At 30.5% G+C, this 72,089-nt stretch overlaps 5 protein-coding genes across 5 annotated transcripts in view; 3 read left to right on the top strand and 2 right to left on the bottom strand.

Annotated features, from left to right (window-relative positions):
- Positions 1 to 15,497, top strand: part of LOC132752269 (low choriolytic enzyme-like) — a 15,904-nt gene extending 407 nt beyond the window's left edge. The window contains exons 2-12 of the mRNA XM_060742588.1: positions 532 to 613; positions 1,000 to 1,075; positions 1,838 to 1,923; positions 2,522 to 2,645; positions 4,529 to 4,595; positions 5,875 to 6,075; positions 7,201 to 7,336; positions 7,764 to 7,874; positions 8,531 to 8,740; positions 9,419 to 9,548; positions 15,334 to 15,497. Of these exons, the coding sequence (XP_060598571.1) occupies positions 532 to 613; positions 1,000 to 1,075; positions 1,838 to 1,923; positions 2,522 to 2,645; positions 4,529 to 4,595; positions 5,875 to 6,075; positions 7,201 to 7,336; positions 7,764 to 7,874; positions 8,531 to 8,740; positions 9,419 to 9,504 (1,179 nt within the window). The 3' untranslated portion in view covers positions 9,505 to 9,548; positions 15,334 to 15,497. The remainder of the gene's footprint in view (positions 1 to 531; positions 614 to 999; positions 1,076 to 1,837; positions 1,924 to 2,521; positions 2,646 to 4,528; positions 4,596 to 5,874; positions 6,076 to 7,200; positions 7,337 to 7,763; positions 7,875 to 8,530; positions 8,741 to 9,418; positions 9,549 to 15,333) is intronic.
- A 7-nt stretch (positions 15,498 to 15,504) lies between these two features.
- LOC132752268 (uncharacterized) lies at positions 15,505 to 31,908 on the top strand. The gene is made up of 11 exons (XM_060742587.1): positions 15,505 to 16,853; positions 17,209 to 17,380; positions 17,813 to 18,002; positions 18,325 to 18,630; positions 24,078 to 24,160; positions 26,261 to 26,444; positions 27,070 to 27,255; positions 27,638 to 27,886; positions 29,214 to 29,309; positions 29,646 to 29,744; positions 31,702 to 31,908. Exons 1-11 carry the CDS (start codon positions 16,744 to 16,746, stop codon positions 31,884 to 31,886), a joined length of 1,860 nt encoding a protein of 619 aa, XP_060598570.1. The 5' UTR covers positions 15,505 to 16,743; the 3' UTR covers positions 31,887 to 31,908.
- Positions 31,909 to 32,492: 584 nt separating this feature from the next.
- Positions 32,493 to 34,589, top strand: LOC132752272 (uncharacterized). Its single transcript, XM_060742591.1, has 3 exons — positions 32,493 to 32,747; positions 33,509 to 33,680; positions 33,913 to 34,589. The coding sequence occupies exons 2-3, from the start codon at positions 33,554 to 33,556 to the stop codon at positions 34,206 to 34,208; spliced, it is 423 nt and encodes a 140-aa protein (XP_060598574.1). The 5' UTR covers positions 32,493 to 32,747; positions 33,509 to 33,553; the 3' UTR covers positions 34,209 to 34,589.
- A 23,833-nt stretch (positions 34,590 to 58,422) lies between these two features.
- On the bottom strand, positions 58,423 to 62,199 carry LOC132752270 (uncharacterized). Its single transcript, XM_060742589.1, has 4 exons — positions 62,115 to 62,199; positions 61,618 to 61,690; positions 60,228 to 60,466; positions 58,423 to 59,025 (listed from the first exon to the last, which is right to left on the bottom strand). Exons 1-4 carry the CDS (start codon positions 62,197 to 62,199, stop codon positions 58,700 to 58,702), a joined length of 723 nt encoding a protein of 240 aa, XP_060598572.1. The 3' UTR covers positions 58,423 to 58,699.
- Positions 62,200 to 66,147: 3,948 nt separating this feature from the next.
- On the bottom strand, positions 66,148 to 71,828 carry LOC132752271 (uncharacterized). Its single transcript, XM_060742590.1, has 4 exons — positions 71,741 to 71,828; positions 67,596 to 67,650; positions 67,040 to 67,299; positions 66,148 to 66,618 (listed from the first exon to the last, which is right to left on the bottom strand). Exons 1-4 carry the CDS (start codon positions 71,808 to 71,810, stop codon positions 66,419 to 66,421), a joined length of 585 nt encoding a protein of 194 aa, XP_060598573.1. The 5' UTR covers positions 71,811 to 71,828; the 3' UTR covers positions 66,148 to 66,418.
- Between the last annotated feature and the right edge of the window lie 261 nt (positions 71,829 to 72,089).

The raw sequence follows: 72,089 nt of genomic DNA, 5'->3' as shown, positions 1-72,089 counted from the left end.
TAGTTTATAATTGAAATTTATCCAAGAAAACTCAAAGTGTATTATTTTCGTTATTACAAGCTAAAATACAGGTTTACTACAACTGTACTTATTGCTAAAACAGCAAATGATGAAAAAGCTGGTTCAAATAATTGGCCTGTGAGTAACATTTTTGGATACTATAAAAACACCAAAATAAAAATGATTTTAAGAAATACAAGTAAAGGCATATCTTAGTCATAATGGGCATTTAAGTACTCGCTGTTGTATGAATGTATTAATACTTCAACACATCCTACAAAATATCAATCAAGAGTTCATACAAACAAGTCTTTTTAATATTCTAGCCCTACATTGCCCTCTTAAACGCATTATTTCAGCAGCGTATGCAGTGAAACTTGGCGGTTATTAAAGAAATAATTTATGAGAAAAAAGTTATTATAAAATAAAACAATCGCAGGAAAACCATTCAGTAGAAGGGGAAATACATCAAACTCTAATCATTTGACTCATTGTATGAATGCATAATTTTGTATTATATCATTATTGAAGGTAATTATAACAATTTGGAGTCAAGGTGTAAATGGAGATTTTTCAATTGACCAAAGTCTGGCCGAGAATAATGATAATAAAGGTATGTTACTTATATTAGTATCACCTGAATGTATATGAATGATGCAAAAGAATAAAAATATGGAATAAAAAGTAACCCTTTATTGATTTTTGTCATGTATTGTCATTCCGACAAATATTAGAAGATGCCCTAAGTATGCCTAATAATTGGCTAGTATTAAAAGACCACACAAAAGGGAAACATTGACATGATTCATTAATGATTAAATATAAGCTTTTTTATTCAAATTTAAAAGTTCATTCATCTATCAGTCAAGCACATTTAGAACAAAAATTTAAGTTGAATTTAAGTTAAATATTTAACAACAGTGTTAACTATAAAAGTGTTCAAATAATTTATAATCGTGCTTTGAATTGACAGTGCTTCAACTTTTTCATACATTTTAGAGAAGGTTGACGACAGTGAATTTACCTTGATGGAGCTTGATATGATTATAAATAAAAGTCACAAGACGCCTTCAAGGTTAGGTTGTAAAATTTATTTTATAAGTTTATCTATACCATTATTAATTTTATTGTTATTGTTTGTCTTTCTGACGGGATTTGAGGGATATTGCATGTTTTTCATTATTCTCTCAGGAACAGACTGAATCAAACGGAGTCTGCAATTTTCATGTGTTGTTGTGATTAACGTTTCTGAGGGGTCCCTCTTTCTAAAGATTTGTATGACAGCATTTTACTTCAGTGATGTTATAATTTTCTGGTCCCTAGGGATTATTGAGTCCAGCACTTTGTAGGGTTGAAAAGTCGGTGCTGGGGGGGGGGGGGCGGATGAAGCATGCTTTTCTTCATAACTCTTATGTACAGACTAAATCCCATCGAATCTGCTTTTTCTTTTGTATTTCTTTTTTGAGAAAAAAGCGTTAATTAACAATTACAACGGTGTAAGAAAATGCATACAAAGGAGTCTCCTCAAATAGTGTGTATGACAGAAAATAGAGGGAGATAATTACATAGGTTAATGTATATATAAATTTGTATACAAATATATATTTTCTCGGATTGTACAATATGTGTCTATAACAGAAAAGGATGATAATTACATTTACATCGGCATTATATTACAATGTTTTTGTGTTGCTGCGTAGATATATTAATTCTATGTTATGACTATTTTAATGTTGAAAATGATTGAGTTAAGATAGATGCGCATTTAATAGGTCAATACAGTAAAAATAAGACATATTTACTAAACTTATTATTCATATCATTTTATACAACCTAGACCGGAACGATACCGTGCATTTATTGACAAAGACGAAACAAAACGTTGGCCGAGAGAAATTCCATTTGAAATTGGCGACGGTATTGGTAAGTTCTCAACGTATAGTGGTCTTTTATTTATTCCATAAAAAATTGTTGTTTTTTTTTTTTCATTCTTAATAAAGGGACAAACATAATAAGTTGACTAGAAGAGCACTATGATTTTTGCCTTGCATCTTCTATCGTTTTAGCACGTACTTTAATTTTATAGATTCAAACAAGTATAAAAGTGACTTTAATATGTTCAACTACTTTAAGTAACAATTGCTATTTATAAAACTTTGCTCAAACTTAATACTATGATGGATTCTTGTAATTGTTGAAATAAATTTATGTTGTTTATTTTTCTTCACCTCACCTGTATGCCATTTACAAAAGAACAATGACCTTAGAATTCAAACTTTGTGAAACCTCATGATACATATCCAAATGGTAAACGAGTGCTGGATATACCCATGCACTGTTACCTACCATAGTGCTCAAGTTGAAAACATCATTTTTCGAAGCTTATGTTTTCCATTGTAGATTTTTATAGATATAAACTTGTTCCAATATTTGACACAAGGTCAAACTTTTATCTCTAAGAATGTAAGGTGTCATAACCATGGCTATTTCATAGTATGCAAACGTGTGTTTTTCATTTCAGATGAGCTTCAGGAACTTACCATCCATCGAGCGATTCGTATATGGGAACAGTTCTCATGCCTTCATTTCTATAATGACAAGCAGGCGTACGACCGATTTGTGTTCCAACGAGGATACAATAACTTGTAATTCTTATATACATTGTCATTAAAATATTCTTGGTCTAGGTTCATCCGGATCATTTATCAAACCCTACTTGTACTAAAGTATAATTTTCTTTCTTAACTGGTGCTAACAATTCATTGCAATGAATTGTTTGTTCTTTCACGTTTTTATTTCATTTTTGGCTCATGCATCCTGATATTTTAAGAATTACACAAAGGTTTAACATCACTAACGAAAAAAAGTAGAAAAGGCTTCAAAGCTAACTTTCATTGTTTAAATTTCTTTTACATTATTGTATAATCACAAGTATGTTAGATGTTTCCAGTGTTTCATGTTCAACATGCCTGTTGATACTAATACTTGTTAGAGTAAGAGTACAACGTTTACCGCAGAGCACAGAGTATTACTAAAGATTAAAGCCTTCAGATTAGTGCAACACTAAGCATATATTTGAAAAGTAAGGTGTAGATACTTTGCTTACTTGAGCAAAAGTGTTCAATGTAAGATAATTTGTGTTACCCATTTGTCCGTCGTATTTCGTCTGTCGTTAACAGTTTCACTTTAACAAAAGCTTCTTCTTAACCCCTAAACCAATACTAAAGGAACTAAACAGGAATATTTTGAACGATCCGCAAAATTCCTTAACTGGATAATCTGGTCTGCAAGTCAAGATGGCTACTTAAGCTTAAAAGTAGAAATACCTTTAACGACAATTCTCCCTAAACTATTTGAAAAGATCCGGATTTGATGACACTTTAGCGGAATGTCTTATTTGGACTTATATAAAGATACGCAAGCGATTCAAGTCTGTCGAGCAAGATGGCTGTCAGAGCTAAAACATGGACAAAAGTGTTCAATGAAGTTCTGTCCTTAACCGTCCAATAGAGTTTGACAAAACTCTATGTAAACGATCATTGGACAGTCTTTTACTAAAGTTGCTACACATGAACCAGTCTGCTACATGCTTTTGTAACCTCACTGCAAAAGCTAAAAATAAACCCCTTGAAAACACATATCCTCTTAAAATGTCGAGTAGATTTTAATTGAACCATACTGAAATGATCACTTGATAATTTTCTATAAAAATAATCAAAGAGTTCCGGCCTGCTTAACAAAATGGCTGCCGGGTCAAAGCAATAGAAAACATATTCTTTTTAACTATTAGACCGATTTTAATGAAACTATACAAAAAAGGTAGTTGGATAGATCGATATCAAATGATCAAATGGTTCCGGCCTGCTGATCAAAATTGCCGCAAGAGCAAAACATACAAACTTTTAAACGGCATTTTCTTCCTTTTCTCTTGGGTAGACTGTGATGAAACTATGCAACAATGGTCGTTTAATGGTCCTCTATAAAAGTTTTAATGATTCTGGTCTTTTGAATTAAATCCCCTCTGGTGGTAAAACAGAAGAAGTTTTAGATTTTTATTCTTGGATGACTTTCTTTAAAAATGAACAAATGGTAATTGTGTGATTAACAAGATGAACGTCAGAGACGTCTAATGCGTTCTCCTCTTTCGCAAATAGTTTAATAAAAATCACACCTCAAAGTATTCTAGACACCATTTGATTAGTGCAAATATACTTTGTGTAGAATCCATTACGTACACATATTCTGGAATGCATCAATTAAACAAATTTATTCGTTTAATACACTAACCCCTGCACACTAAAATTTGTTAAATCGATGTTTCTACCAATGCTTTAATAATGATAACTTGTTTGTTTGAATCATCTAGTCGAGCCACTAATGGCCATCATTGCCCTATTGTTTAACATATACATGTCAATTACTGATGGTGATTGTTAAATATATTACAAATATAAAATGACTTTTAAATTAAATTCATTTTCATACACATGAGAAAAATGTGTATAATATACATCTTTTTATGAAATAGGTGTGCATCAAGAGTTGGGATGCATCAAGGTCCTCAAATAATTACACTTGGGAAAAACTGCTTTAAGGTATTTTGTTACTTATTTTATAATAAAATAATTATGTAATAATATATAAACTTCAAAATGCAAAGTTTATTATGATCATACAATTAAGCAATAATTTAACGTCGAACAATCTAACTTACAATTTACTGATTGTTCAAGGTAAACACAGTTACCAGACCAGCTAAAAGTTTAAGTAAGCAACAAATTGAAGTCGTATCAATTGCAGCACTCAAATACTGTATTGATATGAAGTAGATATCATTAAAGCGTCCTGGACAAATTATGCAATGTATCTATTAAAGTTATTTGAAAAAACTTGAAAATACGCATAAATGATGTGACCCAAAACTAATGACAATTTTAAGATAGAAGCCTCTTAACAACTCAAAGGATATTTTGAGGAATTTTGTTAGATATATGGACCTTAGTCCTTTTACATGCAATTGGAAATGAAAGTGCAGAGACATTTTGTTATGATATAATCGACCCCTCAAACATATTTCGGTAATAGAACATTATTTGGAAGGTTTATGACAGTAATCTGTTGATGAAACGTAGCGTAGCTTGTCAGGAAACCTTATCTTATGAGGGAACATAAATGAATTATAAGTTTTCTATTCTTTATCTTGTTGCAATGCAGTATTATCAATAAACTTAATATGCACAATTTTATTTAATATGCAAAACATTTGTATGCAAAGTTAATGACAATCCGAAACACTGAAACACTGATGTACTAGCTAGTGCTACTAGTTGCTAGAGGAAACTGAAATAACATATTTATATTTTGTTAGACAATAGATTATTGCTTTGTTCCCTTTAACGTTTAATTTAATGGACATACTTTGAATTTGAGAGGCTCTTTGAGTTTGATTCTTAGTAGAATGTCACAATAAAAATACTATAAAACAAATCATCTATCTTAACATGCACAGATATCTTGTCAATTTATTACCTTTTAAGCTGTATATTGTAAGAATGTTTAATTATAAATATTTCTATAAATGCAACGTATTTATTGGTATGAACGTTCACAAATGCAACTTAATTGCTGAGGTTAATATTAAACATTATCACGAAAATGACTGAATTGTTAATGCCTGAGATAAAATGCAAATTAACAATGTAGCTAGACATTCTGACAAATGTTACTATGCGAGACTCAGAACTGGCGATATTTAAGTTAAAATTCAATTGCGATATTTTGTTACGACGTTCCATTTTGTAAGTTGAATGTGTTGAAATAGTGTTGAATTTTCAACGATGCAAAATACTACATGTGATTTTTATGCCTTTTAAGCCAAATATAGTTATTCATGAGATAGGACACGCCCTGGGATTCTACCATGAGCATACTCGTTGGGATAGGGATAAGTACATTAAAATACACTATGGAAATATTGAACCCGGACATAATAAAGATTTTGTTGAAGAGGAAGAAGAAAATGCAGATTTCGAGTATGAATATGATTATTTGAGTATTATGCACTACGGACAGTATGTAAGTGTTAATGTTTCATTTTACTTCATTCTTTATGATTGAATTATAGTAGATGATTCCGATGTTTATGTGACGTTTGTGTTCTTATGATGACGTCATCTTGCCCTTATGAATAAAGTAATAACTTTAAGAAATGTAAAATAGACATAAAAGTTTCCATTATCCTATTATATACACTACGGAAAGGAAAAATAATGAACCATTACCCGTCTTCATGGACGGAATGTCTAGCTCTCGAGGAACATTTTATCGGAAGCACACAAGAGACTCGTTACCGCCGCATTCAGTTATCTTTACGCTGGTATGTACAGGCAGTCGGGGTTAGATTCTTAGTCAACACAAGAAATAGTAAAATACCCAAAGGAACAACCGAGAGGAAATATGCCAGTTGATATTTACTTTCACCTCGACACCCCGTCTTATACATGTTATTTCATGAACGTAAAAGTATTTTACTACAAGATTGTCGATATATTGCAAACAAACATGCCATAGAGACACTACCTATATTTCAAACGCTTCTTATAAATATTGGGTTATGTTTTTGTTGTTTGTTTCTTTTCTTTCAATTACCGTTTGACTCTTGTCACAGTTTCGACTGTTTTTTCTGCACTTAGGTTTATTTATTTGACTTAATGACGAATAATGTCCATTGACACAGTATTCAACCAAATAGTTATTTCATGTTTAAGATAATAATTTGTTTTTTTATCAATGGACTTTTGTTGCATAAAAGACGAATACAAAGTACGCTATGTAAACTTTAACCAAATACTGTATGTATCTTTTTGTCTGAAGTATGTTTTTTTGTATTTATTCTTTTTTAAATGTACCAGTACATACATGTTTATTATGATATATCTTTATTACCGGTATGTTAACAAAATATCGTCACCCTAGTGCAGTAACGGGTTAACTACTTGTAAAATTTAACAGGAGTTAACCCGTTACTACACTCATGTGACGATATATCTTTATTTTATAATCATTCTTTGTAACGATGATGACATTATATACGTGATCATAAAAGAAAATCTCGGTTATTTTGTGTTTAAGTTTCACCATCTTTATTACAATAAACATTCAATGATTGATGAATTTTCAATTTATTATCTTTTGTTTCAGTTTTTCTCAAAGAATGTTTCAGGAAAACTTATTACAATAGAAACAACAGATCCTAAATTTCAATCTAGAATAGGGAAGGTCAAGCATCCGAGTTTTCAAGATTATAAAACTTTGAATGCTATGTATAAATGTGCAGGTAAGTATGTGTGGTTTCTGCTGTATTAAATGTAATAATCAAATTGAATGTGGAATACTTATAGTCATGTATATAAGCCTTCAACAGAGGAGAGGAAAAAATAAACATGTATATATGGTCTGCGTACTAAACACAATACACCACATCTTGTTAACTCCAAACAAGGCACTACAATTGAAACTGCAGTCTTGGCTACACTGTGTTATACTTCTGTTTCGACTGACTAGACTTGACTACTGACACAAATCATTACTGTCGTTTATGTGTTTCTATCAATTTACTATGACTTTTGTCCTTAGAGCAAGCTAAATAAAGCTAATCAAATTGATTTCTTTCGAAAAGAAGACCGCTCCAAGTAATTTATATCGTACTACAACTAATAAACTAATAATATTGTATACGCTAATAAACTTCATTTTATTTGTAGATATTTGTGCCCAAGTTGAATGTCCTAAAGATGGGTTTCTAGGAAAGCACTGCCAATGTTATTGCAAAGGAAATGCCGATGGCACACGTGTTAAACTTTGCTTTCAAAAAAGTATTTTATCATTATGTATTCGATAAAGAAATTATATAAATGTTTAAGAATTATTGCAAGCTCTGGTATGATACTGGCACTTACTAGTCACATTGAAGGTTCCATGATAACCACCATATGAACACATTTCCGGATGTTTCAAAATTCAACATTGTACCAGTTCACGTTAAATGTTGAATACTGCTTAAGCCGTTGTTAGGGGACGTGGACGGTAATTTGCACTTGACAGTACCGTTCATGAACAGGCTCAATCAAACCGAGCCTGGAACATTTTCAATTTTGCCGTGTTGGGCTTTTGTTAAGGATTTTATTTTTCTCTATTTTAACATATTTATAATATTCGTTATCGAAAAGAGATAAGCTTAGACACAACGATTTCAATTGGATCTATACTGGTTCTAATAATTCTTAATCAAAGACAAAATGATCATTAACTGTTTAATACGTGAATTGATATTGTGTGGTTTTTAAAAAAATCAACAAATAGCAATATCAATATACAATGCCGAATGATTAATAACGTTGGTTCTGTACAATTCTTAACAAATAATGATTTTTCCTTTAAGTACGCAAATACTATCTTGGTTTGATGGTTTTAACCCTTTTGTTTTAAACAATAATTGACAATGTCAAAATACAGTGTACTTATATTTCAGGAGAGTGCCCCAAACCATTTATCAATAAGTATTTATTTGATGTGTGGAACAAAGAAAATACAAGCTTAATTAATATGAATCGTCAATCGTTTCCTGACAAAACAGTTTTAAAACTTGTTTCAACCAACTGGAATTGCACAGTTGCCTCTCAGTTAAAATGTGATGGTAATAAATGGAAAAAAACAATGTCTAAATGTCCAATTGCACTTGGTAAGATAATATTTACGATTGTATATCATTTCTTTCTTAATGTCACACATTAAAATGATCTTTTATGATATTTGCACATATTCCTGGTCACATCCTTTTCAGATCGTCACTCTTTGCTGAAAATATAACTTATTTATTTCCCTTGAGGCTATTCACTATAAATAAATCAGAAATGTACGTTTAATGCAACATTCAACTACAAACACGTCAGGTAATGCGTATAAATAGACAAATGTTACCACTTCGAAATAAAGTAAGTATTTTTTTAAAACTTTTATTTAATCGAATGAAAGCAGTTATGAAGTTTTAAACTGTTCTATTAATTATGGAGACATTTTTTGTCAAAACACAATTCCATAACTTGTTAAATATTTCCAAGGGCGATCCCTCGGATCACAACAAAATAACATAAAAGATGCAGATTTGGTTTGATTGTGGAGTATGTACATGAAAGATAATGAAAAGGTGCATCATCCCTCCTGCCCCTTAATGCATGCTTGAGTATATTCAAGGGACAAGAAAAATCAAACAACACTGGAGTGAAGTACGATCAACTTTTTTTGGCTGTCGCACAACACTTGCTGTTACGAAGTATAAATAGTAAAATATCTATTTTCAAGTGTTTATGATCCAATATTTGCATATGAAATTTCCTCATATTGAATTTGTCAATTTTAGACATAAAAATGACTGATGGAAATGAAAACGTTGTTGAAGTTATCTTAAATGATGTGCATCGTGGTTATATCTGTGATGACGACTAGGATGATAATGATGCAACTGTTGCTTGTAAAATGCTTGGATATACGTAAGTTAACCAATATACATGTTTAAAGTAAGCACAAAAACAATCCACAAGACAAATTAATTATTTGATACCTACGATAAATATCGTCACCTTGGAGCAGAAAGTCGTGTTACTGACATTTTTTAAATAATTACTTTTTGTCATTATTTGATAAGAAATACATGGGTCACTAGTCTCTAAAGTTTGAAAGCTGAGTTTTGATACAATATGATCTTATATATGGCATAAAGATAATAAACGTAAATGCAGCTCCAGATTGTGAGTGTTCAAAAACTGTAGTACGTACACTTTTGAATTTACATAATATGTCAAAAAATACTTTGAAACGCGTTTTTGTTTAACTTTAAACACACAAAGCCTTGATACTTTACACCTTTATACTATGAAAGTAAAAGTTCAGAACACTAACGGTCTCATAGCATTCTAGTAACCAAAACTTATATAAAGAAAATGAATGAAAGATAAATAAAGATACCAACATATCATTCCAAGTAAATTAGTGTTTTGTAAATGTTTCTCCAGGCAAAATACCACTAATTTTTTTGCTGTTTGTGGCTGCTCATGCGCATACCATACTTTTTTCGTTTTTTAATTTTGGGAATCAGAAAAGTTGAATTTTTATTGTATAAAAATCTTTAAAATGGGTGATCCCTCAGAACCATTGAAACAACATAATATAAACACTGAAGACTCTGTTTGATTGGGTATGTTCAAACAAGATGATTGAAAAGTACTACATAGGAGCCTGACTGCATAAGCATGACTAAGTCTAAACTGGAAACGATTCTGAACCCCTCAGTCAGAAGCAAGTGAAAGCATGCTTTAGATCCCATTTAGAAATCCAACTGAAAATCTAGGATACCTAGATGGTTTAACCAAAATCTTAATTTGAATAGCAACTTAATCCCATCCAAATGTTGTGGATAAAAATTAAAAGTCCCTAGTGATTTTATTCGAAATCTCAATGTCTACATCCCCGTGTATGTCATCGTTCCCGAGTTTGGACATATTTGGGAGATAAAAAAATCCCAAGATTTCAGCAAATTGGAGACAAATTTGTAGCTGTCAAAACCTCTCCTTTATGATGCAGATCATTCACAATTATCAGGAGACTTAATCACTGTTTTTGCAGAAAGGGCAAAATTCCATATACTATTTTAATAGTGTTACTTGACAGGACGTTATTTGAAAGTTTACAAATTAATACTGGAGTATATAATTTTGCCATCAGTATTTGCCAGACAGTATTGACTATGTGTTGACTGTTACTTTAGAATGAGTTGTGAGTGACTACCGAAAAGCTATTTCAATAGCTTTAGGGCTTTTTTAGGGATTCTGGTTATCACTATTTAAATATTTTGGTTTTTTATTATTTTTTTCATTTATACGTTGTTTTTTTTATTGTATGAAATGCGGTTTCTAATACACAATGGCACATTTTAACCGTTTTAACAATTATTACAATATTTTAAGTTAATACCATCTACAGTCGGCATCGTACTTGCGGCCACCTTTATTAAGCGACTTTTTTATTAAGCGGCCGCATAAAATCCCTCCCGATGATTTTTACTATTTAATTTAATTCCATTAAACGACTATTTTATATCGCGGCCAGCGGCCACTGAATGTCGGCCAAAATGTACAAAATTAAGTGTTAAAGTATCTATTAAACGGCCGTGACAAACAATCGTCCCTGCGGGCATTCTCACCTGTGTAATTAGCGAGTAGGTTAGATGTGTACAAGCAAACAAACAAATAATTTTCATGGTCATTGCTCACAAATAATTGTCGTTTAAAAACGAAATGAATAACAATTGCAATCGTTTCAAAATCGGATTTTCCGATCGTAATATTTATTGTGACATATTTTGTCAGAGCAATAACGTATCACAACACCGCGTTTGCATAGTTTTGTCATGTGCTGAGAGTGACCTCCCTTATCGAAATAATGTCGGATCGAGCGAAAAAAAGACAGACAACTAATAAGACCGGATAAATTGTATGAGGAAATCGTGCATGGAATTGAGTCTGAGTAAATAGCAAATGTCATCGATTGTAGTCGAAATAAAATCGTGAAACCTAGTAGACTAAACATTACAGAGCCGAGCCTTTCATTGCTGATGGTGTAGGTGCTCATCTGATGCTTTACAAAATACATGTAGTATCCCATTAAATATGACCCTTCGACAAAAAAAGGCAAAAAAAATCCTAGATCTCTAAAAATCTTATTGAATTTGAAATTGGGGTAGTGTGAAAACTAATTGTTGAAAAAATCAAGAAGTTTATTAAAACTCATTGCATAAATAATTATCTGGAGCTCTGGCTGATGATTCTAAAGTATGTTCAGCAGGAGATGTGTATGAACATATTAAAAATATAAGACAATATGCTTTGTATCATGGTCAAAATGACCTGTTTACAGTATTATGAGCGTAAAACACATTTGTACACAAATTTCTACTAAAAATCAAAAACAAACAATATTGATGACTTTTTTTTTAAAAAAGACATAAATGTAATTATAAAACGGTAATACATACATAATATTGTATAGTTTTTGTTTTTATAAAAAAGATGTTATTATATCTATGACTTGTAATAAAAAGTCTCGAATTTTCCAGAATTCTATTGAGAGACCACTTTATTAAGAGGCCACTTTTTGGCAGTCCCTTGACTGGTCTCTTAATACAATGTCGACTGTATATGTTTATGTAATTCAGTACCTTGAATATTTGAAGTTAAAAAATGTGCAAAAACTAAGGTAACTGCACTTGTATTATAGTTAAGAGATCTTTCTGTTGATAATGTTTCAGAGTTAAATCGTATACCCACATGTGCAAAGTATGTAAACCGCAGTGCATGTATTAGTTATCCGCTATCCAGAGCATACTCGTTGATTGGCTGATTTTTTTTCCTGTTTTTTTTTAATGAAACGACAGGGAAAGGCATAACAAGAGAAAAGTTATATTTAGATGCTTGGTCATTTGTTACCTTGTTCAGGGGTTTCATATTGTGACACCAGGGAATGTTTTCTTTATTCTTGCCTATGGTACAAAAGAGAAAAGACACCAAAAGACTTAACAATCTGATTTATACTAGGGGCTGATATCCATCGCACAAATCAGATAGCCTCGTGTTTCGATGCTCTTTCTATTAATTACATCTCTTTTTGCAAAAATGTTCTATAAGTGGAAAGCAATGTCTTATTTCTTTTTATATATTATAACCTTCAAAGCCAATTTCATAATACAAATAAATAATTTATTTACATTTTTGTCTGGTAGAAAAAATGTTTACCTAAGATGACCAAATCAGTTTTTTGAGTCTCCTGTAAAATTGTGTCAGTTAAAGTTCTTTTTGCGCCAAGGCGACGATGTTTTTTGCAAAGAGACTATTAATAGTTTTTAGACAATAAGCTTATGTTTCATGTTTCTTGTTGAATAGTTGTTTAAACAATGTAATAAATAAGCAATAGTTATTGCATATGAAACAAGTATTCAAAAGTATAACACTGGCTAGAGCAACAGCGAGAATGATTTTTTCAGACACACCCAAAGATTCAGCTTCGGCAGTTTCATCGTTGGCCGCCTAGGCCGCTTATCATCTGCAATGCTCTTACTGCCCCTATTAAATTCAGCAGTCCATTTTTGTGCCCTCACTTTAGGGTGGGGCATTTAGATTGACCCTTGTCCGTCTGTCAGTCCATTCGTCCGTTTTTCCGACTGTCCGTCCGTCTGTTCTCTTTTGTGTCGCACGTAACTCAAAAAGTATTTGACCTACAATCATGACACTTTACTGGAATGTTGATAAGAATTTGTAGTTGTGCACCTGGGTAATTTTGAGTGGATTAATTTAGTATTTTTAGAGTTATTGCCTTTGATTTAGAAAAAATTTGCAATTTTCAACTTGTGTCGCATGTTACTCCATACAGATTTGACATAGAGTCACGAAACTTTACAAGAATGTTGATCAGCATGTGTAGTTGTGAACCTTGGGTATTTTTGTATGGATTAATATAGCATTTTTAGAGTTATTGTCCTTGACTTAGTTACCTCTCTGGTGTGGGTTCGATCCCCGGGAGATGCTTCGGTGTTTTAGCGCAATTGAAAGTAGTATAGTACTGGTCTAACTCTCCAGGAACGATGTATATCACTGACAAAACTGTTGGAAAAGGCGTAAAATGAACAAACAAACAAATTTACAAGAATGTTGGTCAGCATTAGTACATATGCACCTTGGGTTTGCTCGTGTATTTATTGAGTATCTGTAAAGTTCTTGCCCTTTAGTTAGTAAAAGATTTTTAGTTTTCAACTTGTGGCACATGTAGTCCAAAAGAATTGACATATCGGTGGCGTGCGGGGGCACCCGTGTCCTATGGACACATTTCTAGTTTCCTTGGGAGGCATCCCTCTCTTATAGAGGTACTTAATGACAGCTCTTATTTCAACTTTTTCAATTTGGTCTAAATGACACAACCCTCGACTGATCAAAGTGTGTTTTATGTTTCTTAATATGTGTTATACAGCGTGAATAAATCGGTCAGTAATCTTCAATTAGAAATCGGTATCGAAGTATTGTGTGTAAATGTCAATGTAGTGGCTAGAAGTATATCTAGCCGAGAACATTTTGATTTCATACCTCGTATATAAATTAGTCAGTTAGATGTTAACTTTGCATTAAGTTAGCAAATTCAATTGTCCAGTTGTTTTCGCAATTACAAACATGCATAAATGAACAAAATAAATAAATAAATAAATAAATAAATAAATTAATAAATTAATAAATTAATAACAAAACATTACCCTACTGTTTTAGGTCCTGTGTAAATTTATTACCGTTTTCAGTGGTATTTGTTCTGAGTGGATATCCTATTTTCGATTTCTGTTTTGGTATTGCATTGTTTTTCTTCATTCAGTGAAAATAACTCGATGTGGATATACCCTTCAATTCTAGGTCTTGTGAAATGTGGTACTTAATGCGTGACACTTTTGTTGATATAACAATAAATTAACATAATTGTGGGAATAAATTTCATTTCATTCATCTATGATTTTTTTCTCCTGGGAATGTTTGTTAATATTTCAACCTCTGTAAAAAGAAGAAAAAAAAAACTTGAATGATATATAGAAGTACAAAACATTTCACCCATTATATATCAGCCTTTTCGTAAACAGGAACATAGAGCACTGTTATTTACCCTTATTGATAGTGTACTGAGATAATGGGTTAGAAAGAACAAATAAACAATTCTAAACCATGCAAAAATTATAAATGCATGTTTTAGAAATCGGTATCGACGTATTGTGTGTAAATGTCAATGTAGTGGCTAGAAGTATATCGGGCCGAGAACATTTTGATTTCATACCTCGTATATAAATTAGTCAGTTAGATATTCGCATTAAGTGAGCAAATCAATTGTCCAGTTATTTTAACGTATATAATATTTCTCTTGAGAAATGGAATTGAAGAACAATTGGAGAATAACTGTGAGGATGGTTTTGTGACTTTAACATATTTGCTATTTTAAATTGATACTCTATTGTGTGTAAATGTGAAAGTTAATAACATAAATAAAAATTTGGAAAAAGGGTGAACACCTGGAAACAAAGATAAAAACAAAATTACATGCACATTGCATACTATAGGTAAATATCATGCTACACTAATGGGAAATCTTCTTTACTGTTCATTTGCCTGATTATGAAAGACAAATAAATACCAGTGTTTAAACAAAACATAAATCTGTTTATAAGAAAAGTGTTAACTCAGTGCACATTTTTACCAGGAAAGGTTTGGCTTTCTTTCCAAAAGCTAAAGAAGTTAACGAATCTTTACCTATTCTTCTTGACAACGTGCAATGTAGTGGCGAAGAATTTTCTCTTGCTGATTGCAAACATAATGGATGGGGTAATCATAACTGCTTATATTCAGAAGTCGCATCAGTGAAATGTTTCGGTAAGAAAACTCATTATTAGAAAAAGTATTTATAAGTAATTATCCATTGTGCACATTTATAAAATACATGTATTCACTTTACATGTGTAACATTAAGTTTGTCTTTTAAGGAAAAGATATATACAAAACTATTCAATTTGCTAAGCACAAAAAGTTTTAGCTGGAATTTATTCGACAATTATTTGACAACCGTCGCATTAATTTTAAATATATATACATATTGTTTAATCAATTTGATTGTAAAAACAATTAAACTGTTTACATATAATGCCCCAGTTATATGTAAGACATAGGAATAACTTGTAATAACTAGAATATTTGTACGGCAACCTGTTTCCCAAACTTCCAACCTCATGTATGTTTACTAGTAAACACTCAGTAGCATGTGCTTGGCAATGCCTTCTTATGATTCTTATGAGGTCCTAGCGGAGACCATGGTCTATCTTGAATCGACATGGCATACAGCTCATGGATGCTGATAGGTTGTACCTGGTGTTCAAATATCCTTACCTGTGGCTTATTCAACATGTGCTAAATTGGAATTGGGGTCCAGTGGTCTGACTTGTCAGTAACAATGCTCGATTCCTGCCCTTAAAAGTAGTCGTAACACCGGGTCCTATGGGCGCAGGTTGTTATAACTAGAAGATGACAATTATTGAAGTATTCGGTTAATTTGAATTAAGGTTATTTACGTAATGTCACAATAAACAAGGAACAAACGGCAAAAATTATGAAATTAACTAGTTAAATACTTTTACTATAATATTTTTTATAAATATTAATATTTATTGATTTTTTAAAAGGCATAGGCTTGTACGTATGCCAATGTGACGGCAAGTTTAGTAGGCCATAATGATCTGTTAACACATTTCTTGTTGTTAAGTATAATATGATGTAAGACATGACACTAGATTATTTCCGTTTCATTTCTCATGAAATTTAAAAATCTGAATACACTATTACACAATCAGTAATGTTCTTCAAATATTGTTATTGTGATATTTCAATTATAGCTAACAGCCGGGTTCTTTATACGTTATTAGCCGCGTCTGATCCAAATGGTTTTGTCGGAAGAACTGCTGTTCGTAATTTGTTTTTTACATAATGAATTTTGTTTCCTGTTCGGAGAAATATTTTTTTTCTTTCGTGCTTATAAACTTTAGGTAAAATTAAATTGCATAATTCCAAGAGAAAAAAACGACATATAAGGGTAACTGGTGGCTTGGAGACAAAAAAGGGTATGCATCCATGGCAAGTGAATATTGAACGATGGAAACGAGGATGGCATCATTGGTGTGGTGGTACAATTATCAATAACGAGTGGATATTGAGTGCTGCACATTGTTTTGAGTATTTCTTTTATGCAAACATAAATAATAATTATTCATTTTATTTCATCTTTTTATATTTGAGAACTTTATCGCAATAACACTATCAGATGATATTCAATATTGGTTATCAAACTTTATTCACTTTAAATAAAAGTCTTGTTTTTTTATTTATTTTTCAAAAATCATTTGAATGCATACCTTTGACAGAGATATTGACCAAGTTTTGGTGAGGATTATTTAAACAAATGCCAATATTTTCATATTATTACATAAACATAAGAATGAATATGTATAAAACGTAATACTTTACATATCAAAAGAAAGAGCAGTAAGCGCTTTAAGTAAATAAGTTACGTTTACTGTTTTGATTTTAGTGATTTTGTAAGGAGATACGATGATTCGAGAGCTAAATTAAATATAACGGACTTAAGGGTTACTGTTGGAAACCATGATCTAAAAAAACATGATGAATATGAAAAGATGTTTAACGTTGAATATATTGTGAAACACTGGAATTACAGTGGTATGTATTTGTATGGTATCAATTAAACATTTATATAAGCTTGTTCTAGCAAATGTGTTTTTCTTTTAAGCATGTTAAAGAATTTGTCATAGTACACTGATATTACAGTGGCCTGTAGTTGTGTATTTATTGTTACAATATGTATAGTAAGTTAAGAGCATAACGGATATTTATATTGATATACACAGTTAATCAATCTTCATCTATGAACATGCAATTATGTTTTCACTGCAAGACAGTTTATTTTATTAGTTTGATTGGTAAACTGTTATGCAATAACGCACTAAATTCCTTCAAGGGTGGTTAATTTATTGAAACAATTTTATATTATAGACAGGGGTAGTTGTCCTCTAATATTATTTTCATTTTCTTATCGCACATTTGTGGATAATCTTCAAATCAGCTTTATATCCATTTACACATACTTAAATCTTTGCTTAAATTGTTGATCAAAGTTCGGAGAATTCATTACAGATTTCCAAAGAAGCTACACTAACAACGATATAGCATTGCTCAAAGTAAAATCAACCAGTGGCATTACATTCAATGACTATATACAGCCAGCGTGTTTGCCAGAAGATTTGACTCTGCTTCTATCTGAAATAAAATGCCAAGTGTCCGGCTGGGGGAAAGACAATTTCCATGGTATTAATTTATTAATTCTTCTTGTTACTGTTATGAAAAGAATTATGTTGTTAGGGATATCATTCATTATTGTATCCTTAAGTTCAGCAAATTGGCTACAAATATAAATACATTATGTGTGAAAATATCAAAAATATTGTATATGTACTGACTCAAACCGAGTTTGCAATTTTCATGTAATTTTGTTGTGATTAATGCTTCCGAGGGCTCTTTTTTCAGATTTTTTATGAGTAAAATAAGAAACTTGAATCAGTTGTTTTGTAAACAAGAATTACAAAAATAGGAATTTTAACTTGAACATTTAAATTTATTTTTGTCACAGGTGAAATATCATACAAATTAAAGGCAGTGGAGGTACCGATCATTCCAGGTGACGTTTGTCAAAGTAACTACAACAAATATTCCATTGATTTTGAAAATGTGATATGTGCCGGTGATACCACAGCTGATACATGCCAGGGGGACTCTGGAGGACCTCTCATTTGTAATATCAACGGTCTTAGTACGGTAATTGGCATAACTTCCTGGGGTGAGGGCTGTAGTCAAAATGATTCCCCTGGTGTTTACACGAAGGTTTCGGCGTATATAAAATGGATACATGAACAGATTTCCAACCACAGATTAGAAGGTATTGTTGATTACCTTTAAAAGAAATTGTCTTACGTAACATACTGAAATAGTAAGTGGTTGTCTAGAAGGACCTGTATACGTATGTTATGTAATATACACCGGGTAAATATTGTTTTGTATGGATAAATGGATTGGCGCCGGTGTAACCACTTATGTTTAAGTTTGCGTACCTCCTCATACATTTCTTTAGCCAATAGAAATTTGACTTTGGCACTGTGCACAATTGTTTAGCATAATGATCTCGACCTGTACACGTATGGATGGTGGTAATTCTATCAATCATTTTACAGATGTATGCCCTTTTCCGATTTAGAATTTACGTTAAAGTTTGCGTACCACCTCAAATATTATATATAATAATAATTTCTTTGAAATCTAGATTTAAATCATTGAATCATTGTACAATTGTTCACGATAATGCCCCTAATATGTAAAATGAAGGAGGCCACTGCATCAAGTTTTCCGGCAGAATAATTCCCCTTTTTCAACTAAAAATCTACAACAACTACTAACTTTTTACTGTCCGGCGATTTGGTAGCTACGCAACCTCATCGTGTTGTTTTCTGTGACACAGATTGAGAAAATGTTATAATGCAGAAACATGTGTTATTTAAAAAAAGTTTTATCACAATGAAAATATTTTATAATAGTACAAGTATGCTATTGTACGAGTCAGTATGTTTATAACAGCTGATGGGTCCAATCTAAGAGAGGAAACTCTTCAATGTTCGTCTACAGTTATTGATTTTAGGAGAGAATCAGTCAGGGTTTTTTTTTCTCCCTTGTTTATTTCATGATACTCATCAAGATTTATTTTAAGTTCTATGTGACCTTTTAAGTTGTTTAAATCAGTAAGTAAATGTTTTGTCTTGTGCACAATTGTTTACCTTTTTTGTTAGTAACTAGAAATATTAAAGTGATAATACAAATTTCTGTCAAATTTTATATGATTAACATTAAATTTGTGTACCGATTGTGATTAGCAATATAAATCAGTAACAAGTTTGTCGTCAGATTTTGTACAATCAATACATGGTCCATTATAGACAACAGAAATTACATATAACAAGTTAAAATTTGCAGAACTAGCTCCTATTTTGTTGGTAACAGGGTAGAAATTTGGTGATTTAACAGTAAATTCTGCTACATTGTACACACTTTTATTATATATCAACCTTCGAATAATTTTCCTTTGTGAAAATTATTATTGTTATCTGAAGTATGGATCTTTTTTTTTTAATTTATTTTATGCATTATTTGGGGCTCTTCTAAAGTAAATATATGTAGGTTTATTTATCACATGTAGAAACATAAAAGATTGTCAGTATCACTACAGTAAACAACATAAATCTAAAGAAAATTACATTATATTTTATATCATTTATTACTTAGATATATTAATAAATTATCTTTCATTACTAAGCTTTATAAATAAACTATATTATATTACTCAGGTCTATGTATAGACAATAATATAATGCTCAAGGGGGAGGAACATGTACAAGATTTTCAAACATGGCACTTGTCATTGACTTCTATTGACTGTCAATTCTGTTTTGATTTTTTTCGTATCTTATGGCGTTCTTATGTTAAAGTTGCAACGCCCTTAATGCACATATTGACTAGAGTGGAAAAAGGAAAATTGGCACTGAGCAATAGAAATCGCATTTTTTAATCTCTAAATACGACTCACTAAGTAACCTTGAATATATCATTTTGCTTTAATTAACCACGTTATTCTGTTAAAAGTTGCAATTCTTTATAGCGTCCTGTCATCAACGGTTAAGACAAATCGGAAACGACAATATAACAAATTATGAGAAAAATTAATGGCTACATACATTTCCACAAAAGTATGAGTGCTAAAACTGAAAGTTCAAATTTTTTCCAACATTCAGGAAAGATAAGTTTGTCCAAACTCATTGAACCACGACCAAAATCAAACTTAAACTGCTTATTCCTAAGATGAATCTATATTATTTTCAAAGTGAAACGGACATAACTCTGCCAAAAAAATCATCGAACCATGACCAAAACCCAACTTGACCTGCCCATTCCTTTGACATATCCATATGTCAAATTTGAGTTGAATATGTAACACTGTTGGGTAGATAATGAACAGAAACTGTAAATTTCATATTATTTTCAAAGTGAAAGGGGCATTTCTCTGCCAAAAATTATTAAACCATGACCAAATTCGAACTTGGCCTGGGCATTCCAAAAACAAATCCATATGTCAAATTTGAGTAGAATGTGTTGTATCATTGGGGAGATAATAAACAGAAACTGAAAATTCCATATAATTTTCAAAGTGAAAGGGGAATAACTCTGCCAAAACTTTCAACCACGACCAAATTTAAACTTGACCTGCGCGTTCCTTTGACGTATCCATATGTCAAGTTTGAGTTGAATGTGTTGTACTGTTAGGGAGATAATGAACGGAAACTGAACATTTCATATTATTTTCAAAGTAAAAGGGGCATAACTCTGCCAAAAATCATCGAACTATTACCAAATTCGAACTTGACCTGTATTTTTTTCATGACATATCCATATGTCAAGTTTGAGTTGAATGTGTTGTACAATTGGGGTGATAATGAACGGAAACTGGAAATTTCATATTATTTTCAAAGTAAAAGGGGCATAACTCATAACTCTGCCAAAAATCATCAAACCATGACCAAATTCGAATTTGACCTGTATTTTCTCATGACATATCCATATATGAAATTTGAGTTGAATGTGTGCAACCGTTACTAAGAAAATGAACGGAAACTGATGATGACGGAATGACAGAATGACGGAAGGACGTAATAACGGAACGGGGTAACACTATATGACCCGGCCATTACATGGCGGGGCAAAAAAATGTAAAACACTTTTAAGTCTGTTTGATATACTACCTGAGGCTTATTTATAAAGTAATTGGTCTCCAGTTTTTTTAATGCTTAGGTTTATTAGTCGACTACCGGTTTACCAGAGGGGACTTAAGGTTTACCCTCCGTTTGTCTGTCAGTCCGTCTGTTCATCCGTCTGTCAGTTCGTCAGTATGTCCACAAAACTGGATCCCGCGATAACGCAAAAACTACTGAAAATATATTTATGAAACTTGATATATGGATAGATGGCAGTATGGAAATTATGCACCCCTTTATTTTTGTTCCTATGTTTAAAATTGTGGTTGCTATGGCAACAAATATACTGAAAATATGGCAAATTTTATACATAAACTGGATCATCCAGTAGGAAGGCAAAACATACTGGAAATATTTTATGAAACTTGAAATATGGGTAGATGGCAGTCTGGAAATCATGTACATCATTTTCTTTTCTTCCTATGTTTAAAATTCTGGTTGCTATGACAACAAATAGACTGAAAATATGGCAAAGTTAACACATAAACTGGATCTAGTGATAATGCAAAAACTACTAAAAATATTTTTTTGAAACTAAAAATATGGGTAGATGGTAGTATGGTGATTATGCATGTCTTTTTCTTTCTTTTCACCTATTTTGAAAAAAATGGTTGCCATGGCAACAAATAGGTTTAAAACGTGGCAAATATAACAATCATGGTGATTTGTCAAAAAAGCTCAAATTTGTTTTGAAACTTAAAATATTGATAGATGGTAGTTTGAAATTATACACATCATTTTAATCTAGACTTTAAGGAGTATATTAAGAGCTGTCATGCTTAACAAACGACGGTTACCTCGTCAAGATTTCTGATTCTAGTTTTAAGGCTTTTTTACTAGATATTCTTTATTTCTTAAGGTATTTATTTTAAACTTCTAACATAAGTTTCTGGTCATCAACCACATTGCATATGTGACAAAGTCTAGCACAAACATTATCATAATTGCCTCCCTTGAACTAACATGAAAAAAATATTGTTTTCTTAATAACTTCTTAATTTCTTAATGTATCTTCTTCAAACTTCTTATTATCACTCAAATCATTTGTGTAAAGGTCCATTACTCTAGAAAGACTATTTCCAGAATTATATCCCCCTTAAACTTAGATTTTGTTCGATTTCGAGAAATTAGTATAATTTACTCCAATTTCTTCATTACTTATAGGATTTACTTCAAACTCCAACATCATAATACATTGTAATATGACAAGGTTTATAAATATGGCATCCTTATTTCCAGAATTATCTCCTCCCTCCTTAAACTTTGAGGTTTTTCTTATTCAGTCTTTTAACTTTCTTATACTTTAAATCCAAAATAAACATTAATTATGAACAGCTTTATTACTTATTGTTCTTTGTGACATTCACATCATGAATGACATCTTGGATCTTTTTTTCAAGAGTTATCTCCTCTTTAAAAATTTTGCTTTTAAAAATGTTATTTTTGGTAACAGGCCTTGATGAAAATAACTTAAGAGTGTTCTTTAGTCTGTCTGTTCATAAAAACTGTTTCCTGTGATCACTTTTAACGATTTTTTTTTCAAATTTAGAAAAATTGAAATATAAGTGAATGGCAATGGCCAATAGCCCTTCAGAATGTTGCTGGGGTTCTAACTGGTTGGGGACTTATGGATTGTTTTCAATACTATGATAATTGCTTTTTTTTGAGATGCATTTAATTGTCCCTCATTTTTGATTTCTAGAAATTGAAGTATACTTTGATGCATAATTAATATCTTTTACCACAAATTGTCCATTTTTATTAGACTTCATCATGTTAAAGGAGACCTTCAAGCTGAGCCAATTCATTATCAGACAACATATTTATATCATAATTTCTCAAATCAATATCAAAATTACTATCATTTAAAGTTACATTTCTGTAGAATTTTCATAATGAGCACTAGTTTCTGTAAGTATATCCTTTTGATAATAAATTAAAGTGCCATCATCAAGTTCCAGAAAAGGTATTGACTAAGCTAAACAATGCGTTTTTCTTTCTTTCTAAATCAAAAAAAAATAATCAATAGGTTTTCTCAAGATTCAATTCAATCCATTGTCACTTTGACCTAATCGAAGCGCCCTTTATTATATTGTTTATTCATTCAGTCAACTCTTTTTGTTAATGTAGAAGTTTTTTTATTATCATTTGTCAAGTTTTTTTTCCCTAGAAAATTAATTTCTTCAAATAACATTTTTTTCGCGTGTAGTTCTTTCTTTAGTTTTAAACGAGCTATAAGAAATTGAATTTTCCCAAATTTTTATTAAAAGTGTGATAAAATGTTCATACCTAATACCAAAGTCTATAAGTTCTGAAACTTTGTTTGAATACCGTTTGTTTCAGGTCGTTGACTACCAACCACTTGTCTCTCACCGTGAGTTAGAATCCTGTCATTGACTTTCGGTTCTTTCTAAAGGGGAAGCTATCCGACTAGATTACAAAGCTACGGTGGTTTTACACAAGTGACCGTTCGCGGTTGCACCTTTGTTTTTTCTCTGTAAACTGCAAGACCTTGTTCTCTTTGTTTCAGTAACTTCAGGATGCAAACTTTCTGCAGACAGACGATACATGTTTTTCAACATGGATGGAGTAGAACAAATGCCGGGAGATCATGTATGTATATTTAATTTATTAAAAGTGATAATGTTTTATTACTTCAATAAACATCATCAAACATTGATTATTGTATCATTGGAAGATTGGAAAATACAATGATTTGTTCGTATGTTACCATTTTTCTGTTTGACAACGTTTGTTAGCGTACCATTTTAATATGTTGTTCTACTTCTGAAGATTCTTGGTGATGTACGTAAGGATTAAACAATTATATCAATTTATAACAGTTACACTGAAATAATTATATTCTTCCCACAGTTTCAACATGAGTAGAGACGTTGGTTTTGCTTAAATCTGTCGGTACCCCAAGACCTGGTCCTAAAAATATTCTTGTTATTTTATCATGAAACCTAAAATCGAAATGCAAAGCAATATGAAATTACAAAAAAAAACATAATTATGTAAGGTGTGTTCTTTAACTACAAATCAAAATTCGAAAAAAAAAACACCTGATTTTGCGCTAATTTGTATGGTAGTTTTACGAAAATTTAACAGGGAAATACTTTAATCACAAAGTTGAGAGTATGTATTTCTCTTTAATATTTTGATACACATTGGTAATATCGTTCCATTGGATTAAAATACGACACATGTGCATACATGTGATTTTATGGAAACTGGAATAACTTTATTAAAATTCATGCATAAAATGTATCCAATTGACAGTATAGATAAATATCATCACAAGTATATCCCTATTTCCGGAAAATTTGCGGATATAGAAACAAAAATATAAGAAATTGACATTTCATAAAACTTGCAATATAGATAAATGACACATGAAAATTATGCTTTTTTATTTTTACAGCTTTGTCTGTGGTAGGCCGTCTTAATAACATTTGAGTTGATTATAATCAACTGATATTTTATGCGTTCAGTGCATACGCATATTTTATTACTCGGGAAAACATTTTCTTTGTATTGTAATTGCACAGAATTGACACACCAAATGCCCAATTATGTCAGTCTTACGAATACATGTTTAACTCGAAACAAAAAGCATAATATCGCGATTCAAAGTGTGACAGAATACCAATACACAAATTAGGAGCAAACTATTACATTAACGTATAAGATACTGTTGCCAAAAAAGTATTATTCTAACACACTTAAAAAGGACATGACTTCTTATCAGGAGATGCGCCATTTTACCCGATCAGGTGATACTATCATTAAATTAACAGGTACTTACACCATGATAAGATTTACCTATATCTGATTAGGAAACACAATCACGTTATTAGGAGACATTGTCACGTTATAAGGAGATACTGTCACGTTTTTAGGAGATACTGTCACGTTTATAGGAGATACTGTCACGTTAAGGGACAAAATCTGCAAAAATGCATAATAATAACTTAAGGGATATAAATAAGTCGTAATCAGATTATAGTATACTTTATCCGGATGATAGCTATTACCTAATAAGATAATAGTTTCATATTTTATGTTTTATGTATTTTATCTTAATAAGTGGGCACTATCTTTTTATTTAGATTTAGTCACAATCATTTGTGATATTAAACTGACCTTAGAAAGCTTTTTTTTTCGTTTTGGGCAGTCCGCGGTTTAACGCATTTGTTTAGCGCTATATTGTTCATAACGTCTTATCTTTAAATAATAACGTATTTTGGTTTCACGTTTCTTCGGGTTGTAACTCCTTTTGCACTCTATTTATTCAAAGAGATTCATACACGAGAAGGGCAGGAAGGTAATAACCGGCCCGCAAAAGGAATAATAGCCACAATGGCTGAAGCATGAGATTAACGTCCTAAATATAGGACAACAATAACAAATGTAAAGGTACAGTTAGATGGAACCAAAACAGAATGAAAGGTGAAATCAAAATGAAAGGGGCGTGAACCATAGGGCAAACGTAACTCGACATACACGTGACACAAATAATGTAATTATGTACATTCTGAAATATAATACAGATAAATGAAACATCTGAGGAATCTGAGAACAACATAACACCAAAGCTGAATTGGTGTAGAAGAATTGTTGAAAAGCATATATACGTTTGAGACTTTAGGTGTCGAGAATAGTTTCTTTCATATTAACCTTCAAACAATAGTTTTTTTCGTATTTCGACAGATTGCTGTTGGGGACACTTTGACGGTGAAATGTAGATTCATTGACATGTACTCATATATGACATATGAATATTATTACGATGACTACGGTAATTACAATGATACTGATATCGCTGCTGATGTTATAACAATTTCATGCAAGTATGATAACAAAATGACGAAAATACATAAAGAATGTCCTGAAGGTATGTCTTAACTGAAAATATGTTTATTTAGACATGTAAGTGAGTCAGAAAAGTTTTAAGGTATTAAATTTTGATGTTCTTTCTTAACATAATGCAGCATGAAATTGTATCTACAATAATAAAATAAGTTTGCATGATTTTTGATTACCTGAACATGGATGACTAAAATAGGAAATCATTGCATAACGTTATTCACTAGCAGGCCTCACAGTAAATCCATTACCATTGCTTGCTTATCAGTGTGATAGCTTCCGAATCTATGTAAATTTATTTGTAATGGTTAATTGTGAATACGAAGATAATTTATTTAGCCATAATGGTGAGTTGTTTCCACCATAAACAATGTTGCACATTGTGTGTGTGTGTGTGTGTGTGTGTGTGTGTGCGTGCGTGCGTGCGTGTGTGTGTGTGTGTGTGTGTGTGTGTGTGCGTGTGTGTGTTTGTGTGTGTGTGTGTGTATGTGTGTGTGTGCGCGCGCGTGCGTTGGTGCGTGCGCGAGTGTGTATTTTTCTTTTCTTTTCATTTTGGTTGTTATTTTTGTTATTGTTTGCTTTTTTCATGTATATTTCCAAACGACATTATTTAAAAAAAAGGTATTATTAGAATGATTTGTTTTGTATTTTAGCGCCAAAATATGACGGATGTTTGAAGATTGATAACGGAAATGTAACTATATCAAACAACTTCTACGTTGTGTCCTGTGATAAGGGATTTTCATTAGATATTTTTGAGCCAGAAGAAAAAAGGAGCAATTGTATAAACGGCGAATTAAAAAGTGTAATTGGAGGTCAGGAACCTAAATGTATTCCAGGTACATTTGATATGTATTATTGTGGGAGGTCATCTTATCAATCTTTTTTTTTCTTATAAAGATTTTGACTATATTTCAAGAACCATAGAAAGGAGATTATCAATCTGTTTACAATTTTAAGAAACAATTACATTCTGTGGATGTGATAATAGCAAAAGTTCAAATTGAGGTTTTAAGTTATGTTTATATTCAAATAAATAATGTCGGTATACATAATAATTTTCTGCTCGATGATTTTAACATATTTGATATTTTTGTTTGTTGTACAGGCACCACATTAAACGAAGTATCATGTCAAATGTTAAAGCTTTATCGTAAAATCATTTTGACTCTAGTAGAAATAAGATCATTAAATAATGGTTTCATCACATCGTTTTTGCAGATCGTTGTAAAATACCGTATGACTTTGATACATTTCTGTCAATAACTGACAGATTTCATGTCTATATCTCTGGAGGTTCTGTTGTTGAGCTGGGGGACTTTGTTTACTTCAACTGTTCAAAGCCAGGAGATGATATACACGAACCTGTGAATAGAAGATTCAAGTGTATAAACGGCCAGTGGATTGAGGATGAAAGAAATAAATTATGGAAGTTGGGAAACTACGGGAATTTTCCAAAATGTAGAAAAAGTAAACATTTTCTCGATTTAAACACTTATTTTTACTTAACATATCTAAGGGCATTTTTTTGCACATCTATCTAACAATTTTGCATTTTGTGTTTGGCAAACATTTATCAATCTTGATATTGTGGAATAATGCATGGTTCGAGTTCTCAAGATATTTTGATATCGTTATACATTCTAGCATGCTTGTCGAAAATATGTTTAACTACATTCAATAGTTTTCATTACGTCATTTTGTTAACTGACGTCACATCTTACATGGTATGACTTGTAAAGATCCATGATTTAATTAAATGCATATATCGTATAATTGCATACTCAACAGTCCTGTACATATATCACTTGGGTGCACTGTGAAGCGAAACGACACGTAGATATAAAGGTTTACTGATACCAAGCTTCAAGAGGAATAAACATCACACAACTGCCAATGTTGATCTCTAAATATTATATAGACTATTCGTAGATAAGTTAATAAATCAACATGAACAAAACGTTATGCTGAAAAGTAGTACATAATTACTGTATCACAAATGCTATTTTACACAAAGGTGTATCCGGGTTTTTTTTCCTATTACCCTCGGCTTTAATTTAAAGCACACGTTTTGCTTACAGTAATCCTTTATAACCACATATCAGCTAAGGTTTCGTTTAAAACCGCATTAGCGACTCGGGATTAATGCAGTAGTATGTCATAATTGTTTAAGATATATTTGTTCTTAACCAGAAATATTACTTGGTTTCGACTTTAAAATACTAATCAATAATACTAATGTTACTAACACGTTTTATTCGTTTAGCCAATATTATGACAAATGATTATTCTCTTGTACAATGGTTTAAGACATTTAACTTTCCATGATTTAAATATCACACTTGATAATCGTAATGAAAATAATCAAACTACTAGGGGCGTGGACAGTAACTTTCACCTTCCATTACCGTCCATGAACAGGCTAAATCAAACCGAGCATGTACTGTTATTAATTGTATCTTGTTGGCCTTTCTTTAAGGATGCTTTATTTCTCTATATGGCATAGTTTAAAAATATCTTAATAACTATATGCACAGCTTGTCTAACTGACAAGTTTACAAGCTTTTTTATGTCACCTGCAAGCAATATGACCCCGTCAATTTAAGGGTAAAAAGGTTAAAAATGAAGGGCATTCTTTAAAATATATAAGAACACGCTTCTATATTTGGTCAGGAAATATAAATAACGGATCAAAATAACAAAACATACACATATATTTAACAATATTTGCTGCTTATAAAGGCAGCTGTTTTAATCTAATGTAATGTTTTATTAAAACGTACTTTGATGTATTAAGCAATATGTGAACCGGTGTGTCAAAATGGAGGTGTTTGCTGGAGGGATGATCGATGTAATTGCAAGCATTTAACATATGGAAAACGTTGTGAAAACGGTAATTATAACTTTATTGTAAAACGAATATTTAGATCTTGACGTACACTGTATCAGGTATTGCGTATGATATTACTTAATTGACCTTAAGATTAAGATACCACTTTGATACTGAAATGCTTAAAAGAACTGTTTTGTAACACAAATAAAGGGTTTTTCATAATGCTAGCATGTCATGTAAACGATACTCCTGTAGTTTCGATTGAAAAAAAATAGTTATGTTTCATAATTGTTTTATCTCGAAACAATCGATATTTTGATTCACTTGTAACTCTTATTTTGTAAACCATATTCACAAGAATTATGTTTTGTCATGTATTATAAAATATACTCGTAGTTATATGTGACGATAAATGCTATGCTAATAATGGCGAATGCGTTGGTCCTGGAAAATGCAAATGCCCAGAGGGGAAATTTGGAAATAACTGTGGACTTAGTAAGTACATATAACGAGAATGTAGTAACAGCTAAATTCTATTATAGAATATAGTGAAAGATGATTTACGAAAGTGTAATAGTATCGAATGAGAGAGGAGTTATAATGCTGATCAAAAGGCGTGAAACGCGAAAAAATGCTTAGTGTGTGAAGGAATCGCAAAATAACACGAATAAACGCATTATAACGGGAAACAACATGGGTAATAACGCTAAAAAATGCATTATATCAGAAAGGCATAGTTACACGAAACAAAAGGCGTTATAATGTTAATTTGATACCATATCAATGCTTATCAACTGACCTCATAACATAAGAAAGGAAGAACAATTTAATCTTAATTACTTGCTCAAGATACATGTATATAAGCCTGACATTTTAAATTATATACGGGTACGTCATATTGTCTGAATTTATATATCTTATTAGGAAATACTTACCCAGTTAGAAGTTAAGTATCATCTACTTATAAGATATTTCAATCTGACTTGAATAGTCCATACGTTTAAGCATTTATGTAATACAATATTGCATTAACTGTGGCATTATAATTAAATAATAAACTCTAAACTTAACTATGACCTTTTAGTAATATTTAGTTAATAAATAATTACATGTTTGTATTACTTTATAATATGATAGTATCTTCTAATTAGTAATTACGTGATTTTGTCTACGGCTAAGGCTACAGGTTAGTCATATCAGTGTGAACGTTAAAATCTTAAATATGTGATAGTTACGCCTAAAAAAGTGACAGAGTTTAAGTAAAGTCATAATAAGGAGACATTACCTTCTTTCTAAGTTAAGGACTGTTCAAATTTGGTAATGTTTTAGCTAGGTTGGTGATTGTAACTCCTAATAAAAGACAAAAATCAGATTTGGACATATCCGTAGATACTTTTCGAGCAATTAATACAGATCAGTATTGTTCTTTCCTTTACTGTTACATTAATTTGTTTGAATTTTTGCAATTTATAATTTTTTTTTAGTTATGCGGTTTGGACGAATATCCGCCCCCAGGGACCCCCCCATTGACAAAAAAAAAAGGGCTCTTTTTAATTCCCAATCCAAACCCGAAAACTAGATAATTCTTGCAATTCTACAAAATTCCATTTCATTTTAAATTCTATACATTTCTAAAATTCTATTTTATAAAAGAGTTTCCATGGATATTTATGTCATTACATCCGTAACTATTTTGTTAAATCAGCGTATGAAATTACAAAACTGTATCCATAACGGCAAGAGTGCGTCATCCTAAGCACATCATTGTATAGCACACGACTTATCAGGCTACCCCATACCCCGCTTTATGAAATTTTGGATGATTTCCGGCCATTCTGACATCAAAAAAAATATATATTGGTTCACGTTATTCTAGTAACGTTTTGTTTGGCATTATTACGCCTCTTGGTTCGCTTAATAACGTACTTATTCGCTTTTTATAGCATTTTGTGTCAGGAAATAATGTTTTTCGATTCCCGTATTACGCCGTTTGCTTTTTTTTTCAGTGTAACGCTTTAATAAGCGTTATTATGCGCCTTATATGCGTCACTTCGACTGTTGATTCTTGTTATTACGCCTTTTGATTGGCATTATTACGCTGGTTCAACTTTTTTATTATATTAATTTGAAAGCTGTAGTTCGTTCGAATACATTATGAATGAATCTGTAAATATCCAATATTTTTTTATTGAAATTATTTTCGGCTAGGCTATCATGACATGCGATGTTTACATCTTCGTCCGCTTGTCTGATATTCATTTACCAGTGTATGATTTTGATGAGTTAGGAAAAATGTTTTGATAGTTGAAAAGTGTGATACCTTTAATATGCACTTTAGAATACGAATAAATTGAAAACAAACTATTTAGATATGATAAATGTATAAAGAATTATATTTTTCTCTTTGGATTGAAATCGATATCTGAAATATTTATTTATAACATTAACATAGGTGCCTGTAGACTTCCTGACATTGAAAATATGGCAAAGTTAAACATCCGAAGAACCTATTATGGTACTGGCGAAACAGTTCGCGATTTCACGTGTAGTCTTGGATATTTTTTATCATCCGATGAGGGAATGACATGCCAGAATAATGGAGAATGGTCCGATGTTATAACGTGTGTAAAAGGTTAAGTGCAAATATTTATATATGCTATATAAGATATATCTTATAAATAACAGATATTGTAAAAGAAAAAAAAACTTCAAAGAAAACTGCAAGTGTTTCATTCTTTTTTCTCGCTCATAACATATACATAAATGATATTTCAAAAAGAAATAACGCCAACTGCAGTTTATTTTCAACACTATTGTCTAAGATTGTTCATAGATGTGTATGAATTAAAAACTTCATTCATTACGCCGAAATGAAGTCATTCTAAACTCGCAGTTCATTACGTGCGAGGGGTTAATATGTGTAATATTTGTTTGGTAAGGGAATAAAAAAACTCGTTTCTGAGGTTGTTTTGGACTGTACAAAAGAATGAAAGATAAATTTGTCTTTTATCGGTTTATTTGCTGTATTTTGCACTGATAAATTCTTTGATTAGGGATGTAGTTGGATTTATAAACCAATGGTCAATGGCATTGAAATAACAATCGCGAACTCTGCCATAATAACACGTTAATAATTTTTTTTTATTTTACGATTTTAAATAACACTTATTGACCATATTGTGACAACATTTGTAACGTATTCAATGACGCTGTAGAATTTTTCAAAAACTCATTGTTTCTTAAAAGAATGTTATATTTCATTTAAAGTTAATAACCAAATTTGTTTGGCTTCGAGATAATCATGAATTTCCATTTTTAATAGGGATATATTATCTAATCAGAGCGAAAACTGGAACACGTACCGGTGCCGGTACAGATGCTAATGTATACATCATTTTGTTCGGATCTGGAGGAAGTACAAGAAGAATAGACTTTCGGGGGAAATTTGAATCTGGCGATGTCGATGAGATAATAGAATTTGCCAAAGATATACGTCCCGTTGGTAGCATTTTATTCTTTTAATAAAACATATGTAGATGAAGTTCATATTTATAGTAACAATAGATTTATTTTCCGTTAAGATGTTGATGATTTTAATGATATGTTATACGAAACTCATTGTTTACCCTTGCTTACCTTACCGGAATATAAAATGTTCGTCCGTCCGTCTTTCTGTGAATTCCGTCTGTTCTACCGATTTCATCTGTATAACAGAACCTATTAGGCAGATTTTTTTTTATATTTTTTATAAAGCTACATGAATGTGTTATCATTTTAATAAGTAAACGATGCTCCTAAAATATATTTGTGAAATTGGTTTTGAAAATTGTATCTTATGGTCCTTGTTCCCACACCGCTGAGTCAGAAATCATGTTAAATAAGTAGTCTATTACTTGTGGAGAAAATGGTATTTGCTGCTTAGTTATTATTGAAAACCGGTAACGTGAACCATGCGCAGATGTATGACCAAACAAATGCTGTAAAATCCGGGTAAAAATCAGACGCAAAAATTAAACATCAGAATTGTGTGCTTTACTGTATCGTATTTCTGATTGATAGACTTTAATTTTCAAGACATTTACCAGTACATTATAGATAAAAATCACATCAATTATAAGGATATACATGGAATATCATTAAAATGGTTTTACCAAAGTGATTTAGATATTATTCCGAAGGGAATATCAATTCAATTGTTCGTAGCTTACATGTTTTGTAATTTCAACTGAACTCAACATATTTTTCGTATTTTGTTATAGATACACAAGGTACAGATCGGACATGATGGAGGAAGACGGCTTGATATGACATCTAGTTGGGACCTTCAATATGTCTCAATATATGTTGAAAATATGGAAGAATTTTATGTTTTTAGAAATAATCGGAAACAATGGTTGGAGAAAGACAATAATCTGACTTTGTATAGAGAAGGTAAAGGTTTATATACATTGATCTTGATAATGTAATGAATATTATGACATTCTGCAGTTACTTTGTTATCTATTCTTTTTAATGTCTTCAAATGTCTACCACACATCCGACACCATCAATTATGTCTGTATAAGTTTTCCTTTTAAAGTATCTATACTTTAAGAATAAGTTTGATAACGGGCAATGGGATATATTCAGTCTAATTGAGAAAAGAAAATGCATTTCATTTCAGGAAATAAAACATGCATCAGCTCGTTTGATAATGGACATGTGTGGTATCTTGGCTGGAGAGGTGTTCGTTATATATACTTTGGGCGTGATGGGAAAATGTCGCTACGAACATGTAAAATGTCATGTGTTAACTGGAAGGACGAGGCAACACAGAGGCAATGTGTATCAGTGTATTATAATCAACTTCATAAGGCATGCTCTGGTTTTACCTCTAATGATCGCCTCCTTCCTGTAGACCATAGAAAATGGCCTGGAAAAGTATATTTAAGAACATGTAAAAATAATGACACATTCTAAAGGAAACAAATAGATACATTCTTTAAAAAAATTAAAGGAATATGAACGGATATTTTGATGTCTGCCTTTAATATAAGTATTTTTACTTAAATAAAAAATTGTTACCATAAAAATGTATCTATTGAATTCAGTCGCATTACAGAAAAGTCATGTTTTATGTCAATATTTAGAGCTGAGAGTAAGTAAGTGCTAGAGAGCCGCCACTTTTATGATATTTTTTCATGAATTTGTAATTAGTGCACAACAATGATTTTTTTAAAAAAATGTGATTACAGGTAACGGCAGCCACGTCACAATTTACAATATAATTATTGTTTTGGTTTCATTTTGATTTTTTTATTGTGCCCAATTACAGTTCATTATCTTTATTTTTTATTTAAAATACTTGTCAATTAATTGTATACCACATATATAATCGTATCCTAACTAATTTTAAACAAAATATATAATTTCAGATCAATTAGGTTTGTATTGTTTTCCTAGTAAAACAGTATATTTCTTTTATCATACTAAAAAACATTACATTTCTTAAATCGAACTTTAAAACAGTATATTTATTTTATCATACTTTAAATAGAGGATCTTGAATGAGTGTTTATGTTGTATTGAATTTATTAAACGAGTCATCTGAAAACGATAAAAACGAGGCTCTGCCGAGTATTTATCGTTTTCAGATGACGAGTTTAATAAATTTAATACAACATAAACACGAAATTAAGATTCTATTTATAACATGACCAGAAAAAGCACCCTGATAAACGAAGAAAATAAATTGCTGTGCCTTTTTTCTATATAAGGAGAAATGGGTCGAAGTTGTTATACGGGTTCTGACCCTCATGCGCTAAAAAAAGTAGTACTAGTTATTTTTAAGGAAAAACTATTGTGCTTACTGACATATAATATCACATTTATTTCGTCAAATTTATAACATGTTTTTATAGCAATAACAAAATTTAACATCATTCATTTGTAAAAATATCACATTGTCACCATGTTACTCATGACGTCACTGTTCATGTGTGTAAAGTTTGATAACCGGCATCTTGCATATGAACTCGAATTTAATCACTATCGCTGTCTATGTATCGTGCACGTTTGTGGCCTGAATTTGGATTTAATTTGGAGTCATTTTGATGAACATGCACATGAAATGTTCCACCATGTATGGGAGCGCTGAAAATACTCTGAAACCCACCGGATACGTGAAGATTGGACCTTGAATCGGTGTTGACATATGCTGTGTTATGGTTTAACTGTGCAGAATTTGAACACGGATATGGAATGGGATTCGCTGGAGTGTTTTTTTTTTTCATTGGAATGAAGGATATCGGATATTTGTCTGTGCTGATTCTGATTTATGTGACTATAATTGTTGATGGATGCTATATTCTTATGACCGGATATTTGCATAATTTGGTTAGGAGGAATGTTACTGTCGTTCAATTTTTGAACAAGGTATTTTCGTGCACTGTGATTAGTAAGGCGTTTACTTGAATTTAAACCAGAATGCTGGACCATTCTCTTCATCATTGATCCTAGTTTGTTGATTCCGACTGGATTTCGTTTAAACCAGGTGTCACAGGGTGAAGGTAAGTGGATAGTTGTCAGACAGCGGTTCACTTTTTTTTGGCAAGTTACCCCTCCCATCTTTTTTAAGCTGTCGTTGTTTCATAGACAGTGTCTCTCGAACTTTAGCAAATCCAGGGCCCAAAGCAATGGTTTGTTCATAACCTTTTCGACGTAACTGCCGATCAAAACTAGATATCATTCCACGCAGGACTGAAGGCTCATACTCGTCTCCATTTTGCTTTCGGACACTGACTAAAAACCGGCAAAGTAATGAGGACAATTCATTTTCTGGAATTTCATAAATTTCACGATTTTCGTTTATCTCAGGTTCTTCAAAGAAAGATTTCAGAATTTTCATATCATTAACAGTTTTTATGAGAGTGTTTTTATTACTTTGCTCGTGGTTAAAGGCGTCAACATCAGAGTCAGAGACAATATTAAATCTGGACCTTGGCCGTGGAGTCTGTTCGGACAAAACGTTCATCTCGTCGTTAGGCACAATCGTCAATCTCTCCCTTTCAAGTTCAACATCAAAGTTACTGTCAACTAGCCTGACCATGTAGCTCGTGGTGAACCCGCGATAAACTATCTCAGTGACGATCCCAAGGCCGTGACCGTCGATTCGAACCTGATCGTTGACAGAAATGACATTCGACGCCATATTTGTTTATGTTTTTTGACAGCGCGTAGTGATAGTGATTCGGCTCATTAGCATATTTATTACACTTGTGTATTACTGACCAATTTAATACGTAAAATAATGAATGGGTTTACAACACTCCTGCACCGTGGGTCATGTTATAAAACAGTATATTTCTTTAATCATACTTTTAACAGTATATTTCTTTAATCATTCTTTAAAACGGTATAGTTCTTTAATCATACTTTAAAACAGAATATTTTGTTAATCATGCTTTAAAACAGAATATTTCTTTTATCATACTTTAAAACAGTATATTTTTTAATCATACTTTAAAACAGTATATTTCTTCCATCATACTTTTAACAATATATTTCTTTAATCATTCTTTAAAACGGTATATTTCTTTAATCATACTTTAAAACAGTATATTTCTGTAATCATACTTTAAAACAGAATATTTCGTTAATCATGCTTTAAAACAGAATATTTCTTTTATTATAGTTTAAAACAGAATATTTCTTTAATCATACTTTAAAACAGTATATTTCCTTAAATGGATCATACTTTAAAACAGAATATTTCTTTAAATAGATCATACTTTAAACGAAATATTTCTTTAATCATATTTTAAAACAGTATATTTCTTTAATCATACTTTAAAACAGAATATTTCTTAAATCATAATTTGAAACAATGTATTTCTTTAATCATACTTTAAAACAGTATATTTCTTTTATCATACTTTTAAACGGTATATTTCTTTCATCATACTTTAAAACAGTATATTTCTTTAATCATACTTTTAATCAGAATATTCCTTTAATCATACTTTCAAACAGATATTTCTTTGATCATACTTTAAAACAATGTATTTCTTTAATCATACTTTAAAACAGTATATTTCTTTAATCATACTTTAAAACAGTATATTTCTTTAATCATACTTTAAAGCAGTATATTTCCTTAAATAAATTATACTTTAAAACAGTATATTTCTTTCATCATTCTTTAAAACAGTATATTTCTTTAATCATACTTTAAAACAGTATATTTCTTTAATCATACTTTAAAGCAGTATATTTCTTTAATCATACTTTAAAACAGTATATTTCCTTAAATAAATTATACTTTTTAACAGTATATTTCTTTAATCATACTTTCAAACAGAATATTTCTTTAATCATACTTTAAAACAGAATATTTCTTTTATCATACTTTAAAACAGAATATTTCTTTGATCATACTTTAAAACAGTATATTTCTTTAATCATATTTTAAACAGTATATTATTTTAATCATACTTTAAAACAGTACATTTCTTTAATCATACTTTAAAACTGTATATTTCTTTGATCATACTTTAAAACAGTATATTTCCGTAAATAAATCATAGTTTAAAACAGTATATTTCTTAAATCATACTTTAAAACAGAATATTTCTTTAATCATACTTTAAAACAGAATGTTTATTTTATCATACTTTAAAACAATGTACTTTTTTAATCATACTTTAAAACAGTATATTTCTTTTATCATACTTTAAAACTGTATATTTCTTTAATCATACTTTAAAACAGTATATTTCTTTAATCATACTTTAAAACAGAATATTTCTTTAATCATACTTTAAAACAGAATATTTCTTTTATCATACTTTAAAACAATGTATTTCTTTAATCATACTTTAAAACAGTATATTTTTTAATCATACTTTAAAACAGTATATTTCTTTATTCATACTTTAAAACAGTATATTTCTTTAATCATACTTTAAAACAGTATATTTCTTTCATCATACTTTTAAACGGTATATTTCTTTCATCATACTTTAAAACAGTATATTTCTTTAATCATACTTTTAATCAGAATATTCCTTTAATCATACTTTCAAACAGAATATTTCTTTTATCATACTTTAAAACAATGTGTTTCTTAATCATAGTTTAAAACAGTATATTTCTTTAACACACTTTAAAACAGTATATTTCTTTGATCATACTTTAATACAGTATATTTCCGTAAATAATCATACTTTAAAACAGAATATTTCTTAAATCATACTTTAAATAGAATATTTATTTAATCATACTTTAAAACAGAATATTTCTTTTATCATACTTTAAAACAATGTACTTCTTTAATCATACTTTAAAACAGTATATTTCTTCTTTATTTTATGCTTTTCAGTGGATTACTGATTTATCCGTGAAAGTTATGTTTGATAATTTCACAGTGAAAATTATCAAAATATAATTTTACATTTTTCAATGACGAAACTACTTTTTTTAGATTTTTCCCACGTGGTACCTCAATTTAATTTTTGCCAACAATTCTGACAATGTCAGGCTGTTTAAAGAAAACGCAAAGCTGAAATTGATAATCAACTTAAATGTCAAAAGTAATAAAAAGAAGAAAACTTACTTCTATTCATTCAAATTCCAATTGCCAAGTTTCATCTCTAAATTGTTTGTTTCATTTTTACAGTCTGAAAAATTCATTCCTTCCACATGCAAACTGCTCTTGATGACATTTGGGCATATTAAAGTATCCTACAAGCAATAACTGCCGTATGCTTTATGAAAAATTGAAAAGCAATGACAGCTATCACCTCGTAGAACAATTAAAACCACCCAGCGTTCCGAGCAAGTTCCAAGTTTTCCATTTCATAGCTGCTTTTTTTTCATGTTTTTCACATCTGTCAACACTTATTTTTTGTCTGTTTCAATCCTCAAATATGTTTTCTTTCTTTTAAAAAGGTGTATGACTAATAAATCCAATGATATCCCTCTGAATCAAACACAATTGTTTTCCTCCCGTGAACTACACAACTTTAAAAAATGGCTGCCGCTTACATTTAACAAAGCCAGGTCTAATATAAATACGCAGTAAGTAACAGAAAATATGGATGGATGGTTGGAATTTTTTCTCTACAAGAATTGTTTTGTTTTTATTATTAAAACAATCGATCATTCATATTTTTTTAACAAAATAAATAATATCACTGTCATTTAACGTTGATTGTCGGACTTACTTTACAGCTCAAGACTTCTTGTTTTTAATGAGAAATTTCGACTAAATGGGGCTCTCAATGGGGAAAACAGATTTTAATATTTACGTTAATATTATGGAAATTTCGTTTTAACTTGTTTTTTAGCATAAAATAAAAAGAAAATTTGTTTGTTTGTTATGTAAGATTTAATTTTATTTCATCTCGTGAACTTTATAAACAGTATTCCACTACGCCACTCGTGAGAATACTGTTTTTAAAGCCCACTCGAAGAAATAAAATTTCATCTTACACACAAACAAACAAATATCCTCTATATCATACTTTAAAACAGTATATTTCTTTAATCATACTTTAAAACAGAATATTTCTTTAATCATACTTTAAAACAGAATATTTCTTTTATCATACTTTAAAACAATGTATTTCTTTAATCATACTTTAAAACAGTATATTTTTTAATCATACTTTAAAACAGTATATTTCTTTATTCATACTTTAAAACAGTATATTTCTTTAATCATACTTTAAAACAATGTACTTCTTTAATCATACTTTAAAACAGTATATTTCTTTTATCATACTTTAAAACAGTATATTTTGAATCATACTTTAAAACAGTATATTTCTTTAATCATACTTTAAAACAGAATATTTCTTTAATCATACTTTTAAACGGTATATTTCTTTCATCATACTTTAAAACAGTATATTTCTTTAATCATAGTTTAATCAGAATATTCCTTTAATCATACTTTCAAACAGAATATTTCTTTTATCATACTTTAAAACAATGTGTTTCTTTAATCATAGTTTAAAACAGTATATTTCTTTAATCATACTTTAAAACAGTATATTTCTTTGATCATACTTTAAAACAGTATATTTCCGTAAATAATCATACTTTAAAACATAATATTTCTTAAATCATACTTTAAAACATAATATTTCTTAAACCATACCTTTAAAACAGAATATTTCTTTAATCATACTTTAAAACAGAATATTTCTTTTATCATACTTTAAAACAATGTACTTCTTTAATCATAATTTAAAACAGTATATTTCTTTTATCATACTTTAAAACAGTATATTTCTTTAATCATACTTTAAAACAGTATATTTCTTTAATCATACTTTAAAACAGATTATTTCTTTAATCATACTTTAAAACAGAATATTTCTTTTATCATACTTTATAACAATGTATTTCTTTAATCATACTTTAAAACAGTATATTTCTTTAATCATACTTTAAAACTGTATATTTCTTTGATCATACTTTAAAACAGTATATTTCTTTAATCATATTTTAAAACAGAATATTTCTTTAATCATACTTTAAAACAGAATATTTCATCATACTTTAAAACAGTGTATTTCTTTAATCATACTTTAAAACAGTATATTTTTTAATCATACCTTAAAGCAGTATACTTCTTTAATCATACTTTAAAACAGAATATTTCTTTAATCATACTTTTAAACAGAATATTTCTTTTATCATACTTTAAAACAATGTATTTCTTTAATCATACTTTAAAACAGTATATTTTTAATCATACTTTAAAACAGTATATTTCTTTAATCATACTTTAAAACTGTATATTTCTTTAATCATACTTTAAAACAGTATATTTCTTTAATCATACTTTAAAACAGAATATTTCTTTAATCATACTTTAAAACAGAATATTTCATCATACTTTAAAACAATGTATTTCTTTAATCATACTTTAAAACAGTATATTTTTTAATCATACTTTAAAACAATATATTTTTTAATCATACTTTAAAACAGTATACTTCTTTAATCATACTTTAAAACTGTATATTTCTTTATCATACTTTTCTACAGTATTTTTAACCTTACCACTGGTGTCATTCAGAAATAAACAGATAACAATCCAATAGGTTGTTTGTTATCAATGTGAACAATTCTTTATTATTCTTATATGAGCTCTTAATAAAACAGAAAGTATAATGTAGGCATCAACAATGTAGCGCCAGACATATCAACGTCATAATACCAGGCAGAATTTACTATATATAATTATGTTTTGAAGATAATGCGTTAAGTTTGTAAAATGACGAATTTTGGGATTTTGACAATATAGGTCAGTTTAATGCCTAAATGCAACATTTACACATACTTCACCGTACTGTTTTAACAAGCTTAGATATAAAAATAGCTCTTTCTTTCCAAAAAGTATCTAATAGATACAAAAATCGTAACAAAATAAATTTAAAAAGTTACCAAGTTGGGATTTGAGCCCACAGCATTCAGTTTCAATGCAGTTGACAGTAATTGGAGCCGATCTAAATACTCTTTAAAGCAGAGGGAATGTATTAGAAGGGCAAGATCTAGTACCTTAAATACGGTTCAACAGCCGAATGCTTAAAATCAAATCTTCAAATTAAGTCCAGTATTGAAGAAAATATAGAAAATAAGGCTGAACAAACCGGAAATAAAAATTCAGTTTAATAAAGAAGATAACGAAATGCAGTATTGCAGAAAAATACCGTTCTCCCTTCAATGTTTCACTTTCAACATTTAATCAGCAAGTATTCTGATCAAATCACATGGCGCGTCCTTTTTTACAGTGAGGAAAATTCAAGCATTTTCGACGGAGAAAGATTCACGTTATCCCTTCAATAATAAGTAAAAGTATCAGTTTAATTTACATGTACGTCATACATTTGTTTTCAGTGTTTCCATTATTTTCTCGCTATTGAAATTTAATTTGTAATATTTGTCATTAAGATGATGTTGAGGATTTTGCAAGGGAAGTTTTCCTTGACCAAAATGAGATTTACGATTTTTGAGTTTATTTTCATTGTTCTACATTAATCGTTCAGGTATTAGAACGGTCAAAACTATATATAGGAGATAAGATATAAAATGATTGTGTATAAAAATGGAAACGTTAAAAACACCAAAATGAGCAAAATTGGCGATTTTTACTTCTGCATTTCTGAAAAAAAAACGGTTTAAAAACACTAACTATAAAATCGCCATTTATATCGCATATAAATGCGTTTATGTTTTATTAGTAACCATCGACAATTTCTATTAGATATGTATTTCAACATTTAATCTGTTCCATACACAGCTATAAAACTTGCATTTAGAATTGACCATTAAGCAAGTAATTTTGCTTTCAGAAGATAATCACTCCTATTATAATGTTATACTGATGCAACATTACAACTTGTCATTTTCTCAATAATCCGGCATAATTAACTATCTGGATATTGATTTTAAACTAAATCAATTTTACCATTGGTCATTATTGCTAATTTTATTTTAATTTTTTTCATAGAAAGCGTTCTGATTCTCTTACTTTAATTTTAGTGATACATATGATTATAGAAGGTTATCAATTCCACATTATGCAATATCTAATAGCATTGTTTGAATAAAAGCTAAAATTTTCCGGATTTTGCTCTGATGATATTTGCAGAGATTATTATTTGCATATTCTTTAAGAGACAGATGTTTCTTCTATCATATGCTGATTTACATTTAATGAACATATATATTATTTGTTTATCAATTATCATAAGTTATACCCAGTAATACAAACCATTTTTCTAATCAAAAGATGACATTTATAATGCACATTCGTTCATCTTTATACATTTACTAATAAACTGTTACCAAATACATGTATATTTATTTAGAGCACTTTGTTACATTATTTTCACAAGTATAATCGGTATGATTGTTGCATCTGCACAAAACAATCTCATCATCATTTAACTTTGATATGTTATGACCGACAATTATAAGCCTTTGCAAGCAGTATAGAGCCAGGCAAGCCTGCGTGCCTGTTTGTTTGTTTTGTTTGTTTGTTTGATTGGGTTTTAAGTCACAACGATACAGCATAGGTCATATGGCGACGTTCCATCTTTACTGGTGGAGGAAGACCTCAGGTGCCCTTCCGTGCATTAATTCAGCCACAAACGGGCACATAAGTAGAATATTTGACGTTCCGTGAGCTAGCTGGATAGCTTCCTCAAATGAAATAATCCAAAGTCCCTGTCAGGATTCGAGCCCACAGCGGTGAGGGGCAAGTGGTTTGAAGTCAACGACTTTAACCACTTCTCCCCCCCCCCCTGCGTGCCTGTACGGACTGACCAAGCTACATACTGTCGCACACTCATTTCTGTACTTTGAAAATTTAATTATCTTTATTGAGAATATGAGTTAAATTACCTGATCGCGAATCGAAGACTTGAAATTTGATTTTCTTCTGTTGTTAAAGCAATGCTCCAATGCCCGTTCTGTGACTGATTTTAGGTTATATGCATTTTTGTTGAGAACGCTTTAAGTTTTCGAAAGCTTACGATCTTCAATATATAAGCACTTGATTCTGAAAGCGTCATTTGGTCAGCAATTAGTCCATTCAAATTTATTTAGTTTAACATTGTTTTGATATATGATATATGAAAATTACGTTAATATTTAAGTATAAAGGAACATGGTACAAAAGTAATATCTGCCGATCTAATCAATATGTATTTGCATACATTCATTAACATGTGGTTTAGAGTATGTGTATTTTATATAACATAACCGGATATTATTATAATAAAAAGTAGTGTAAAATGTATGCCAGAAACGTGCAAAGATGTTGCTAAACGTAAGTTCAACATGTAAAACTCAAATTGATGGTACTGCATAAAAACGAATAGCTGTTGGTACACCAGGAGTCAGTTTTAAAAAAATGGCCTTCTGTAATTAAATGTTATAATTAGGTTAAGCAAAGGTTTTGCGCGTGCAACCTATGCTTTATCAGAACATTTTGGTACAAACGACGCGATTGTTTGAAGTCAAATTCATTTAAAGTTAATGAAGAAATAAATATCATTAACAAGAAAAGTATAAAGGTAAACAGACCGAATCTCTAACAAGAACAATAATGTTCATTTGAGAATATTATTGTTTTTGATTTATGTTAAAGTACTTAGGTCCGAACATTTTACTATACATTTAAAAGTATAATATTAACTTATGTAGGAAAATGCAAAATGCAAGTAATTCTTTATACGTTATTTTTGTACTAAAGTCTAACGAGTAATTATGATTGTTCATTAATAATGAGCAAACTGTTAAGAGTTTTGCAAATTCTTCTCCTTTCTAGTGTAAAAATGAGAAAATATTTATAAGACTAAGTATTGCGTTCTTATCCTTTTTCTTGAATATAAATGTGTTTGATTTGTATTATATATAATATATATATATATATATTCGGGGAATAAGTATGTTTAAACTAAGAGCCAGTATAGCTTAATACTAAATGACTCAAGATATGCAAACTAGATAACAACAATTGTTTCTCTTTGTACACAATCTCAATTTACTTGTAAATCATCTCAGTGTTATTTCATGGTCCTTCAAATTTGTTTTGTGTTAAAAATGTGTTACTGCTGACGCTGGTGCTAGCGGGTGTGACATGTGTTGCACATTCAATAACATATTTAATATCGTGGAACCAGGCTGAAATTTAACCATGCGTTAACACGTTGTCTCCACCTAAAGTTGAACTGTTTTGCATGTGGACAAAACAGCATCGGTGTAAGAACTGTAATAGTTGCATTGCACTTTCATAACACATCTGATTGTTTTCATTATATCCATTTGTTGAGTTTTAGAAACAGGAAAACAAGTACGTTTTTTATTTTAAAGAATACTTTTTAAAGTTTTGTATTTTTCTTTTGAGATGATTGGATAGTGTTGTACGAATATAATTCTGGTTTCAAAAACCTCGCTTGCTATCTATGATACCATTTATTTAAGTTCGACTGTAACGTCAGCTTATCGTCGTATAGGTCCTGTGAGGGTACATAACCAATACCAGAAACTTTCTGGTGTTAGATAAGAAGCGTTAACTAATGACTGATTTTACATGACAACGCTGGTTACCTGAACTGAAATAAATAATTATTTTGGGGGCTTAAGGGTATGGATAAGAAAGGTATAGAAAGCTTATGTGTAGAAAACAATTTTTGTGAAAGAAAACATTTAGCTAAGATTAATTTTCAATACCTAAAGTGACGAATGATGTCAACTCGAACGCAAGCCTCAAAGTTTTGAATAAAATGTTGTCAAGTGTTCTTGACTAACATGCTTAAAGACAGAAGTAATAAATTATAAAAATTAACAACTTGTCCAGGATTTATAACCTTGTTTTAATTTTTATATAATTGAGTAAAACAATGATTATACTCAAATAAAGCAAGACAAATCGTTTTGAATTTCTTTTATTTTTTACATGCTTGATTGACTGTCCACACCGCTAAATATCTATGTCTATACTTTAAAAAATGTATCTCCGATAAGTCATCAACACAACATTTATATTGTTTTTTTTCTTTTTCTCAAATAGAACAACTAATAAAGTACGTAATATTTGTACGGCTAACAGTGAGTTTGAAACTCAATTATTGTAAAATCTTAACTAATTGCAAAGCTATACATGTACCAATCAGTACATAATTAACACTGTATTTGTTAAATCCATTGCCATGTTGCTTATCAGTTTTTCCCGCACTATTTTCAGTCACGCACACGCATCTTGCCGCGTTTGACACTGTTTGAGCCACCACCGATTGTTTCGTACTTGTGCGACGGCTAACTGCTCTGGCCGGTGTACGACTGGTCACTGGTGTTCTCACAGGTGTTAAGGCACTAGGATAGGTTACTGGCGTGACGCTTACTCCTCCACCTTCCCCCGAACGAGTTGGTTTGACTCCTTGTGATGTAAAACATGTCATGTCATTCAATTAAATCAATTTACTTAAATTATTTGTTTTAAAATATCTATACAAATTTACATTTAAGTAAATTTCCTTAACCTTACAATAAAAATATAAGTTTAGAATTATCTAGAAAAAAACTGATTCCTCGGAAGCATTAAAAACAGCAAAATTACATGTGAATTGCAATCAACTCCAGTTTCAATCTAGTAACTACATTGGCATAAAACACTTTGTACATGATTTTCTTATCTCTTAATTAAATCAGAGCCACCGAAACTTTCTGTTTTGTTTTTTTTTTACTTTTTCTAAAAGTAGACAAATCAAACGTTTGAACAAATATATAAAACAAATTAAAACAAAAAACTTTTTCCCTCTTTAAAATTTAAGTAGGCAGGTCTAGTTACACTTATTGTTTTGTCCAAATATGAATAATTTCCATTAAGTTAAATGGTCAGTTTTCAGCTGATATCAAAGTTCAATTTTACATCTAAAATTGTGCAAATCGTCCAAATGTCTTAGCAGTACATCAAAGGACAAAACAGTAAGTTACTTTATCAAAAAATCTAGGTCAGCTGATATTAAAACTCAAAAGAAGGTAATTTTATCAAAATCTAGGTGGCTGATATCAAAATTCAATTCTGCACCTAAAAATGTGCTTTTGTTCAAATCACATTGTTATAGGATATCATAAGTTGACATTGAATGTCAATTAAAGGTCAAAATATAATATCTAAATTTTTGAATATGTTTGTTTGCAAGAAAGACTTGTTATGTCCAAATTTAAGTCAAATCCGTACATAAATAACAAATATGGTGGACAAATATGAACGTTTTTAAGAAATCTAATTTTTAATAATCAATCTAACTGCATTATCTGTCCGTAAAGGTTAATTATTCCTGAATGAAATTTCCATCTTTATATTTTACTTATACAATGTATATATTACTGTCCTAATCGTATGTGGCTTGATATATTTTCCAACAAAACCTTTTCGTAATTTTACCAAAGTCATTGAAAACTTTCATATTTGTTATTTAAGCGAATTGGTCTACAAAAATAATTATGTAGAGAGTACAAATGTATTTAGTATCAGACAAAGCAATAAACCACGAATAAATTACATATGAGTGTTGTTGGAAAGAGTATGTGATACAAGATTCGGAATTTAACCACATATCCGTGCCGCTTTTGTGAATCCGTAAATATGATATTGCACGACTGTGCATATATTTTGACGTGACGTTATTTGCGTTATACAAACATGGCATTTAGAAGCGCTTAATGTTAGCATCATAGTATAAGCGCGTCAATGAAAAATGGTTGTTTTCCACATGAAACTGTCTTTATTATTGTTATGTAATAAATGGATTTTAAATTTGTAAAAGTGTATTACTGAATTTATAAAACTCGTTGAATAAAATAATATTATTCAACTCGTTCAATAAATGCAGTATAATTACACTCACTCAATACCCTCTATATACAAGATAACTACATATTCCAGAACGGAATAATATTATTCATGATATTTAAATGTCCATACTGAATCATTAAAAAAAATTATCAACAATTTTTCAAGATTTTTATCATATGAAGAATATCAATATGATACATTTCTAGTACTTATCTCAATATTTGAAATACTTACCGATTGTAGACCCATCTGCATTTAATTATAATGCTACCTGAAAATGGCTTTTCCAAAAAATAAATAGCAATAGCAAGAACAATAAGATTATGAATTCATAATCAACCTAAAATAATAGAAAAAATATTTCCCTACCAAACACAAAAACAAGGCCTAAAACGGTTGCGAAATTCATTATGTAACTCCCCAATATAACATGTATCATACATTCTAATTTATTATATATTTAAACATGTGTATATTTAAATTGTTGGTTACAAATTTTAGGCCCTGACGAGGATATTTTATTATTCGTTGGTTGAGTTTTTACATTGTATTAACACTGTATAGTTTTTATGTCGACTTTCCAGCTTTAATGACAGAGGAAGACATCAGGTGCCCTTCCTAACTATTTCATAAACAAACGGTAGCTGAGTAAGCCCATCGACATTCTACGAGATAGCATATAAAAGATTGCTTAAACGTATCTTATTCTTTTAAAGTTGCAGCATATATAATTACAGTCACTGCTTTTATCTAGAGGGATCAAAGATGATGTCAAAAGTGCTTTCAAAGGTTTTGTTTTATTTCTTAAACGCTGCCTAAAATCAAAGGCCATGTCAAAGTTAACACACTTCTGTTATCCTCGAGACAGACTCCGCTAAGGTTGTGTTGATATGGAAAGGCTGAAAATATTCATAGCGTTAATATTAAACCTTGGATCCAATACGGATAAAAAGTATTTCTACCACGTGGTTTTATATGTAAACAAAAGCAGGGGATGTAATCTTTGAAAATGTATAACCAATTTATATACAGTCAAACTTGCCATAGCGACTCACTGATTTAAACGACTTACTGTCGTATACGACCTTATTTTAGACCGTCCAACGTAAATCACTATATAAAGTCACTGAATTAAACGACTTCCTGTCTGACGCGACTAACGACCTTAAATTTATATAAACGACTTTTTCATTTTCACAAGAATTATGTTTTTCACACTTCTCGCTTTCAATTGACATTTGTCCGTCAAAATTGAGCGTCATAGTCTCGAATGTGCACAAGGTATTAATTGAGTATGTCACTTTTTTTAGGTTGAAACTGCTGTGTATTAAGATAGCAATACGAAGCTATTAGTCATTATAACTGTCCAAGTTTAAAAATAAATAATCTCATGATTACATCTACTTGACCATGCAGTAAATTACAACCGTCTGATAATGTGCGGATAGAAACGGATAGAACGTGTGGATAGAAACATGTACAAACATCCGGGCACTTCAGATCAAACAAATATGGCTGACAAAGCACGTGAAAAAAAGAATTGTCCTGACTCTTGAAGAAAAAATTCAGGCAATCTAAAAGCTTAATGTATTTGACATTCAAAGGAAAATGAATTGTATTAAAGTAAAAGTTGATTGAAATTATGTCTGAAAATCACTTATTAATGGCGACAGGTAGGCATTTTGTACTTTCAGTTTCTGTATAATATTAATAACGTTCTGTTTTACTTCTATAATTTACTTAATACGAGTATAAGCGGTATTTTTAAACTCCCAGCATTAATACGTATAATTTAGTTCGATTAAGTTGAAATCTATAACTAGCTTATTGTCAAAAAAATAATTGTCTATATTTTATATGATAGCATTACCGCTTTACGATCGCCTTTATCGCCATATGATACAGACATATATAATATTATATGAAACACATATCGCTACATTGTGTCACGCTTCAACAGCCAAACTCATAAAAGTATATATTATTCCACCCTGTGGACGGGCAATATTATTTATGGTGGCTACATTATTAATGCACATGTTAATTTAACAATGTTTGCAAATATTATATTATTGTGTATGTCCTTTACTTACTTAATCCAATGATAAAGGAAACTGGTCATATTTAATCAATGGTTTAAAATGTCATATTTTAGTGAATAAAAAGTTTTATCTATGCAGTAAGACGATGGATTAATAGTCAATGAATTAGTCCGTGACTGTGATAAATAGAGATACAAGTTTATATTGTTGTTAAAATAAATCAGGAAACTTGCGGTGTATGGTTTTATTGATATTCATGGCGAGGATTGATTAATACAAATTTTTAAATTGCTTGTATAAAGAAAGATATTTAGGAAAACAAGTAACAACACAAGTGTATCTAAAAAGTAGTCAGCATGTAAATATAGCAAATAACTAATAAAATATTTAAAATTGTAAATGTTTTATTGTTATGAAATCCAATGCCAGCCATTTTGTTGCCTAGTAAACAAACTACTTGTAAGTCAACGCAATCGCTCGAATCACTTATGTTGCTAATTGAATAAATTGCTTTGTATGATAATTGTGTAGATAGAATAATTATTAAATTAAAAAATTAAAAGATTTAATAAACCATATGTGTTAGATTATCTGCGCACATGCTGGTACATCAGCTGCACTTTTTCAAGCTGAATCTCCCTTGACTTGTTCTTAGTTCGTTGGTGGTAAGTTTCTTATGACGATACTTCAATGGCATCATGTTTCAAACTGCATCATAACAAAAACGGAACTGTCCCGAGTTAGTCACGACAGGTCAATCAAACGTCGCTTGTACTTGCTTTGACCTTGATCTGCAGTATACCTTCGCCGTGACGTGCACGCCTCTGGAAGGATTTGGAGAATTAAAAACTTATACGGTAATACCGGTATTATACAGAGAATCTAAACCAATAAAATTCCAACTTAACTTATCTGCATGATAAAGACGACAGCAAGCTAGAAAGCTAGAAAGAGGTTGTGAAAGCTGCACATCACTTGTAAGTTGTAACTACTTAGATACTTTTAAATAAATTGAAATATCATAAAATTATGCACAATCTTTCTAACTCTTTATTATTAAACAAATACTTTTTTCAAATATTGCAATGCCTCTGTTTTCTTGCATATATGAGGACAATGTCTAATGTATGATCGTCATCAATAATTCAAATTAGAAATGTATCCTTCTACTCAAAGGAAACCGTTATACATGAATGTGTTATCAATTACATACTTCTTTGAATTCATGGACATGAAGAGTTATCAAATGTGTATTGTAAAACATAAGAATATATTTTCACTTTTAAAGATGTTATGAAAACTCTTTTTTTTTAACCATGCTTGTTGCAAGACCCTTAGTACTCACTTTGTCCCCCCCCTTTTCCTTTAACCAAGCATGGCGAATCTATTATACGATCCAATTATCTTAAAGTATTTGTATTGTCCTTTAATTGTTATCTTGACCCTTGAAAACATCGTGGGGGTGATAGGTGTGCATTTGTACATTATCTCTCATGAACATGCACTGTCATACCTTTTTTGACTTTCTTCTTTTACAAAGTTGGCTAACTATAGGTAATCTCATTTTCTCATTTTCTAACTCAATAAAACTAAACTTTAGTAGAAATACATTTTCAAAGATGAGGCTTAGCATAAGCTTTTAGCTTTCTTCTCTATTCTGATAGATTACATGTTTAGTACACTTACTAGATCTAATTTCTGTATAAATTGTAGTTTTGATTTAATGTTAAATTTCTCCGTAATTATTCATGTGTACTCTGTATGATATATTATGTAATCATTTTATTGAAAATAAATATTGTTTAAACCAAAGATGAAATTGGCATGTGTTATAATATGTATATTATTTTAAAATAATTCATAACAACAACATTGAACAATATATATTATATTTATTTTCCATGTCTATCAATACAATACTGATATCAATCAATAAGTTATAACCAATATCATTCATAGTATCACTTTCTTCAAAATATATAATTTACAAATACACGTATTTGTAAATCTAAAAACATTAATGCTAAACTTAAAGTGACCATCTGAACAATTTTTACTCTTATCTTTTAAAAGATCGGCAAGAGATTGAAAGTCGTTCAGATCCCGTTTTCTTTAAATCTGACATTTTATAAAAGGCCTTTATAATAGACAAACATATTAAAAGTATAATTTTTAATAATCAATTTTAGTCGTTTTGTAATTTGAAAGGCCAGTAATTGATTGAGTCATTAATAAAACAATCAATAAATGAACTTATGTTTTGAATTTAGTATTTGATTTTTGTAGTATTCAAATGCATAAAGCCTTGTGGTTTACTAAATAATAGTTCAAAAAAATGAAAAATTCAAAACCTGTTTGAAGAGGGAAAATGTATTATTTTCTTAAGAGTTTGCATAAAATCATTCCTAAAGAGTCACAACTTTATATGATACTTTTCCAATATTTTGTATTGTAACATGTTATTCTATTTACGTTACCAGTAGTCACTTTCATTGAATTCTAAATTAGGTATTCTGTGTTACAACTCTTTAGAAAACCGACCATACAATTATGATAATAAAATCATTTTACAGTTCATAAATTAAAACAAACAAATCATTAGATACAGCTTCATACTCATTGAAACTGTTATTTATCGGTCGTTCTTGTCATAAATCTCCTCTGAAGATTATATTCTTAACCATTGAAAAACTGAAAATATGATACAAATTTAAAAGCCGAAATAAGAATTTCAAAAACACAAATCCATTTACACGGAATTTAGATGAACATGCTTGCACACTTCAATGTTAGGACTGTTACTAATAGAGTGTAACTTGCGCTTAATCCCTGAACACTATTCTCATGTTGTTGATCAGATCTCCCTTGACTGTTTCCATTCTTACAAACACAATTTGTATTTGTAGAACCACTCGGAGACGTAGCGTATAAACTCTTCGGAAAAGCAGTTGACAATGCATCTCGTGGACTGGCAGTTGCCATCGCCCCTTTGGGACCAGCAGTAGATGCCGCTGTTTTTGGACGAGCTGTTGTGAATGGATCGGCACCTCCTGATTGACTTGGAAGCGCTCCTTTGGAGTGCATGTGTAAAACAAATATTATTATATAGACTTTAAAAAAGATGCAAGTGTTTTGTTTTGCTTGTACATTCGAGAGATACTTATCAATTCTTACATAATATTTAGTACAAAATATATACTTTAGACAGAGATTTATTATCACACAGGCAGAGTTGTCCATTTTGTAAGTTTCGTAAAAAGAATACGTAATTCACATGAAGCGTAATTCTTAGTTAAGAAATTAGAAAATTGATTTCGATATCACCTAGAAAATATTTAACATACTGAATTATTTGTTTATTTATTTTATTTGATAATTCTTAAAAGATTTATCGTCGTTGTGTTTAAAACAGACATGTTGAGAGTGGTTTCATATATTTGAATGTCATCTGCTGGAAGTATTCAAAATGCTTTTTTTTCTGGTAAATTGCAAGCAACATTGATTGTTTTCAAAGAATGATTGTATTGCTTCATGTCTTAGATAAACTCAGCTGAGGTCCCAAAACCTAAGAACTAAACTAATCAATAATAATAATATAGAAAATCTTATATTAATCAACCAGGGTATTTAAAAGGAGAAAAAAGATAATGACAAAATGTACTCCGGTTTCAATTGAAAATCGATGTTAGTCTAATTTTAGCAAGATTTGAGTTTTTAATTTCAGATATGTTTGCACATTAAAAATAATTGTCACGAAAACAGATATAACGAATGATCAGAACTTTTGCACACAAGTTACTTAAATAGACCAAAATCAAATGGTATAAAAATGTATTCAAATTTCAGAAAATAAAGTCATATTATGTAAACCAAATCCTCATAGGAATTCATATAATAACTTGTTTTTTTACTTAAGTTTCAATGTTAAACGTCTCCTAAAGTATAGCATGTAAATCTTAAAATGGTTTGTAATTGAAAATCAGGAAATTAAAATGTTTATTTCCTTCTATTAAACAACGATGATATAAGAAAATTAAAAAGAAAAATTCAATGATAATTCTTTACTCACCAAACGCTAAAATGATGCCTACAATAATTAGCAAACGTACTACGTAGATTTCCATGACTACTGCATAAATGTAATAAAAAAGTAATGAACTGATCTTAATATGCGACTTTTATAATTCAAGTCTAAATAAAGTGAGGCCCTGACGGAGCATACAAAAATAACCATGACTGTCTCACACTATTGCAAACGTTTCAAACTTCCATAAAGAAATACACGCAATCTCTTGCACTGAGGCATTGTTAACATTTTTTTCGCCGCCGATGCTTCTGCTGTACCTTACTTGCTGTCTTATATTGTTGGTACTGTTGTTTGTTGTTTCATTTGCTGTTGGTATTGCTTCTGTTTGCTCTTTTTCTTGTTCGTGCTGCTGTTGTTATTGTTGTTTATATTGCCCTTTCCTGTAGCTGCAGCTGTAATTGTTGCTATTTGTTGCAGCTAATCATGTTGCCGTTTTGTTGGTGTTGTTGTAGCAGCTCCAGTTGCCTTTTTGTTGGTGTTGTTGTTGTACCTTCTCCAGTTGCCTTTTGATGTTGCTGTTGATGATGCTGGTGGTGTTGGGGTGATGATGAGGAGAAGAAGAAGAGAAGGAGGGGGATGATAATGATGTCATTGTCTTTTACTGTTGCTGCTATTGCGTTTAAAAGGTCTTATTTAAAGAGACAGCTTGGCCGGAAAATTTGTTTTGTTTGTTTGTTTCATTGGGTTTTAAGACACAATGATACAGGCCTTATGGCTACGTTCCAGCTTAACTGGTGGAGGAAGACCCTTCCATGAATTATTTCAGACACGAACAGGCACCTGAGTAGAACTACCACGTTCCATAAGCTTGCTGGATAGCTTTCACCAGATGAAAAAAAGCCAAAGTCCCTATCGGGATTCGAACCCACAGCGATGAGGGTCAAGTGATTTGAAGTCATATGACGAACATTTATTAGTTTTAATAATTTAATTTACACGTCTTAAATCAGTAAAAACGACTTTATCTGAGGGGTTACATTACCCGTCATTTTCCTTTAAACGTTATTCTTTTAGTAAATTTATATTCAAATGTTGCATAGATGTATAAAATACACCGCTTTTTATTTAATGCAGTGTGACAGGCCTATGTATAAAAGAGGGATTAAGTTTTGAATTTTTTGTTACAATGGCTGACATTCTGAAGTGGAAATGGCGAATGACAATTGTATGCATATTTTTTATTTAAAATTGAAAACTGATTATTGATAGGTCTTTTTTGTCCTTAAGATGTCAGATGCATTCATGCAAAAGCCTTTTTGTTACTGTCCTCCACCATTAAGAAACTTCCTTTCATAACTTAATAATGTCAAAATTATTTAATACCTAATTCTTCATTGCTTCAATGACATAGCAATTCTTATCATGGTGAAAACATTATCTAACAAAATGCTTGAATATTCACCGTCCCTTCAACATAAACTTTACATTTTTATGAGATTATAACTATCCGGGTATTTAAAAGCTATTCAGCAAGGGTGGATAAAATTGATGTATGCTTGCCGCATATCCAAGGTTGGCTTTTAACATGTCTTAAGAATGGAGAAATATGTTATTAATATTTTTTTTCAAGTCACTGTTTCATTTAATTGACCGTGCGATCTAAGGCGTTTGCGAGGAATGAATAGTAAATATTTCTATGGACAAAGGGGTAAAATGATCAATAAAACTCCTACTTTTTTCCGCCCTCGCCTGGCTTTTAAAAGGGAAATTTGGTTTGGGAGAAAAAAAACCTCTGCTAAGAAAAAACCATAAAAGGCCCCGGGTGTGTTTTAAAAGGGTTTATTATTTTTGAAAGGTTAGAAAGATGGGACGTGAAAGGATTTGGTTACAAACTTTTATCCCAAAAAATACCGAAATGTTTTGCGAAATGCCCCAAATAACGTAAAACGAAAGAGTAACCGCTTTTGGAAGGTATTACGGCGATAAATTGCTCTATCGCTACTTCCGAGCTAGTGAATGTGGCTAAAATCAAGTGTCAACTAAAGTTAAGCGTTGTCATTTTTTCTCATTCATTTTGTAAACCAGATATCGAATTTAAAGAATGCTATACCATGTAGGTTTGTTTAAAGTTTACATGAAACGTAGAGTTAATAAATTTGTGTTTAAATGAAGTTATAGCGTCGTTTCCCAGTTGGCGAATTAAATGATGCAATTGACAGCTTCATCATTAAACATGCACTAGCTCGGAAGTAGCGATAAAGCGCTTTACAGTATACCTTCGAAAGAGGAAGCTCAATCGCTTACCAGGTGTGTATTACGAAGTTTGATGAAACATAAATTTGCGGGTTTTTTTTTTCCAAAAATTAACCTTGAGACAAGTAACGTCCATTGGATCTGAGAAATATTTTCATTACGTACCGTATTTATTTAGTTCTTAAATTCTGTCAATTATTTAGTATTATATTCACAATTTAAATGACAATTACTCTACGCCGTGGCGAAAACTTTATTATTTATAATGTATCTAGATCATCATTTAAATATCGTTATGAAATCATAATATGTTATGATGAAATAGCTGATACACTATTATTAGCTTGTTGCTACTTTTTAATTATATATTATAATACATGTTTGCATAGTACATATCATTTTGATATGGTTAACATTTGGCTCTAAAGAAAGATACGTTCGTTCTCATTTATTTCTTAATGATCATTTTAGTGTTTTACTTATTTAACCTTTTGTAACTATGACAACTGTTAGAATTTCACTTGGCGGGGATTCATTTTATTTACACTGTCTCGTTTATAGGAACATGGTGGGGCTAAGAGCGAGGTTTGGTGCACCATTAACCAGTTTACACTCCCCAGCAGTCATTATTATGCTGCTGACCGTTCCAAGGCGGCGCCTACTGTGTTCCTTAGATGTATGTCTATGTTGTTTTATACTGTTTTGGTGACACTTTTGCTAGTGTCACTTGTTGTTTTCTCGTCTACGGTAAGTATCTTCCCCATTGCCTCTAGTTTTTATTTCTTTGATACCCCCCCCCCTTCCCCCGGTCTCTTGTCCCCTTCCCCTTTGTGGTTCTATTATAATTTTCGTTGAATTCCTAATCAGTTCCAAATTATTTATCATTTAATGATTAATCTGTCCGTGCCCTGTCTTTGCCCTGTTCTGTTTTTGTTCGGGGTCCGCCTGGGCTCCTTGCCGTTGGTTCTTGTTGTTGGGTCATATGGGGGTTGCGTTCATTGAACGCCGCCTTTCCTTGTTGATCTTGTTTATCATATTTTATTCATGTTTTTAGGCTTACCTTAATTCTAGAAAAAGAAGATAAAAATATTAGATTCCACCAATTATGTAGCCAACATATAATTATAAAACTACAACGTTCATGGACTGATGATAATTGCCTTGCATAACGTTAAGATACACATGTAACTTACATTGTATTTCTTGAGTTTTTTATCAGTATATGTCTAGGTATACGAAATAATTTGATGCAACTTAAAACGTTAACCTTTTCTTTATTTTAGTATTGAAACATCTTTCTTGCCTTTTTAGGATTAAAGATCCCAATATTTTAGTGTTTAGGATTGAATACATCTATTACCTAGCGGTGCTGCTAGAGAGCATCAGCGATGTTGCATATTATCTTTGTACCCTATTCGGCAATTTGTTCAGGTTTTTTTTTCAATGCTCACGTAGGATCACAAGACGTAATAATTTCAAGAAGGCATGCTTACAAAATTGTACAGACGTATGTTTTTGAAATAGTTTATAAAGAAAAACATTTGGAAAGTTTCAGAGTCCTTTATTGTAAATTGAATGCAAATGTCATTTAAAATGTATGCACATTTAAGACTTATGATTGTGTTATGATTCGACATGACAACACATTAATAATGGTATAACAGCCGACTGTCTTGCTTTTTTACTGGTTATAAATATGTTTGGATAAAAATGGGCTTAATTAAACCACTACAAATAATAGATTGAAAGAACAAACGGTGTTATAACTGTAATGAATATAATTGAATATGGAAAAGCCAAAACTATTCGGACTTAGAAAAGTGGATTTTTTCCTCAAAGAACATGTTTAGACATACATTTATACTACAAATTTGATAGCTCTGTGATAGAATTACCTAACAACAGTCAGCATAAAGATAATTGTCATGTTATTTTTTTAACAGCATTTGTATTCTAAAAACGCATTTGTTATTACAACTTGGAGAATTCAAGTAAAGTTAGTGTTATAATATCATTGGATAAATTTGGCCGCATTAATAATCAACAGCGGTCCTTAATTCTCGCATGCAATTACATGTACAAGGAAATATACATGACTATACCTTCCGAACGCCTTATTTTATGACAGAAAATCTTTTGCTTAAAGCCTCATTATGTCAAAGAAACGAATTAAACTAGTTGAAAAAGGTTGAACATAAGTTTTAGAAATGTCAAAATAACTGGTTTTAGAGCATGTTAGATGTTTATTACCTGAATAATTTAGCTATGACTGTAAGATGATTTGTCATAAAAATAGCAAAATGTAAAGATAGTAGTATTTTGACCTTCTTAAAAAAAATAAAACATCAAAACTGAACTTATACACCAAAAACAACATACACAAAATATGATTCAGTTGATTAGCCAAAAAACATTTTTTTTTGAAAACAAGAAAAGGAAACCAAAATAATAAGTTTTTTCAGGATAAAAGAAAAAAGCAGTTCTAGGAGATAATGTGCGTTTAATATAATCACGTTTTCCGAAAGGTTTTGTGAATTTTATTTCTAATAGTGTAACGTTTTTTATGATATTTGTCACTGACCTCGCAATCAGTGTTTGTATTATAAGTGTTGTTGATATATCATGTTTCCTATTCTTTTTTATTTCTTCTCAAAATATATCTATGTGACAAGTTTTTCACGTTTTGATTTCATTCTGTTATATAAACAAAACATTGTTGGCAAAGAAAGTCATAAAAAAACAATAACACCCGAAATTAAACAAGTAGGAATTATATGGCAAACACTCTACATAGTTCCAGGATTGTACAAATAAACAGAAGAAAGTAATTGACACAATTCTTTTGAAAACCGTTTCCAGTTTCATTTGATTTCCCTGTACCACTTCCGGTTCCAGATCCACTTGATTGCCCTGTACCACTTCCGGTTCCAGATCCATTACTTCCCGGTCCGGCATTGTGTCCGGTACCAGGCATTGAAGAATTTACCCGACTTGTAGTTCCTCCACCACCGCTTCCGCCACCTCTTAAACCACTCCCATTACCTCCACCACCGCCTATCGCATGAGCACCGCCTCCTGAATGAGTTGGTGTTGTACCTATAATAGAGAAAAAAACACAATAATTACATTAAAATGCATTTGTTCATATGTGTTTAAACAATTGACTGGATATGAGAAGGAAAACAAAGGAGTACTCAAAGTTCAACCCACAAATTGTTCATATTTGTTTGAACTCAACGTTCACATGGAACTGTAATAAAGTCGCTGACTCTGAATAACTGTGGTACTTTTTCATGTCAGAGACACATCGAAGAAGGTTTCCTTCATTCTGGTAGGTGCAGGATTAAAATCGTTATCATCTAGGAAAATGGAAACATTTTTATATTATATTCTACATGTATGATGTCCCTAGGCATATTTCCAATAATCAACCATTTAATTGCTTTAATTCCGTTATCTTTGCTTCGAATTTAAAACTGCCAATTGGTAATTTCATAATGAGAGTTCTTGACTGCGTTTCATAGAAAGTCATAAGTCCTAGGACGACTTACTAAAGAACGTTTCAATATACATTTTTATCTTCAATTAAATATACAAATATTCATTCCTCTGGGAAAATTTAAGAAATACTATGACAGACTTTGTTATCCGCAATATGTAAATGCAAATCAGCATTGCTATTCAGAAATTAAAAGAGCCATAATTTAGATGTCATAAGTTGGGAAATTTTCTTTGAAACACAACATTGTCTAAATTTTTGTCTTAAGACTGATCTCGGAATTAAGTCTTTCTTTGATTAAAACTTGGTTTACCCTTATTGTTATGATAATTATCAAATTATTGAATAAATCAAGTTAGTCAGTCTCCTAAATTAGATCTAGATATAAATGTATATAAATGATATTACTTATATAAGACTAATTCATGATCAGGAACTATTCCAGGAGACAATAGCGGATAACTTTTCTGCCGAAAAATAGACCAAAACGTTTTGACCAGCATATTGAACAAGACACAATAGCGATAATGTGAACATAAAGCAGAATTAAACGATAGAATTAACAATATATTACAACCAATGGCAAAATATCTGTTTGTTTAAATAGTTCTCTAAATATTCATGTCAATACACAAAATAGTGAAAAAACCATTAACTATAGAGCGCAAAAAAACGGCCAAAATTGAATATGTTACAGACACAGTTTAATAAACCCTATACATGGATGTTACTGGAAAGTGGAAGATACCGTCCTTGTCCACTAGCAAGGTCTTTCACTAGTTTATTTATTCAAACTTACTGGGACACGTGCAGCCGTATTGTATCTGAAAATCTGGGCATATAGAGTCCTTTGAGGTGTTGTATGGATTGCAGATAAGTCCATTTGTGACGTCACATTTTGCGATATACTTGATGACGGAGTCATTCCTGAAGCCGGTAAAGGATTCGCCTTTTGAATCCTTGCACCTTGCAGCGGTTATTGGTCCATTTGAGCATACAGAATCCAGAACTTTCGCTGACTGTTGCTCGTATTCGGATCTTAAGTAAAACAAATACATTTTGAATTGTATTGCAGGGAAAAGTAATTCATTATAATTTGTTGTACACTAATTTTCGTGATTTCCATGGAAAGATCAATCAACGAATTTAAGATCCCACGATATATTATTTCATTTTCTCATATGATCATTTATAAAATATAATTACATTTTATTTTATTTTATTTTTATTATTATTTTTATTTATTTTATTTTTGTTACTATTTTTTTTTTTGCAAAACAAACAACCCAAGAAAATGTCCTTTAAAAAGCCGCTAAAATTATTGCTAATTAAGTAAGTGAATATATAGTAGACGTCTAAATTGAATACTTTTTAATCGTAATTAAAAGCTAAGTCTAAAATAGAATTGATATTTCGATTACTATAACACTTTCTCTTTATTACATAATTACAAAATGACCTTTTAGGAAAATAACATTAAATGATTTTAACAATAATTATCATTAGTATTTCTATTGGGACGTTGTATAATTATTTTTAGTATTTTGTCGAATACCGTGTTCATCAATGGTACTTTGCATGTTTTACTCATGTACTTAAATTACAGTGTCCTTTAATTTATTATTGTACAAAAGTAAAGTCAGCCTTTTAAAGATCCTGTAAATTGTAATTGTGCATGTTACCACACTTAAGTGGAATTTTATATATGTATATAATAATGCTTATAAAACAATTTTCTAACATCGAAGAATATGTAAAATATGTACTGCAAATATTTGTTGACCAATATATGTAATGATTATTATATATTCATTCATTTCTCATTGAAAAATTTGACTTAGACTTTATAGAAAATAAATTTCTTATTATCTCCGTTTATTTTCATGAAATGTCAAATTCGGTAATATCTTTATAAATAATGTTTTTTGGAACTTACAATATTGATACATTTTGTAAATCGTAATTTTAGCATCATATTAATGATATAAAACCATAAAAAATTGTGTTACAGGATCTTTAACTAATGCAAATATTTTTTTTATTTTATTAACGGAAACGAAAATAATTTTGTAATCACATTCAACAGTTTGGCCTGCCGAAAATAAAATAAAAGATACAACTACGTGGAAACATTATTTCTTTTCCGGCACATTGCATGGTTTCTTATAAAGTGACAACGTGTATCTTACCTATTTAACTTTGATGGAGCCGAACTGTTGAACCATTTGGTATCCCAGCATATTGTTGGAATCGTTGTCTGGCCTAAATAAAACCAACATATAAACACTGATAATTGCTCGCAAATTCAACTGAAATGATCTGGTAATACGATGAAAAATTACGCTGATAATATTTAGTATTAGACATAACAACAAACCAAGAAATAATTTAACATAGAAGTTGTTAGCAAGTGTGAGATATATGGTCCGATATTACATTTATTTATGTAGAAGATACATGTATAAAAGTGTTCTGGAACAAAATATTATTATTCATCAGTTAAAAGATAATTCTAAATCACTTACAACATTATCAACATATTTTATTCAAGCAGCATTTTTATAAGAAATAAAAATGATACATTTCTATTTTTTTCATCAGTTTTTGAAATACTTATGTGCCCATTATAAATTAATCCACTTAAAATGATTTAATTTTGTTCTGCTTGAAATGGATGATTTTATACAAGGTATAGACTGTTCACTCTTAAATTCTGTCCTCATACTGATATACGGTTTAAACAAATTATGATAACTATCATTTCTAGTCATTTTTATATTTTATCATTTCAATTCTTCTCTTGGTACCTAACGTATTGTTCGTTCCATTAAACTTCTATTGGATCTCTAATATAGCCTTAAATATTCATTTGGTAGTTATTTTAAGCTATGTTCAATGTTTACATAAATGTAAAAAAGACAAAACTTTCTTCACAAAGCATCATTAACAAATCAGAAAGAAAAAGAACAATTTTTTAAAATAAAGAAAAAATAAAAACATTTCTTACCGTATACTACAATGAAGCCTGCAAAATGCTATTAGAAAAAAACGCGCGACCACCCATGATAACAAAAACTCGAAAATCACCCTTTTGAATTTGATTTTGTGATATACTTAACAATATATCTGTCCAATTCCTTGAGGAATTTTGAGGCCCGAAAAGTGACCGGACATTATCACATTGTTCATTTTAAAGTTTAAAGTAGCATACCTTCAGATTCATGCTAATTTTAAAATTGTATTAAAAGGTAAAATATTGTCAAGTGTACAAAGAAAGTAATATACACATGGCACTATCAGTCCACGTCAATTGCAAAGTGAAGGTCAAAATATGCAATACAATTACATTGTATACTTGTCCTTACCAGTAAACATATGATGATATATACTGCAAAGTCAAGCATTCATTGATTGATTGCAAATAACATGTAAATGTTAACTTGAATTGTGAATTTTTATTAATTTTCCCAGAATCTTTTTTTTTATATGAACAAATAGTTTACATTATAAAATTTGAGCATTATATATCTGTAATATAATCTAACCCTTTTTCCTTGATATTTCTTGTTTTTTAATAAGGTACGAAAGTTACCGGATATCAACCGTTAATAAATGGATCGTTAAACTGTAAAGGTAAAAGACAACAACATTAACTTTAACATACAACATATATATATATATATATATATATATATATATATATATATATATATATATATATATATATATATATATATATATATATATATATATATATATATATATATATATATATATATATATATATATATATATATATATATATATATAAGTATGTTGAGACAATGAACGTTAACTTACAAAAAGTGATACTAAATGTTACTTTTCAAAATCAGAAGCTTTCTTTAATACTGTTATTTTTCAGATGATATTGCCATAATTTAAACAGTGATCTAAAACCACTTGAAGGGCATTCAAATATTCAATTTATATACATCTTTTTATTAAAAATCATCGAGTTGTTTGGGTAAGCAATTGTCATTATTTTGAACATTTGAAGTATTTACTTAATGATAATAAATTGAAAAGTTTAACACTTAACTTTTGGCTTTGGGCCTTTGGGTAATAAAATGTTTTTAAAAATGCCCCGAGAAAGAGGAGTCGAAAAGGCCTATTGAATAAAGAGGGGAAAAATTAATTTTCCCAATACTTTTATTGGGCCAAAAACTTTTCCGTGTAAAAAATGTGGTTTTAAAAAATTGAAAAATAACTTGTTTTTATTTTCAAAACTCTTTTTTAAAGACTTTTAAGAATATTTAACTTTTTTTAAAGTGAATGAAACCCTGCCCAAAATTTTTAAAAAAAAAGATTTAAAATAATTTTTTTTAAAACAAAAACCAAAACATGAAACAAAACCATTCATTTTAATTTTGGGATTTTTCATGATATATTTTTTTTTTAAAAGCAATAAAATTTTAAATTCTATAAATAAATTGCTTTTCCATTGTTTTACTTTCCCAAAATTTAAAATGAAAAATCGGGTCCGAAATGTAAAAAAAAAAGGGAAAAAAAAAATAATATTTACATAAAAACGTTTCTTATGTGACCGCGATGACAAAACACTAAGGGTATGCTGACAAATACGTGAATAACGTGAAATTAAATGTGCTGGTTCCTTCAAGCCTATGTGCACGTGGTTGTGGAGCATTTCACGACCGTTTTGATATTAGATAAAACAGAACTGAACTGATTCTATTAAATGATATGGCCTGAACATTATGCAAATTCATAGTTATGATTACTAACAGTTATGAAGACTATGAGAAGGTTATTCCAAAAAATTGTACTACGAGTTGATTTATTGTGTTATTTTGTATATGACCATTATCTAAGCGCTACGATGTATAGGGAAGCGATATTCCGACGCAGAACAAAATATGCCTCAGAATATAGCTTTTGATGTTGAAATATTTTGGCTATCAGAAGGTTCTGAATCACTCAAGTCAATTACTCTTCATTGTCAAATCAGTTGTTAAAGATCCTGTAACACATTTTTTTCATGGTTTTATTTCATAAAAATGATGCTCAAATTAAGATTTGTCAATATTGTAAGTTCCAAAAAGCATTATTTATAAAGATATTACCCAATTTAACATTTCATGTAAATAAATGGAGGTAATTAAAAATTTGTTTTCTATAAATTCTAAGTCAAATTTTCCAATAAGAAATGAATGCATGTAATTTATTGATTAAATATAATGTGCACAAATATTTGCAGTACACATTTTACATATTCTTTGATGTTTGAAAATTGTTTTATTTACATAATTATATACATATATACCTTTTTGCAAGTGTGGTATTCACACAGTAACAATATCAATCACAAAACATACAGGATCTTTAATGGATGCATTTATCTCGATTGTTATCTGTTTGTTTTGGGTTTTCTTTGTGTGTGTGGTTTGTTTTGTGTTTTCTCTCTGTGAATGTGCGCCTGCGTGTGTGCGTGTGCGTGTGTGTTGATTTTTTTTCTTCTCAATAATACGTAATGTTTTACTTTTGAAAGTGATATGTAATTGCTAAGAATGATAATTATAAAGTATATAACTAATTGTTTTTTTCAACCCATATTGACGGTTACAAACATTTATTTAATTTTACCCATGAAATATGGTGCTATATCAGTCAAATATATCTCATATCTTTTTTAAAAATAAATATGAACTATAAATATGAAAGTGGGCGGAGTCAAAACTCCGGACTTCTTTCGCCATTTTGTTTGAAAAATCTGATAATTACAAACAACTTTTTGCTGAATTTTATTTTGATAACTATCTAGAATGATAGAAATGGTCTAAGTAAGAAAATAAATCCGAACACAAATATCTTTAATTCAGTTGTTAACGTTGTACTGACGTTTAAAGAGTTTTTTACGTGACGTCACAATGTAGCGCTTAATATCGGGTGCAAAAAAAGACAATAATTATATTACTGTGCGCTGTACAATTTGCAGTTGCATCGCAAGCAAGGGGTTTCGTTACAATTTTCTTTGATGATGAAATGAAATAAAAGGATTATTTTTGCGTTTTTCGTGAAATATGGTATACATGGTATATATTTTCACGAAACATGATAAAATGCCACATATTTTCACTCGCCGTCTCGGCTCGTGAAAATATGTGGCATTTTGTCATGTTTCGTGAAAATATATTCCATATTTCTCTCAAACGAAATAGTGTCCTCTTATTATCCATAATCCCATACAAGTCGGATTACACTGAAATGCAATTTATTGAGTAATAAATTACTTAGAGTGCCTGATAAATTCGTTTTTATTGTTGTGTGATTTTCGATATTTTCATTCGCATGACTTAAGGGATTCTCAAAATATTGGTGGTTTCGTTACTTAGGTCAATATGTATAACTCAATAATGAGATTGCAAAGCAGTGTAAAACAATGTGCGGGATCATTAAAAGATTGAACTTGAATATCTGAGAAACTTAACCCGGTAAGTAAAATAACTTATAAAAATTGGAAAAGTGAGAAGAAAGTTTCTTGAACTTACTTCTTATGATTAAATTATTTCAGAACAAAGCCTTTATTTTCCATATTTTTGAACAGCCAATGAGAATCCAAGATTTGCGTTTGTTATTTAAAAATGACCAATGAAAATTCTCTTTATATTCAGTTCATCCCTGTAAAATTTACAGGAAGTCAAACTGATTTTAGATGTTCTTCAGCCGGAAAAGGAATATAATGTAAATAATGTAAAATCTAATTCTTGATTATAAAATGGATCTGAAAGAATTCAAACAACCCTTCTTAAAAAATAATATTTATGTGAAAATTCATGTGTCACACAGAATAATGAAATTATAATTATGTTCAGAATATGACATCTTTGTTTATCAATAATTGGAAATCATGGTAATGAGAGAATTTAGAAACAACAAATAAATAATATAACGTCTAGAAAACAATGAATATTCATTGTATTGTGGGTGCATTCATTTATAGTCGATGCTAAATGCTTGTAAGACCAATTTCAACACCAATGTCGAAAAAGCCAACAACAATCCAACGCTTTTAGAACCCTGGGCATTGTTCTTGCAATGATGTTTGCGGGCAGATGTAATTCCGTTCCCGTCATAAACGGTGGTCGTATAATTAGTAGTTACGTTAACACATCCATTTGGCGCACCAGTTCCTGTAAAGTTATGTATAGTTTTAAGAGTTATTGTAACATATGTTTAAGCAATGTAAAAACTCATCCGATTCAAGAGATTTTTGAGTAATTATTATATTTATATGGCAAAGCAACATTCATATTTTAACAGGTAGTGTTAACAAATTAAAGAAATCGTTTAACTGGATATTACATAATTTTATATATTATAACAGCAGATTTCTTTTAATTGCTTCTTGTTCTTGGTGGGTTTTTTTGTGCTGTTGTTTGTGTTTCTTTGTTTAGTTTTGTTTTGTGTTTCGGGTATTTTTGGCAGGGTTTTTTTTGTGTGTTTTTGTTGTTTCTGTTATCTCATCTGTGGACGTGTGTAAAGTTGATGATGCATTATACAGTAAGATACATTTTGGAGAAAAGAGAAGTACACTATTCAATTAGATATTACCTCCAGTGTGTGCCGTAGGTGGGCCTCTGCAACCATACTGTATAGCAAAGTCTGGACAAGTTGCGTTTCTTACATTCATATATGGATGACATATAAGTCCGTTGATTTGATTACATACTGCATAGTAATGGTTAATAGTGTCGTTCTTCGTGATATTAAATGGCTCTCCTTTTTCGTCTTTACAGCGTGCAGCAATAACTGCTGAACCATCTACACAAATCTTGTCTAACACTTTAACCGACGGAAACTCATAACTCGATCTGAAATACAAGGTTAAATGTTTTGATCATATATATAAATATATATACATGTAGATATCGATTTTCAAGCATGTGAAAACATTTTTTTTAAAGTGTTATCAATAACGGTAAGTTAGCTTGTAAATAAGACGATGCCGTCAAATAAATTAATGATGATTATGGTCTAAAAAAATGTTTTAAGTACAATTATATCAGTTTAAAATCTTTAAATGTAAAATCAAGCTTTGTCTGTTCACATTATAAAAAATACGTTTTTCGGATTCTTTTATTTTGGTTCAAGTGTCTAATATGCCTACCCGTTTTTTAAGGTAGATGACTCATTAAACCATTTAGAATCCCAGCATGTCAGACCTGAAACAACGACAAAAATCATTCCATGGTAAAATATATATAAAGAATGATACATTTAAGAAACGATTGCTGTCTTAATATTTTGTTTTTTTTTATGTAATTTATATCAGTTTTGATGTCGATAACCTTTATTTTAGTAGTTAAAGTAGTAGTAGTGGTAGTAGTAGTAGCAATATCAGTTGCAGTAGCAGCAGCAGAAGTAGTAGCAGTACTAGAAGTAGCAGTCGTAGTAACAGTAGTAGAAGTAGTTGTAGTAGTAGTAGTATCAGCAGCAGCAGCAGCAGCAGTAGTAGTAGAAGTAGTAGCAGAAGCAGTAGTAGTAGCAGCAGAAGTAGTAGTAATAGTAGCAGTAATGATTGTGGATAGTATGGTCGGGTGTTATTTTTTACATGAACGTGTGTTTTACGACACAATACAATCCTGCTCGCTTAAATTGATGCGCGCCAAACGGCGGGTTGTCGTGCGGCGGGTTGTCTCGATGTCATATTGTCGCTTAGTTCAAATCTGTGGTGGATGATTTGGTACACTTTACGCGTTGCGTTGTTGATAGAACGACAAGACGAAAAACCGACAATGCGCCTTTTGGCGCTTTGTCGTGCTGTCTATAGCGACAACACGTCGCACAAAAGCGTTTCAAAATTAGCAACCATACAAATCGAAGGTTTTGCTATTTGTATATAAGGAAGCCCAGCAACAGGGTGACATCTCAACAACGCGCCTCACGACAATGCTCCGTTTGGCGTGTTTCGTGAGAGACAGGACGACAAGACGACAGTGCGACAACGCGCCGTTTGTCGCGTGTTGCTAGCGACAAGACAAAAAGGCGAAAACTATATAGGTTATGTTGTCGCTATTAAGAATGCAACGCGCAAAGTTTTCCAAATAAGCGACCATTTAAATCTTTAGAACTAAAATACACAGTAGACATGTTTTTATCTTCAGATATTCGGTTGATCATGGCCTTTTTCTATTAGTTGTGTATCAGTTCACACAAAAATATTTCTCTATTGAGTGTTAAAATAAACTATCATGACATGTGTTCTATAGTTTGGGTAAAAATTACACGAGTGGTCGATGTAAAGGAGAATTACATCTTACACAAACGATGAACAAATTTTCGTTTTATTTTACAGTTAAATGATATTTCTTGAATATAAACTTGAATGCTAAAGTCTGTTTTTCTCACTTGTAACCTCACTTTCAGACCATTTTGTCACAAAATACACGGATTTTAGAGCTAGAAAATGTATGTTCAAAAATCAACGTTAGATATCGATGGTATTATTTATTTCAAATAATACCCATGAATGATCGTTTAATTTAATAAATAAAACAAAAAAAAAATAAAATAAAAAGTAACATCATGATGGTTTTATATCTGTGAACTCGGACGGAAGTATATTTTAGGCTATCAGAAGCGGTAGGTCGTCCGCAATTTTTTAAGTATTTGTGTATTTGATACGAGAAAATGATATAATGTATTTGATAAAGATAGATTTACTTCGGATTTGATATTTTTACACCTATATGTATTTGCTTATTTTTCGAACTTATCAATATTTGAATAATAAACATTTATTTTATGCTTTTGAGTGGATTATTGTTTTATCCGTGATAATTATATTTGAAAATTTCACAGCGACAATTATCAAAATCAAGTGTCACACTTTTCAATGACGAGACTACTTTTTAAAGATGTTCACTATGTGGTATCTGTTTAGAGAAAATCAAAGCTAAAAGCGATAAATAACCCATATTTCAAACGTAATAAAAAGACAAGACTTATTTCTATTCATTAAATTATCAATCACCAAATATTTCTCATTTTTTTATTTCATTTTAACAGGCTGAAAAATACACTACTTTCCACTGCTATTGATTACTAAGCATACAACAAAAAGAAAATTCGTTGGTTTGGTGTGTACGATGTTATTTTATTTCATCTAGTGAACTTCAAAAACAGTATGCTCACTCTTGAGTACGCCACTCTTGAGAAAACTGTTTTTTAAGGTCACTCGGTTAAATAAATTTCATTTTGCACAATAACAAACAAATGTCCTCTATATATTTCCATCATTACATGGTTACAGGAAAATATTTGCCGTTCCAAATGGTATATCACTTTCCAATGTAGCTCTTTTACTTTTCATGTTATTCATGCAGACATTTGTCTATGCTGAAATATTTTGATGACAAAATATGTCACAATTTATGCAAGCCTATCGTGAAAATACAAGAGCTACATAAGAAAAATATGTACGACCTGGAACAGGTTTTGATTTTAGTAATTATAAATCAAATATTGAAAGATAAAATGATAAAGGCAAACACCATTTGCTGTGACCCAATTACATCGTGAATGAATATCACATTGTCACACGCCCTGAATTGCGTATATTTCTTTTTTGTACTCCAGGTGACATGCAAGAGACTTTTTTTTATCAAATCATATCGTTATTTTAAATTGTAAGAGAATTTTTAAATAAGAGTATCACATATTAAACACTGTAGTATCAAATAACTTTATCCTATACTGGACAGGAGTTTAACATTTCATAGAAAAGTCCAGGATTAAGGCTATTTACTATTATTACCCGATACCTTATATAAATGTTATTTGGTATTTCTTACTATTTTCTGAAATTCTAAAAACGTCCACATTCGCGAACTGTTGACCGGTCTAGTTTCGACTGTTTCCCTCGCGTGCTCTGACGTCATTGACGTCATAAATGATTCCCACTTGAAGCGTCTATCGATCTTGATCATGAACCAAGCGTGGCAAAATATTAAGTTTAAGTATTAACATATGTGCACTTGAACTATTTTCTTGTTCCTTTTTGCTTCTGTAAGTACTATTAAAACAGTAGTTGATCAGTTAATAAAACAGTTATTTCATACGTGATTTTGGAACAGTCAAACAGATGTCCCTCGGTGTTGGGGATAGTGTTTTGAACTGTTGGTCTCGGCCTACGGCCTTGGGCAACAGTTCAAAACACTACCCCCTCCACCTTGGGCCAATAGTTTGAATGTTCCCAAATCACATATTAAATTACTGTATATTATTACCTGATACCGTTTATAAAAATAATTTCATATTTTTTACTGTTTTTCTGTCTAAAAACGTTCATGTTCGCGAACTGTTGATCGGTCAATAGTTTCGACTGTTTCCCTAGCTCTGACGTAATAGAGGATACCCCCTGGAATTTAATTATTGCAAAATGACTGTTTCTTTCAGGTTTTTGTTAACGAAATAACAGAGTAAAACAGTATGAAAATCTACAGGCATAAAAAATGTTGGCGTTGTGACATAGTTAAAAGATAAATTAAGAAAGTTTAATTATAGATATATTTGCTTAATTATTTTCTTGTTCATTTTTTCTTCTGCAAGTACTGTTAGAACAGTAATCGATCAGGTAATCAAACAGTTATTTCATATATGAATAACTGTATACTGTTAACTTCGGTGCTAGAAAACACCTGTTCATGGTATATACATTCAAGTATATGTTTGATGCCTGAAAACCAGTTTAATTGGAAGTCATTGGTTGTTTACTAATTTGTTCCTCCTTTTTATCACGGTTTAAAATGAAAACACTTCTCCGCTTCAAATTTCACTTTACGGTCTTTGAATAAACCACGGTTTTAATTGATATAATTGTGGTAGTGCTCTACGCAGGGTAGTGTTAACAGGAAAATGCGCGACATCGAATTAAAGAAATTGAAGTAAAATCGACAAAAACAAGAACGTGCGCCGCAACTATTACCCAATCTATAAAACACGTGATTACAAAAGTTCATAAGCAAAAGTAAGTAAAGATGATGAAAACTACTTATAACAAAATTCGTCTACATCACAAAAAAATTATTAAAAAAAAACACCAATTTTGTGTCCGAAATTTGATTTATATTGCATTTTTTTAAAAAATTTAGGGGCCAATATCTCTAAGGAATAAATTTCTATTTGATCAACATCTTCAACAAAAATGCAGATTGTGTTTAATATGATTTATTTCGTAAAACGAAATTTTAATTGAACTTATAACATTTTATTGAAGGGTTTTAGTTTTTCTAGAATCAAATTAAGTCTTACCACTAATGTTAGTGAAACACCCAAGTAAAACGAAAACACCAAAATATATTCCCATTTTTTCTCTCTGCATATAGAAATAAATTGTTATCTTCGCATAAATTGCATGGGTTTTTAAAGGATTGGTGACACTGTTTGATTAATTTGCAAAATATCTGTTTTGAGGCCCGTACTAAAAGCTACCTCCAATTTTATATTATTTATTTTTAAGAAGTATAAATTGTCAAATGTCACATTTGCATGTAATTAATATTAGCATATATTACTTATAAATTAATCGAGTATAATACAATTGAAAAGCTAATCAGGAACGGAACGAATATTTATGGCAGTAATAATAAATAGACAAAAA

The sequence above is a fragment of the Ruditapes philippinarum genome, unplaced genomic scaffold (assembly GCF_026571515.1).
Source record: "Ruditapes philippinarum isolate M1 unplaced genomic scaffold, ASM2657151v2 ctg3529_1_1_1_1, whole genome shotgun sequence".
Taxonomy (NCBI): Eukaryota; Metazoa; Mollusca; class Bivalvia; order Venerida; family Veneridae; genus Ruditapes; species Ruditapes philippinarum.
The sequence above is the reverse complement of the archived record's forward strand: the minus strand, read 5'-3'. Positions and strand labels throughout refer to the sequence as shown.

Excerpts from the sequence above, each read along its gene's own strand:
- LOC132752268 (XM_060742587.1), top strand. The coding sequence starts at position 16,744 with ATGCATCCATGGCAAGTGAATATTGAACGATGGAAACGAGGATGGCAT. Across the intron at positions 18,631-24,077 it reads TTCCAACCACAGATTAGAAG|TAACTTCAGGATGCAAACTT; the intron begins GTATTGTTGATT and ends TCTTTGTTTCAG. Across the intron at positions 27,256-27,637 it reads GGAACCTAAATGTATTCCAG|ATCGTTGTAAAATACCGTAT; the intron begins GTACATTTGATA and ends TCGTTTTTGCAG.
- LOC132752272 (XM_060742591.1), top strand. The coding sequence starts at position 33,554 with ATGACATCTAGTTGGGACCTTCAATATGTCTCAATATATGTTGAAAAT. Across the intron at positions 33,681-33,912 it reads TCTGACTTTGTATAGAGAAG|GAAATAAAACATGCATCAGC; the intron begins GTAAAGGTTTAT and ends ATTTCATTTCAG.
- LOC132752271 (XM_060742590.1), bottom strand. The coding sequence starts at position 71,810 with ATGCAGAGAGAAAAAATGGGAATATATTTTGGTGTTTTCGTTTTACTT. Across the intron at positions 67,651-71,740 it reads GTGTTTCACTAACATTAGTG|GTCTGACATGCTGGGATTCT; the intron begins GTAAGACTTAAT and ends TCGTTGTTTCAG. Across the intron at positions 67,300-67,595 it reads TCATCTACCTTAAAAAACGG|ATCGAGTTATGAGTTTCCGT; the intron begins GTAGGCATATTA and ends CTTGTATTTCAG.
- LOC132752270 (XM_060742589.1), bottom strand. The coding sequence starts at position 62,199 with ATGACTAGAAATGATAGTTATCATAATTTGTTTAAACCGTATATCAGT. Across the intron at positions 61,691-62,114 it reads GAGTGAACAGTCTATACCTT|GCCAGACAACGATTCCAACA; the intron begins GTATAAAATCAT and ends GGTTTTATTTAG. Across the intron at positions 60,467-61,617 it reads GCTCCATCAAAGTTAAATAG|ATCCGAATACGAGCAACAGT; the intron begins GTAAGATACACG and ends GTTTTACTTAAG.